At 42.3% G+C, this 72,089-nt stretch overlaps 3 protein-coding genes across 11 annotated transcripts in view; 1 reads left to right on the top strand and 2 right to left on the bottom strand.

The window, feature by feature from the left end:
* LOC129832160 (histone-lysine N-methyltransferase MECOM-like) overlaps positions 1–7,472 on the bottom strand; it is a 177,146-nt gene extending 169,674 nt beyond the window's left edge. For 6 of the 9 annotated variants that reach the window (XM_055895988.1, XM_055895989.1, XM_055895994.1 and 3 more), the window contains exon 1: positions 6,981–7,472. In XM_055895988.1, coding sequence (XP_055751963.1) covers positions 6,981–7,017 — 37 coding nt within the window. In that variant the 5' untranslated portion in view covers positions 7,018–7,472. The remainder of the gene's footprint in view (positions 1–6,980) is intronic. The other 3 variants (XM_055895993.1, XM_055895996.1, XM_055895997.1) reach the window with 1 other exon arrangement.
* A 6,963-nt stretch (positions 7,473–14,435) lies between these two features.
* LOC129831598 (uncharacterized) lies at positions 14,436–30,403 on the bottom strand. Its single transcript, XM_055894946.1, has 3 exons — positions 30,367–30,403; positions 20,442–20,536; positions 14,436–14,864 (listed from the first exon to the last, which is right to left on the bottom strand). Exons 1-3 carry the CDS (start codon positions 30,401–30,403, stop codon positions 14,436–14,438), a joined length of 561 nt encoding a protein of 186 aa, XP_055750921.1.
* Positions 30,404–32,033: 1,630 nt separating this feature from the next.
* Positions 32,034–69,231, top strand: LOC129832157 (alpha-2-macroglobulin-like). The gene is made up of 36 exons (XM_055895982.1): positions 32,034–32,216; positions 33,323–33,503; positions 34,947–35,103; positions 35,358–35,410; positions 36,329–36,349; positions 36,681–36,846; positions 36,966–37,050; positions 38,081–38,231; positions 38,362–38,482; positions 38,800–38,909; positions 39,055–39,225; positions 39,471–39,704; positions 41,787–41,853; positions 41,937–42,082; positions 42,703–42,852; positions 44,364–44,516; positions 44,721–44,808; positions 44,943–45,126; positions 46,585–46,810; positions 46,962–47,088; positions 47,217–47,338; positions 50,798–50,849; positions 50,930–51,013; positions 60,786–60,962; positions 61,852–61,927; positions 62,147–62,303; positions 62,465–62,539; positions 62,943–63,105; positions 63,443–63,633; positions 63,915–64,130; positions 64,320–64,444; positions 65,694–65,784; positions 65,924–65,992; positions 68,641–68,746; positions 68,852–68,905; positions 69,121–69,231. Exons 1-35 carry the CDS (start codon positions 32,131–32,133, stop codon positions 68,890–68,892), a joined length of 4,422 nt encoding a protein of 1,473 aa, XP_055751957.1. The 5' UTR covers positions 32,034–32,130; the 3' UTR covers positions 68,893–68,905; positions 69,121–69,231.
* Positions 69,232–72,089: the final 2,858 nt, after the last annotated feature.

Below are 72,089 nucleotides of genomic sequence, written 5' to 3'. Positions count from 1 at the left end.
TACCACAGGTGGACTCCAATCAAGAATGCACCTGAGCTCAATTTCAAGTCTCATAACAAAGGGTCTAAATACAAATGTAAAGTATTTCAATTGGTTATTTTTAATAAATGTGTAAACATTTCTAAACATCTGTTTTCACTTAGTCATTATGGGGTATTGTGTGTAGATTGATGAGGATTTTTATTTATTTAATCCATTTTAGAATAAGGCTATAACATAACAAAATGCGGGAAAAGGGAAGGGGTCTGAATACTTTCCGAATGCACTGTATATATATTTGTATACACATACACACACTTTATATTGATGAGTAGGGCATACTGACTAAATTTTACATAGTTCTTAAGTGTCACACCCTGGCCTTAGTTATCTTTGTGTTCATTATTATTTTAGTTAGGTCAGGGTGTGACATGGTGAAGTATGTGTTTTTGTATTGTCTAGGGGGGTTGTATGGTTTAGAGGGTTAAGGTGTATAGATGGTTTAATGTTGTGTGTAGTTGTCTAGGAAAGTCTATGGTTGCCTGAATGGGTTCCCAATTAGAGACAGCTGGTTTCTGTTGTCTCTGATTGGGAGCCATATTTAAGGTAGCCATAGGCTTTAGCTTTTTGTGGGTAATTGTCTATGTCGATGTTCTATGTTGCATGTATGCACTAGTTCATTCTTAGCTTCATGTTCGTCAGTTTTGTTATTTTGTTAGTTTGTTAAAGTGGTTTCGTTTTGTGTTTGTTCTCTTCTTAATAAAAGAGGATGTTCTTTTCACGCGCTGCGCCTTGGTCCTCACTCAGTACCTTTGATGATCGTGACATTAAGAGCACGTCCTCAACAGAGTCGACCTGCAGTCTTAAAATTATTATAGCTTATTTCTAATCAGCTTTAGCTAGACTTCACTCCTGCCGCCGAGGGAATACTAACCCACCAAAGCAATTAGGGAATCAAAAATAACCTAATAATAATCATGTTCTTCTACATTTTTATTTAGAAATGTCAAATACATTTAATTTAATTTCAAATTCAGTGCATGGGTCTATGGCGAGAGCAATTGATTTATGGACTGTTCAGATGAACTGACACACATACACAGCACATTTGCAAGTGTTAAAATCTCGGTGTTAAGGTAAGAAGTGTTGTGAGTGTTATATCTGAGTGTTGATTCTAGTGGGGTTAACATCAGTGGGATTGAAATTGACACCACATGCGATGAATCAATGCAGTGTTATTTAATTCACATTGGAATCAACACTGCGTGGTGTTGTTGTTACTGGACTGCGTGAGTTAATTTCCGTTTATTCTCTCAGTGAAAAAGATGTGGGAGGGGCCTCATTATCATTCTTCCCAGAATGCTTTGTTGCAGGTTGATGTTTAGAATAGTTTGTTTGAAAATGTATGTTTCTGCATGCACATTGATTGTTTAATTGATCTTATACTATACAACAATTAATAACTTACATTTTTCTAAACTAATCCAATCTGTAAGTGGTTGGATTTATTGCACCTGTTACTGAGATGGTTGTTCCAGTTTAGATGGTTTAGGTAGTGTTGTTTGTCAAGTCCTTCACCCTAGCTGTCATTCTGAATGCATGTTGTGGTTGGTGATAAATACAATCCAATTGTTGGATAACCTCCCTCTGGCTTGATTCCGACAGGAATTACTAATCACTTCATAAACCCGCTTATTGTGACTTGTATGTCTGATGTGGCCCATGAGCCAAGTTTTTCAGACCACAATGTTGAGGATAATTAGGCCATAACTACAGGCCTTATGAAATGTGTATTATTTGGTCATCAAGGGTTTATTTTGAATTCAAACACATTCACATAAGCAGTCACTTGGTGAAGGCTTCAGAACTAAAAGTAATTGAACACAACAAGGATGTCTCTGTCACTAACAAACACAGTCATGGGTGTGTATCGCTCATGTTCACATGAAAGGCATGCTGGGAAATATCCAAATAAGGCTTTACAAAACACTCTAGGGGTGTTAGTTTGTGAACACTTTGAAAAGTGTTAGTTTAACACTATTTCGGTGGGTCACATATAATTTTGAAGTGTTCAATTTAACACTGTGGGTGTTAAAATTTTGATCTCAAATTTGCTGTGCACCTACGGGACAACAGGGTGAGTGCGGCATGAGCAGACTATGAGCATGCCTAATATCCTCTCATTGTTTCAACCTATGTCTGAAAAGACACGTTCATATATGTGTGAATAAACCAAAAGTATGTTGTTTTAAATACAAGGGGTAGTGCATGAATTTAAAAAAATCCAATTCAGCATTCATATGAGTCTTATCTCTTCTTTTTGAGGACATTACAAGTGGTGCACCAAGGTTCAGACATCTTACACTACCCCCTGAGCATTTAGTTGAGAGGCACGTTGGTTACTAACGTTAGCAGACAAGGATTTAGCTTAGGCCGATAGTCCTAGCTGAAGTATGATATTAGGACAAATAATTTGTTTTTGTTTTTTTTTGTGTAGGGGGGGGTGAGTTTGAGTGAACCCCCATATGACATCTGAACTAATCTTCCCCCACTAATCACACTTCTATTACCACCTCCCCACCTACCAACTCCCCCTCCATTAACTCACTCCACTGTGTTTTATCATCTGCCTGCCATGCGCACATCAATCGAGCTCGAGCACAAACACTCTCTGTGGCGCGAGGAGACCTACAGGACCAGTCTCTGAACAGAACTTATCAGGACAGGCTGCACACTGAACACATTTACCGGCAGACCTCTTATGGGGAGTCTGGGAATTTAAATATTCACTGTTGACATTGTGCAGTGCTGGCTACAGGCCAGAACGGCCCAGTTCCCGGGGGGAAACTGTGCTGAGCTATCAGAACATTCTCTCCCACTGACTTAATAGGTAGCCTAGAAATCTTCCTCTTACATCTTGAGTAAATAATAATCTTTAAATATACCTCAAATTATCCCCCCTATTCTCAGATTATAAGTAATGATTTAGAACTACGCCTGGAACTGGATGTGCAGACCGGCTGGTGCTGTAGCCTGGCGCATTCCTTCAAGGGACTGTTAATATTTAGGCCGATTGCAGCAGGCGCCAAAACCACTACTAAATGCACTACTAAACCATTATTGCTGTGTGTGTGTGTGTGTGTGTGTGTGTGTGTGTGTGTGTGTGTGTGTGTGTGTGTGTGTGTGTGTGTGTGTGTGTGTGTGTGTGTGTGTGTGTGTGTGTGTGTGTGTGTGTGTGTGTGTGTGTGTGCCTTTTGCCTTGTTAGTGATCACAGAAAAATATGCATATCGTTTGGTTTTCACACATATTCTGTAAATACTGGGCCATGTTGCCATAAACAACAGTCTGTAAGAGATGCTGATGAGAGCGGGGTTTATTTCATATCGTCACGAAAGATCCTCTGTGCCAAAGGCCAAAGGGCCTACAATGACACCGAAGCTCACGAGACAAATCCATGAAGCACAGGAAAAATTAATTAATAATTACAGTGTCCCTGTCTGTTTAGCTCTTAAAGTTCTTCCTGACAAACTTTTCACATTAAAAGTAGGCCTATGGTTATAAAGCTCTTCGACTCGTATTGGTGCTGTCAATTCAATGTGATCCATTCAAGTTCATTTTGAACGTCAAATTTCCCTTCGGAAATATACGTATTTTGGTTAGCAATTTTAAACACACAATCTAATAGCCAACCCCCAAAAAATAAAACGGATGTGAAAAATGCATCTCATTTGTACAGTATCTTGCACCGAACAAAATCCACAAATACTTGCATAATCCCTGGGGGGTTTTCGCTATTAAACAAAGGCAGCACACAACATGTACACAACATGTAAACTGGTTTTATTTCTACATGTATAACGCCTTTATCTTTGTGTCAGGGCCTCCTTCCTCAGAGCCTTCGTAGCGTTACGATCATCATTAGAACCATCTAACAATGTATTTTTAGTAGCCGAGGTGTTTCCCATAGCATTCGTTAGTAACCTTAGAAAACCTTTGCACATCTACGAGTGATCCAGACCACTCGTAGAGTAGCCAAAGTGCATCATTAGATGTTTTTTTGCCCTTCCGCATCACTTTATTCTCAAAAGATCTTCGCTAAACATAGAATCAAGATGTTTAGGCTATCTGTCTGACTGTGACTGCCAGGGCCGGCTCTAGGCGCTGTGGGCACCCGGCTTATAGAGTGCCCCAGACCCAAAAATTATAAAATAAATATATTAGATATATACTTTTGGGGGGAATTCAGTTGGGGTCTCAACTTACTGTTGAGAGTTATCTAGATGTCCATCAGATGTTTTTCTCTTGTGATGTCAGTCACTGACAGTCACTCAATTAGCCTGTGTCAGCTAACAATTTTTAGATTGGTAAATTGAGTCTAGCCAGCTATCTAAACTTGTAGTAATAATGGTTGAATGATTGATTTGGCACAAAGGGCACTTGCTCAGGGGGCCGGACCTCCAGGGGGCCCCCATTGATTTTGTTAGTCACCCTCACTCAGATATCATATTAACATGGCATAAGTCATATTAAAAAATAGCTCTAAAGCTGCACATTTTTCTCTCCACACCATGGCAAAATGAGTAGAATTGCATGAAATGTTTTATAAAATGGTCAAATCTTCTCTCTGCCCCATGGCAAAATGTGTAGAATTGCAGCAAAGTTGCTTTAAAACTGTACCATTTTGTCTGCATCCCATGGCAAAATGTGTAGAATTGGAGGAAATTGTAACAACATTTCCCATAGGGCCCACAAAATGCTAGGGCCGGGCCTGGTGACTGCGATAACTTCAGGATGAAGTTGACTACACATACAAAGTTGCCAAAGTATTTGCAATTGCTACAAACAAGTGAAGGGTAAAATTATGCTTCAAATGAGAACTGAGATGACTGCATTAAAAGATACATAGGTTACAAGCCTATCTATATAGGCTAGTTCAATCATATTGAAATAGATTTCTATTACAATATATATAGTTATATTTTGCGTCTAGGCTACTGTCTGTAATTTTTGGCTCAATGTTTTTCATATTTGACAACATGTGCTCAATGATGTGCCCAATCTGTGATTTCGTGCATTATTATTGGGAAAGCATAATTAGCCGCCTCAATAGCCTATTTGCAGCCATAGGTGGCAATATGTGTCTAGGAGCTGATCCATCGTCAGTATTATGGAATAACTTTCATGTTAAGGTATGATTTGAATGGAGAAAGCTGATCCGAGAGCAGCGCTGCTTTTCTTTCCATCCAGACAAATAGTCTAACAACTCATATAGCAAACGTCCTCTAAAAAGTTGGCTCTTAAATAACGATGCATCTGGTACGATTATCGTTAAGTTACATCGCAACTGGGAAAAGATGCCCAGTATTGTTTGAACAAACAAAACACTCACAATTCGATTTCAAAATAAAACTGCTGGTTGGATGAGTGTCATCCACTGAGTTTGTAGGCCTAAATAAATTAATATCCTAAAGAGGAAAGGGTTTTAGGGTAATTTCTCCTCTGTCGGAGCTCCAGAAAGGTCCAGAGAAATGATCAATTTGTAGCAGGAATATATGTTATAGGCAGAAAGTTACACACACAATAACAAGACTGTCAGGTCTCTCAGACGTTTATTGAAAGAATCACACCCGCGACCCTTGTCTCCAGGACTGCAACCTACCGGTGTTGACCTGTGGCTGCACTGTTGTCCAGACATGAGGAAACTAGCATTCAAAACATTCAAATTATATACTTACAATTTGAACATTTTGATTTTTTTTATCTCAGAAAATGACTGCAAAAAAATTGCCTACTGGCTATACACATTCATAATGGTTAAACACAATTGAAAATGTTACTGACTCAGAAAATGCAATTAAATTGCAATAGGCCTATACACAATTTGAAATAATTATCGAAAACGTTTACTTCTGTAGCATAACCTACTTGAAGGATTGTACATAATGATTATAGCTACATCATCCGCTTGACATTTTGCTGAGAGAGATAGGCCTACATATTATATAAACATTGTCGTGCATTTTGGTAGATTGCTATAGATCACAATCCAATTTTTTGGGGAGTAAACACATTTTACCCAAATCAGTGTGTTGCTCTCTGGGGTTGAATTGCTTTCAGAACTCAGATTAATAATTTAACCATTTCAATCAATTACAGAAATACTGTATTCGGCTACTGAATATTGGCGTTCAAAGCCTCCGTGCCCCTCAATGTGCAGTGGTAAAACACAAACATCATTACATTTCTGTATAACATAAAGATGTAAACACGTTTTGTACACAGACCGTAACATTAATTATATAACATAGATGCTGTACTTGTTGCACAAACGAAATACACCATAATAAAGATACAATACGGCGTAATAACCCAAGGCTATAACGTAATGATAGGTAGAGCGAACACCCATACGCATTTATACTAGGCTACATCTAACAAGGCAAAAATATATATTTTGGACTTTTGTCAGCAATGGTACCTGATTATATTTAAATGCATAAGTCCTTCATTCTGGATCTTTCATTTCCGAAGTCTGAATGAGGCAACCTGCCTTTTCAAAGTTGCTCCTGCAAATTGAAGTATACAGAAACCAAGCGCGTGCAACAACAGCGTCGCAGGACGGGACGAGAATTGGCCAACGCTGTAGCGCCCACTATACAAAGCACAACCCAATAACGATAGTAGTTCGTTCCATGAGAAGTGCCTCTCCCGTTTGCACAACTTTTTATAACTTAAAACGCCAATTGAATTTTTCTGAATTCGCGAAAGGAACTGGCACTGACAGCATCAACTCGAAACCCTTGAACCAACTTCTTCTCCCAGCTGTACTGTACCGCTGCTCAGTCGTGAGTGGGGGCTATTTTCTACTGACACTCATGTAAGCAAGATACAATATATTGTACCTCATTTTTAGATGCGAAACAGCATTGATAACTGAGATATAGCTACACATTTACAAGATGGCAGTTTCAAAAGGCAAAGAAAGGGATATTGCACCTACTTGTGGCCAGTTTCCGTGCCCTGCCTTTGGACCTCATGATGCCAGTCCTTCGGCGTGGGTTTGTTAGATTTTTTCTTGGATCTTTTCCTCCTTTTTCTTTTTTCTCTGTCCTTTTCTCTGTGTTTCTCAATCCAGACTCGCTATCTCTCCAGCATTGTCAGTTTGGACACCTTCGCACATGCGCATAACCAAACTGGCAGCACCGCCAAAAAAGTTTGGAACGATTTATCACTTGATATGACTGATCTAGTCAGATGGCAATCGCAGAGAGATCCCTTCGTGTAAGATCTTTAAAGATCACCGAATATGAAATAGAGCCGACACGACCTCGAATCTACGGAGAGCCGGAGACATTAATTATAATGAGCTATTCTCAAACTCTCACCATGCATGCCTACCTTTTGTGATAAAATGAAATCACATTCATCAATGTTCGGCTAAATTACTAATGTGAAACGTTTTCATTAAATGTTTTATACGTTTTAATTGTGTTTTGACCATCACAGCGACCACTAGGAAATGAATGAACCCCTCCTCCCCTGGTATGTGGGCAGTCGAACTGACAGCTCTAATATGAGGCTGTCCGAGGCTTTTTTTTTTTTTTGTGAAGCGATGACAATTATTAATCTGTTTAATACTTTGAATTAAAACCCCTTTCTGCTGGCGTGCATGCGTACATTCCATCGCTTGCATGCAAATTGATAACCAAAATCAATGTTGTTGAACTCGAATAGTCTATTATAACTTTTGTGTAAAGCTGATGCACAATTGAACTGTTTTACTTTGCTTCACTCTTATCGGATTTGGGCACCACCGTATCAACATAGGATTGGTCCGATGAACCTAACAATGAAACCCCAACAATATTATTGGGCTATTGCACTACAGTCGTAGTGGAGAGATATTAACTGCAAGGTGTATTTGTTTATTAATTAAAAGGCAGTATAATTAAGGTAATTGCTCATTAATTAGATCCGCATGAGGTCATGTTGATCTTGCACGTGAACCCTTTAATGGCTTGTGGACTCGATTTATTGATTCCAAAGTATGTTGAAATTGATTTAAGTAATGACATCATATAAATTGTAAAGAACAAAAATAAGACATCCCTTTGGCCGATGTCCATTATACCTTTCAATACGGCAAGTATACGCCTATAGGTTGGACCCCATTTATGCTAAAATACCTCTCGGAAATATGAATTCATGTTTTTGATAACTGTGGGCAATTGAGTCAGTACCACATTATCAATAGAAAAGGCGCGTGGGGTGTGTTTGTTATCCAATTCAGTCAAATCCATTTGCTGTCAAACTATATGTTAAATGTTCATAAAGGTGTCATTAAGGAAAATACTGTCTCAAGTTATTCGTCCAACATACTTACAGTTTAGAGAAATCACCAAGTAATTTAAGTCACCAAGTCAAGAAAGGTTAATATAGGTACTTTATTGTGGGTATACCTCAGCCTAGCCCCAAAGTAATGACATAAATGGTGCTATTAAGTACACCGTGTGCTGGAGAGGGTGGCTTGCGGCGCAGGCAGGCATGCAGCCTTTCAGACCCATAGCTACAGCTCGAGGCAGCGCGCTCAATTAGCCTAAATGGAAACAGTTTTCATTCATTGCAATAACTCACTGTTCTCGAGACCACTTTCAGAATACATACTTTATTATGACACGCTGACCCGGAGGCGCGGAATGGCAGGACCAGGGAACGCTGGAGAGATCTGTGCAGCCCAGTGGGTTGTAATTATTAGACATTCATTGGGTTCAAGACCCTTTGCAAGTATAGCTAAATTATTTGCTTTCTTGTGCTATAGTTCGAATTTAAATCCCATCAAAAAAAGTGGTTGGGCAGTTCACAACGTTTGGATCCTATTTTAACCTAATTAGATGCGTTACCTTGGGTAATTTCTGCAGAAAATAATTAATATCTGGTAATTGATTGTTTATTTCAATGCATTTAGTTATGTTTGGGAGGTTGTTTAGGGGTTAAAATAAATACATCATTTGTATAGGAGCTGTCGAAGCCAGACTAAAAGTGAGACGGGAGCCTCGGGCACAAGGAAATGACCGCGCACCCGCGTGACCTTTGAGCAAGGTAATCAATCAAGTGATCAACAGAGATATTTTATCAATGTTTTGCCCAGCCAAGACGTTTCTGAAATAAAATAAGGAGATGGACAACGACGATAAAGCGTGTAGACTATACTACTAAATACAAATAATAATACGGTATAAATACTCCCATCACATTTGCAAAAACATTAAAATAATAATTTGTCAAGTCAATTGTTGTATGTGCATGAGCAGTATTTTGCATGAGCAGTATTTTGATTTGTAAAACATATACTTTTTATTATAATAACACTAATAACAAAAGCATTTTTAAAAAGCCTACAAATTAAACGTCTTTATAAATAAACCACACTAACAACAATAATAATAACAACACATATTAACAACACCAATAACAATAATAATACTATTAATAATAATAGTCTAATAATAATAGTTATTATTATAACTTGTTTTATAACTCTTATATGTGCAACTGCTTTTGAATCTGATACTGATGCCTAAACATTTAATTATTTTGACATAAACGTGTGCTGGGTGTTAGAATCATCATGCCATACTGCCTGTGTTTTTACAACCATTTTTTCACCTTTAACTTCGAGAGTATAATCATATTACCATCATTTCCTGCTCTTATTCAATTGTAATAATTCATATAATGCCTTATGTGAAACATGTTCGAAGGAGTGTGATCCGGCGAAAAGGCCGGGAGTGGAGCACGCTAGTGCCCGGTGAGCAGTGCCCCTCCGTGGAGAGAAGTGCGAGTATTTTATAACCTATACGGACCACTGAGCTCTGGTACCGACACCCATTCAACACAATCTACATTGCCAAAACACCACGGGGAACTCCAACTTTCTGCCTAATTTTTCCGTTCAAGTAGAGATACGCAGAAATAATCTGCAACTGTTCGCTCCTGGATTTTTAACTACATCGAAAAGCATCCACTATACGCTTCTACTTTTCGATCAAAGTTAATATTAGGCTACACTGTTGTGGCTATTTGGATATTGAGGTGTTCATATTTCCACCGTTTGCTTATGGGCAGGGGTGTCATGCACCCCAAAAAAACTGAGCAGGCACAAAGTATGTGAGCATGGCTGGGGGGTGATCCTGGAGGAGGGCTATGTCCCCATCCATAAATTTGAGAATTTAGAATTTTTGTTGTTGTTGTATTTTCTCCCTTTTTTCTCCCCAATTGCGATCCAATCTCATTGCTGCAACACCCCAACGGGCTCGGGAGAGGCGAAGGTCGAGTCATGCATCCTCCGAAACATGACCCGCCAATCCGCGCTTCTTAACACCCGCCCACTTAACCTGGAAGCCAGCTGCACCAATGTGAGGAGGAAACACGTTCAACTGACGACCGAAGTCAGCCTGCAGGCGCCCCGGCTAAACCCTCCTCTAACCCGGAGGACATTGGGCCAATTGTGCGCCGCCCTATGGGACTTCCGGTCACGGCCGGTTGTGACACAGCCTGGGATCAAGCCCGGGTCTGTAGTGACGCCTCAAGCACTGTGATGCAGTGCCTTAGACTGCTGCGCCACTTGGGAGGCCGAATTTAGCATTATTTCAAACTCCTGAAACAGCTTTTTCCTGTGATCTAGAGCCATAATCATGATGCTGAATTATATGTAAAAAAATAAATATGATAATAATGCATGTCTAAGCAAACCTCTTGAGCTGTCTGTATCCTCCTGACAAAACTACATATGCTTCTCTGAATCTCTGCTCAAGGGTAGAATATTGAAAGGAATGTGAATCATATTCAGTACATTTAGTTATTTCTTGCTTTTCTAAAGTTGACCAAACCTGCCAAGATGCATACCACCTAAGATAATTAGACAAGTTAGCTACTATAACTTGATTGATAGCCTGAAATGGGTTCTTGGTAGCTAGTTATGAGTTTGAAAGATTCCTGGAACCTATCTGGGCTAGCTTATACCAACTTCATACATGTGGCTAGTATTATTACAGAGAAAAAACAAACAAACAAAAACAATGGCCATGACATGTCTTCTTATGAGCTCCTCAGTTTCCAAATCTGTTAAAAGGGTAATCTACAGTTCAAACAATAACAAATAACTACCCCACCACTGTTTTGGTGGAAAGTTTCAAGAAGGGGCTGGAGTAATGTAACCACACTCAAATTCATAGACAGAGCTATGAATACAAGCACCGACCATCCATGACATCAAAATTATAGTTTTAACCATGTTTTGAGCCTAGAGCTTGTTTACAATTACATAGTTTGTAAACAATAGAGTAAAAAAAGCTTATATTTTGGGTTCTGAAGGGTTACGACAGTTGAACTAAGGTCATGAGGGATTTATAATAATATTTTTCAAAAATCAATTGGTATACAATTGGTATATTCACGGTCTCTCTCTTCAAGCAGATTTCAGTAAAAACTGTAACTGGGCCACTCAGGAACATTCACTGTCTTCTTGGTATGCAACTCCGGTATAGATTTGGCCTTGTGTTTTAGATTATTGTCCTGCTGAAAGGTGAAGTCATCTCCCACTGGCACATACTACCATACCCCGTTCAAAGGCGCGTACATATTTTGTCTTGCCCATTCACGCCCTGAATGGTACACATACACAATCCATGTCTCAATTGTTTCAAGGCTTAAAAATCCTTCTTTAACCTGCCTTCTCCCCTCCATAATACATTGATGGAAGTAGATTTAACAAATGACATCAATAGGGGATCTATGTCATGGAAAGAGCAGGTGTTTGTAATGTTTTGTACACTCAGTGTAGATTGAAAACCTAGACCTATAGCCACAAGGCCTATATATTAGCCCACTCCTTATACAAAGTCCACACTCAACAAATGAATGTAATATTTTTTTTTACCAGCAATAACCCACTAACCTCTCCTCATGTGAAGTCAACATGTTTCCCCTGCAAACCCAACTTGTGCTGGAGAATGAAATAGATAATAAAGTATTAGTGACTGTGATTGCATTAAGTCTTTAAGCAAGGCTTTCATTCGATGTCATGTGATTCAAGCAAGGAGTTCTTGGTTCAATTGTATACTTCCTGGTTCAGTCGTGTTTAAAGCAGAATATATTTGATGAGCTTGGTAGAGCTTGGAAGAGCACAACCCTTGCATTTGAACAAATAAGCCATGTCTGCATTGTGGCGACACACTTGAGAAACCTAAGAAAATGCACCAAGACAGAGTATCATAACAATGCCCGTGACGCTGTGGAGAACATGTGAGCAAATACAATCTAAGTACTGTAGGCTACAGTATCAAAATACCGTTCTGTGCTTCAACAAATAAATATGTCTTTGCTCATCAAAGTGTGCATCAACAACAATCAACTAAGAGCTGCTAATAGTTCAGAACATTGCAACCAAATATTCCCCCCAAACCATTTGTCTGTTGAGATTGTATTCATTTCATGTCCTTTAGCATTGGTTTCTTTGCAGCAATTCAACCATGAAGGTCTGATTCACGCAGTCGCCTCTGAACAGTTGATGTTGAGATCTGTTACTTGAACTCTGTGAAGGACTTATTTGGGCAGCAATTTCTGAGGCTGGTAACTCCAATGAACTTATCCTCTGCAGCAGAGGTAACTCTGGGTCTTCCTTTCTTGTGGCGGTCCTCATGAGGGCCAGTTTCATCATAGTGCTTGATGATTTTTGCAACTGCACTTGAAGAAACTTTCAAAGTTCTTGACATTTTCCGGATTGACTGACCTTCATGTCTTAATGTAATGATGGACTGTTGTTTCTCTTTGCTTATTTGAGCTGTTCTTGCATAATATGGATTTGGTCTTTTACCAAATAGAGCTATCTTCTGTATACCACTCCTACCTTGTCACAACACAACTGATTGGCTCAAACGCATTAAGAAGGAAAGAAATTCCACAAATTAACATTTTACAAGGCACACCTGTTAAATGAAGTGCATTCCAGGTGACTACCTCATGAAGCTGGTTGAGAGAATGCCAAGAGTGTGCAAAGCTATCATCAAGGCAAAGGGTGGCAACTTTGAAGAATCTCAAATCTAAAATAGATTTTGATTTGTTTAACACTTTTTTGGTTACTACATGATTTCATGTGTTATTTAATAGTTTTGATGTCTTCACTATTATTCCAAAATGTAGAAAATAGTAAAAATAAAGAAAACCCTGGAATGAGTAGGTGTGTCCAAACTTTTGACTGGTACTATATACAGTATATATATATATATATATATATATATATATATATATATATATATATATATATACACTGTACCTTAATGTCTGACACAGAAATGGAATAGGCCTAGACCTACTAAAGGCAAGACACAAAGGTTTGCAAGGACAATATTTATGCACTGGTGGACAGTCTGCTATAGCAAGTGTATACGTATCTATTTGTCAATCCTGATACATACCTTTGGTTTGGAGGTGGTATAATTGTTAAAATGCTTTACAACAGCTATAGTAAATTACACCCAACCAAACAAGTGTGTGCAATGATGACAGATTCTTAGACTACAATATTTCTAACGTTTGTTGCTCCATAATGTTGTACCGCCATCTAGTGCTCAATAAGCGGCACGGTTTACAATAAAGCGTACCTATAACAAATATATTCTAGAACAGAGGTATAGATATGTAGATAACACTAGCAATACGATGAGGGTAATGTATACATTCACTGCTGGTATTTCAGGGGCAAGCAAACTCTATTGACATCTTGGTGAGGCAGATAGTTGAGTGCATTTTAACAGTGATTCCCGGTAGACCTATCTAGGGGGCGGATTACTATGCACTCTCGAGACAATCTGGAGAAGTATTTATGGACATGGTGTGGCGGGGATGTCTACGGGCAGTCATTTATCCTCGAACTCAGCAGCTCGATTAGGTCACAGACAGGTTACAGAGCCGTACTCATCAATTCGGATTGACTTTTCCATTGCAAAAGTCTCTTCAACTAAGAGACCTGACAAGTAATCAATCTGTCATTCAATCAGCGTTATTTATCTGGGGTTTACCGTAAGAGCAGACTGGAGTGGGATGCTCGTCAGTTTCCCGGTTGCAGTGACATAATGGTTTCTGGAGACCATGCATAGGAATAAGACAGCTGTGTCACACAAAAGTTCCAAAAAACATTCGTTTTTATTAGCACTGAATCAAACTATTTCATTTCAATACCAAACAAGAGCTCTTATTCCCATAGGCCAATTTTTTGTCTCCAATGTAAGCCTATGCCTGCCCCCTTCAGCCTAGGCTATATCCAAGTTATTTTGTGCCTTATCAAATGAACAGTACATTCTCATTGGGAAACATTTAGAAAAATATCTTTCATCAGAATCAGTGTTTCATTGAATTGTCTCTGGTGAGCAGACCAGGGAAAGGCATCAGACATGACTCAGAAGCACTTGTGATGGATCACATTGGACCCCATCTCTTGGTACTCCAAGGCACTGATGCACATGTCTCCAAAGATGGAGAGAGAGGACAGGAGGGAGCCCCCCAGCCAGGCAGTATCCATCACAGGGACTGGCCCCACGCGGTCTCCTTGCGGGGCCAGAGCCGAGGCCTCCTCCCTCAGTCTGTGGCCCATCCCGGGAAGGAGGCTGGAGCCCCCGGCAAGGACGGCGTTGTCTAGGAGCAGCTGCCACAGGTCTGCATCGCTCTCCAACACAGAGCTCACCAGGAGACTGGGGATGCCTTGTGTTACCATGCGGACAGTCTGAGGAGAGAAGAGGATTTCGGGCGCCCCGAACCTCTCGCTGCCAATCCTCAGCATCTGTCCGTCAGGGAGCTGGTAGTCCGCATCGGCGCTGCACTTTCTCCTCTAGTTACAATGTGCGTGTATCCGGATCGGTGACAATGGGTGAGTTAATTTTGCATCACCCGGTGATATAGTTGTCATATTGGCTGATAATGTGGCGAGAGTAAATATTTGTATTTAACTCAGCAAATAAGGAGAAGATGAAATCGCGAGACTTCTGTTTGTGTCCTGCTTAGGTTTTCAATACTGACATTTGGGTAAACATTTTATAATTATTTTGGTATATATTTTTATTCAAGTTTTACAGAATGTACATCAATGTAAGTACAAAGATTTTACCATATCCCAACCACCCTCCTTCCCTCCATACAACACATCCACCCAACCCCCCTAGTCCCCCCCTACCTTTACGCCCTACCTCAGTCCACCAACCTCTATTCCCCCTCCGAACCACCCACCCCCAACCTCCTCTCAACCACCCACACTGATCACCCCATATAGCCAACCCATCCCACACCCTCCCTCAATTCGGGCCTAGAAAACAAAAATTCTACAGAGATATCACAACAAATAAACAATGAAGAATACAGGGGGGGGGGGGGGGGGGTATACAAACAACTCAATACAGATTCAAAATACAAAGCAGAAATAAGTAAATGATCAGTAAACCTTAGACAAACATGCTTGGACTGGATAACATTATATTGATGACTGTACCTATTATGTAATGACTACTGGTAATGCCTACTGGGAAACCTTAAAGCACATCATCAGAGGAGAGCCTCTGATAAGCCATTAATGATAAGCCATAAGCCATTAACGTATGATATAAATGGTTGCTATTATCTAACAAATGTATCATTGGAACCCCTAAGAGAATACTTCATTTTCTCAAGCTTTAGGAAGAACATTACATTGTTGAGCCATTGAGAAGTAGAGGGGGGCTGAGCAGACTTCCACTAGAGAAGAATTCTACGTCGAGCTAATAAGGATGTAAAAGCAACAATATGGGCATGTTTGGGGTCAAGTGGCGGACAAGTTTTCTGGAATACCAAAGGCAGCTATCAAGGGACAAGGCTCCAGGTTCATTTCAAGCACCACCGATTAAGTTTGAAAAATAGAATCCCAGTAATTTTGCAGTTTAGAGCACTGATGAGACATGACATCTATCACACTCATCATTTACATTTGGATATATGTCAGACAATCGGGATTTAGAAAAATGCACCCTATGTAAAACCTTTAATTGTATGAGACCAAGACGAGCACAAGATGTAGTGGATTGTACTCTATCAATCGCCTCATCCCACCACTCCTGTGTAAATTTAACACCCAGATTTGGCATGGTTCCCAAGATCCTCAAAAGGTTCTACAGCTGCACCGTCAAGAGCATCCTGACCGGTTGCATCACCACCTGGTATGGCAACTGCTCGGCATCTGACCGTAAGGCGCTACAGAGGGTAGTGCGAACGGCCCCGTACATCACTGGGGCCAATCTTCCTGCCATCCAGGACCTATATAATAGGAGGTGTCAGAGGAAAACCCATAAAATTGTCAGAGACTCCAGTCACCCAAGTTATAGACTGTTTTCTCTGCTACCGCACGGCAAGCATTACCGGAGCTCAAAGTCTAAGACCAAAAGCCATAAGACTGTTGAACAATTCATAAAATCGCCACCAGACAATTTACATTGACACCCCCTCCCTTTTGTACACTGCTGCTACTCGCTGTTTGTTTGTTGCCTATGCATAGTCACTTCGCCCCCACCTACAGTACATGTACAGATTACCTCAACTAACCTGTACCCCCGCACACTGACTCGGTACCGGTGCCCCCTGTATATAGCCTCGTTATGTTATTCTTATTGTGTTACTTTTTATTATTACCTTTTTTTTATCTACTTGGTAAATATGTTCTTCTTCTTGAACTGCACTGTTGGTTAAGGGCTTGTAAGTAAGCATTTCACGGTAAAGTCTACACTCGTTGTATTTGGCGCATGTGACAAATAAAGTTTGATTTAATTTTGTTGGTGGAGTGTTTGGTGGAGTGTCTGCCTTGCGGTCAGAGGCCGAGCAGTTGCCATACCAGGCAGTGATGCAACCAGTCAGGATGCTCTCGATGGTGCAGCTGTAGAACCTTTTGAGGATCTGAGGACCCATGCCAAATCTTTTCAGTCTCCTGAGGGGTAAAAGGTTTTGTCATGCCCTCTTCACGACTGTCTTGGTGTGCTTGGACCATGTTAGTTTGTTGGTGATGTGGACACTAAGGAACTTGAAGCTCTAAACCTGCTCCACTGCAGACCTGTCGATGAGAATGGGGGCGTGCTCAGTCCTCTTTTTCCTATAGTCCACAATAATCTCCTTTGTCTTGATCACGTTGAGGGAGATGTTGTTGTCCTGGAACCACACAGCCAGGTCTCTGACCTCCTACCTATAGGCTGTCGTTGTCAGCTGTTGTGTCATCGGCAAATTTAATGATGGTTTTGGAGTTGTGCCTGGCCGTGCAGTCATGAGTGAACAGGGAGTACAGGAGGGAACTGAGCAAGCACCCATGAAGGGCCCCTGTGTTGAGGATCAGCGTGTCGGATGTGTTGTTACCTACCCTTGCCACCTGGGGGCAGCCCGTCAGGAAGTCCAGGATCCACTTGCAGAGGGAGGTGTTTAGTCCCAGGTTCCTTATAGCTTATTGATGAGCTTTGAGGGCACTATGGTGTTGAACGCTGAGCTGTAGTCAATGAATAGCATTCTCACATAGGTGCTCCTTTTGTCCAGGTGGGAAAGGGCAGTGTGGAGTGCAATAGAGACTGTATCATCTGTGGATCTGTTGGGGCGGTAGACAAATTGGAGTGGATCTACGGTTTCTGGGATGATGGTGTTGATGTGAGCCATGACCAGCCTTTCAAAGCACTCCATGGCTACAGACGTGAGTGCTATGGGTCGGTAGTTATTTAGGCAGGTTACCTTAGTGTTCTTGGGCACAGGCACTATGGTGGTCTGCTTAAAACATGTTGATATTACAGACTCGGACAGGGAGAGTTTGAAAATGTCAATGAAGACACTTGCCAGTTGGTCAGCGCATGCTCGCAGTACACATCCTGGTAATCCGTCTGGCCCTGCGGCCTTGTGAATGTTGACCTGTTTAAAGGTCTTACTCACATTGGCTGCGGAGAGCGTGATCACACAGTCGTCCGGAACAGCTGGTGCTCTCATGCATCTTTCAGTGTTACTTGCCTCGAAGCGAGCATAGAAGTACTTAGCTCGTCTGGTAGGCTCGTGTCACAGGGCAGCTCTAGGCTGTGCTTCCCTTTGTATTCTGGAATAGTTTGCAAACCTTGCCACATAAGACGAGCATCAGAGCCGGTGTAGTACGATTCGATCTTAGTCCTGTATTGATGCTTTGCCTGTTTGATGGTTCGTCGGAGGGCATAGCGGGATTTCTTATAAGCTTCCGGGTTAGAGTCCCACTCCTTGAAAGCGGCAGCTCTAGCCTTTAGCTTAGTGCGCATGCTGCCTGTAATCCATGGCTTCTGGTTGGGGTATGTACGTACGGTCACTGTGGAGATGACGTCATTGATGCACTTATTGATGAAGCCAATGACTGATGTGGTGTACTCCTCAATGTCATCAGAGGAATCTCGGAACATATTCCAGCCTGTGCTAGCAAAACAGTCCTGTAGCTTAGCATCTGCTTCATCTGACCAATGTTTTATTAATCTAGTCACTGGTGCTTCCTGCTTGAAAATTTGCTGATAAGCAGGAATCAGGAGGATAGAATTATTGTCAGATTTGTCAAATGGAGGGCGAGGGATAGCTTTGTATGTGTCTCTGTGTGTGGAGTATAGGTGGTCCAAAGTTCTTTTTCCTCTGGTTGCACATTAGGAATCATGTAGTAACCATTTTTTTTTTAAACAAATCTAAATATATTTAATATTTTAGATTCTTCAAAGTAGCCACCCTTTGCATTGACGACAGCTTTGCATGCTCTAGGCATTATCTCAACCATCTTCACCAGGAGCACCCGATCCCTCTCCTTCTTGGTCGAAAAAGCCCTTACACAGCCTGGAGGTGTGTTGGATCATTGTCCTGTTGAAAACCAAGTGATAGTCCCACTAAGTGCCAACCAGATGGGATGGCATATCGCTGCAGAATGAAATCCACTCACTCTAAATTCCATCAAGGGGATGTGTTCTGTACTGATCAAACCCATAATGAGTCCTGGCTATAATCTCCATTATGAATTTCTCCTAATAATTTATTGAGCTAATGGAGTGGACAAGGCATGGAAAGCTGTAGTCGAAAATACAAATCCATTTAAAGAAAGAGTAACAGAACAATCGAGAACACAAACATATACACCCACAAAACATATACAATAGAGCCCTGTTGTTGACAACACAGCTCACTAAATATAATAACAAATATATCAAAACATATACAGAGAATTATGAACATGTGAGTATACTGTAAAAAAAAAACACTACTTTTAAAGAGCAGCAAAACTCCTCATGACCTAACAATGAGAAGGAAAAAAACACATACGTATTGCATTGCTCTAGCTAGAACCACGTGCACATCGAAGACAGCCCTGAAATTTCCCACTTGAAATATTGCATTGAAAAAATTTACCTGTTGAACGGAGGAACTATCTTGGAACAGCCTGGTCTCACAGACTAGACGTAACATACCAAAACTAAATCCGGGACATGCAAATGAGTATGATATGTTACGTTTGGTATGGTTACATAAGACAGAAGGTTACTTAAGGCAAAAACTAAAGGAGAGTGGTTGGCCGGGGTGGATGGATGGATGGATGGGTGGGAGTATAACCTGAACGTCTAGCAACCTAAAAGCTGCGTGTTCGAATCTCGTCACAGACAACTTCAGGATTTTAGCAACTTTGCAACCACTTACTACTTTTTAGATACTTTGCAACTACTTAGTCTATTGGCCAAAACTTCACCTTACCCTTTAATCTAAATCCTAACCTTAACCCTAACCTCTAGCCTAGCTAACATTAGCCACCTAGATAACGTTAGTGTTAGCCACCTAGCTACAGTACCGATAGCCACAACAAATTGGAATTTGTAACATACTGTATCATAGGTATTGCAAATTCGTAACATATTTGTCACGACTTCTACCGAAGGTGGCTCCTCTTCCTGTTCGGGTGGCGCTCGGCGGTCGTCGTCACCGGCCTACTAGCTGCCATCGATCCCTTTCCCCTTTCTGTCGGTTTTGTCTGATTTCTTTCACCTGTTTCTTGTTTAGGTTTTGAGTTGGGCTATTTAAGCAGGTAGGCCCGCCTGCTCTTTGTGCGGGCTTGATTATTTTTCCCACTGTGTTGACGTGTGGTAGTGCGTGTTGTTTAGCTACCTGTTTTGGGCATTTGTTTGATTACGCCCAGTTTCGTGGAGAGTACTACTTTTCCCTGTGCTTAATAAAGCGCTATTCTGAACTTTCTGCCTCATGCACCTGACTCCGCACCCACTACGCCTAGTGTGTTACAATATTGTACAAATTGTATTTCATAATCTACTAAAGGGAGCATTCATAAGCTGAACGTCATTTAAAGCGGGACCCACTTGGTTTGCAACAATGTAAAGTAACAAGTTACTTTTTCCAAATTGGGTAATATTATTACAGCTGCTTTTTCAAGTAATGCGTGTATTACATTTACATTACTTTCAGAAAATATTTTCCCACCGGGCGTGTTGTATTCAAGATGTCGTGGAAATTCTAACCAAAAGGATGAGAGAATTTAGATTCTTCAAACAACACTTTTATTTTAAGATTTGCAAAAATGGAGCAGTTAACAATCCCTCAATGGTGCAGAGTTAAGAGCCCAACGAACAGAGTTGGCTCTCAGCTTTTATAGAAAACTACAACCTCCTTATCTATTGCACAGTTAGCAGATGTGTAGACACAATGGGTGGGTACACAAAGAAACGATAATCACTAGTTCCGTAACTATCTGCTGACACCAGGTATAGTCTGAATGATCATGATAACGCTAATCATGCTATTCTCTGTTCTCCTCAGCATGTTTCCACACAATTGGGATCCTGTAGATACTGTGTAACAGGATGTGTCACATATTGTGGTTTCACTCAGTCGTATGACTAGAATTGACAAAGACGGTCTGTATCAGTAGAGAAACATAGAAGAGACAGTTCTCTAAGGCTAATACAGAATAGACAGAGCCTAGTTTGTAATTTTCCACAACAATGATCCGATCTCAACTTTTTTCCTCATTTAGTTCTCGAGTGAGTGGAGAAAGATATTTGGAGAATAGTTATGACAACTGTCCATAAAAATAGATAGAGGTTTCACCTCTGATCTTTGCTATTGATCGCTTCTAACTCTAACCCTTTTCCTAACCTTAACTTCTTTCTCCTAATCTGACCTTTCCATTTGAGTCGAGATACACAGAAATAATCTGGAACTGTTTGCTCCTGAATTTCACTCCTTTGAAAAGCATCCACTATAGGCTACCCTTCTACTTTTTGATCAACGTTAATATTAGCCTACACTGTCAAGTAGTTATTTGGAAATTAAGGTACTCATATTTCCTCCCTTTTGGTTATTTCCACAATTTGGTTGGACTCCCATGTGGTGCAGTGGTCTAAGACACTGCATCTCAATGCAAGAGGCATTACTGTTGTACCTGGTTTGAATCCAGGCAGCAACACATCCAGCCATGATTGGGAGTCCCATAGGGCAGTGCACAATTGGCCCGGGTTTGGCCGGGGTAGGCCGTCATTGGAAATAAGATTTTTTTCTTAACTGACTTGCCTAGTTAAATAAAGGTTAAATAAAAAAATATAAAAAATAAATTAGCACCTCAAATTTTGGACCCATTAAAGGGGCAATCTGCTGTTCAAACACTAAGAAAGCGGACACCCCGATACTGGGAAGGGGCTGGAGAAATTTAACCATACTCAAATGAATTTATAGAGCTATTGACTATCCATAATATAAATAACTTATAGTTTTAATCATGTTTTGAGGCTATACAGTGTTTGTTTACAATTACATTGTTCACTAACAATGGAGTCAAACAAGCTTATATTTTAGTTTCTGATGAGGCATTTATAAATTAACTTCTTCAAGAATTAATGATAGGCTATCATTAATTTAAAAAATCCAAAAAAGATGCATCAATCACAGATTTCCACTTTAACCCTTCTCCTACAATTTCTGCGGAATACATATGCACACACCACTTTTCTGATTTAAAATGTTTAAGTTATTTTTTCATTTCACTTCACCAATTTTGACTATTTTGTGTATGTCCATTATATGCAATCCAAATAAAATAAAAACATTTAAATTACAGGTTGTAATGCAACAAAATAGGAAAAACGCCAAGCGGGGTGAATACGTTTGAAAGGCACTGCATACAGGTAATATCTCAGAAATCTCTCAAACACATTTTGACTGTTTTTCCATGTATGAATCTGTTACTGCCAATAGCAGTAAGGACAGATTCAATGTTTCTTCAAATATTTGTTTAAAAATATTAGTTCATACATATTTTTTTGTATCTACAGTGGCCCTAAAATTCCAAATCAAATAGCTACATGATCCTTGGTATGGCCATCTTAAAACAATTCCATATGGTAGTTTGTAGAAACACATCCCCGGGCCCTTAGACTTAACAGCAATTCCCGGTAGGCCTATCTGCTGCTCGATAAGGTCACACACACACTTACGTTACAGAATCGTCCTCATCAATTCTGATTGACTTTTCCATTGCACGAATCTCTTCAACGAAGAGACCTGACGAGTAATCAATCCGACACTCGATCAGCCATTTTTATCTGGGATTTCCCGTAAGAGCAGAGTGGGATGCTTGTCAGTTTCCCGCGGTTCAGTGTGCTGCATAATAGTTCCTGGAGACCATGCATAAAGGTATTGGACAGCTGTGTGTTCCGTGGTCACAGAAAAGTTCCACAACCATTTGCTATTATTAGCACTGAATAAAACCATTATTGAAACCTACAACATTTGATTTCAAAACCAAATAAGAGCTCTTATTCCCATAGGCCTTTTCTCTCCAAAGTAAACATTTTCCTGCCCACTTACAGCCTATAGGCTATATCCAAGGATTTTTGCATTATCGAAAAGACCTTTTGTTCTTGGTAAAAGTTTAGAAAAATACATTTAATCAAAAGCAGTGTTTCTCTGAACATATTGTCTCTGTGAGCAGGCCAGGGAAAGGCATCAGGGACCACTTGTGACAGTCTCCAAAGATAGACAGAGAAGCCAGAATGGGGAAAACCTGGTCAGTTGTGCAACTGAATGCATCTTTCACATTTAACCCAACCCCTCTGAATCAGAGGTGCGGGGGGCTGCCATAATTGACATCCACATCTTTAGCACCCGGAGAACAGTGGGTTAACTGCCTTGCTCAGGGACAGAATGATAGATTTTTACCTTGCGAGCTTGGGGACTCGATCCAGCAACCTTTAGGTTACTGGCCCAAAGCTCTAACCATTAGGTTACCTGGCGCCTAAGGAGCACCCCAGCCAGGCAGTATCCACCACAGGGACGGGCACCACATGGGACCAACTATGGAAGCATCACATATTGGGGTTATTAGCAGTAGTTAGAGTCAGGCAGAATCAGGTGCAAAATGATGGTACAGTTGAAGTCGGAAGTTTACATACACCTCAGCCAAATACATTTAAACTCAGTTTTTCACAATTCCTGACATTTAATCCTAGTAAAAATTCCCTGTCTTTGGTCAGTTAGGATCACCACTTTATTTTAAGAATTTGAAATTTCAGAATAATAGTAGAGAGAATGATTTATTTCAGCTTTCATTTCTTTCATCACATTCTCAGTGGGTCAGAAGTTTACGTACCCTCAATTAGAATTTGGTAGCATTGCCTTTAAATTGTTTAACTTGGGTCAAACGTTTCAGGTAGCCTTCCACAAGCTTCCCACAATAAGTTGGGTGAATTTTGGCCCATTCCTCCTGACAGAGCTGGTGTAACCGAGTCAGCTTTGTAGGCCTCCTTGCTCGCACACACTTTGTCCACTCCAATACCTTGACTTTGTTGTCCTTAAGCCATTTTGCCACAACTTTGGAAGTATGCTTGGGGTCATTGTCCATTTGGAAGACCCATTTGCGACCAAGCTTTAACTTACTGACTGATGTCTTGAGATGTTGCTTCAATATATCCACTTAATTTTCCATCCTCATGATGCCATCTATTTTGTGAAGTGCACCAGTCCCTCCTGCAGCAAAGCACCCCCACAACATGATGTTGCCACCCCCGTGCTTCACAGTTGGGATGGTGTTCTTTGGCTTGCAAGCCTCCGCCTTTTTCCTCCAAACATAAGGGTGGTCATTATGGCCAAACAGTTCTATTTTTGTTTGATCAGACCAGAGGACATCGTACCAAAAAGTACGATCCTTGTCCCCATGTGCAGTTGAAAACCGTAGTCTGGCTTTTTTATGGCGGTTTTGGAGCAGTGGCTTCTTCCTTGCTGAGCGGCCTTTCAGGTTGTATCGATATAGGACTCGTTTTACTGTGGATATAGATACTTTTGTAGCTGTTTCCTCCAGCATCTTCACAAGGTCATTTGCTGTTGTTCTGGGATTGATTTGCACTTTCACACCAAAGTACGTTCATCTCTAGGAGACAGAACGTGTCTCCTTCCTGAGCGGTATGACGGCTGCGTGGTCCCATGGTGTTTATACTTGCATACTATTGTTTGTACAGATGAACGTGGTACCTTCAGGCGTTTGGAAATTGCTCCCAAGGATGAACCAGACTTATGGAGGTCTACACATTTGTTTCTGAGGTCTTGGCTGATTTCTTTTGATTTTCCCATGATGTCAAGCAAAGAGGCACTGGGTTTGAAGGTAGGCCTTGAAATACATCCACAGGTACACCTCCAACTGACTCAAATGTTGTCAATTAGCCTATCAGAAGCTTCTAAAGCCATGACATCATTTTCTGGAATTTTCCAAGCTGTTTAAAGGCACAGTCAACTTAGTGTATGTACATTTCTGACCCACTGGAATTGTGATACAGTGAATTATAAGTGAAATAATCTTTCTGTAAACAATTGTTGGAAAAATGACTTGTGTCATGTACAAAGTAGATGTCCTGACCAACTTGCCAAAACTATAGTTTGTTAATAAGAAATTTGTGGAGTGGTTGAAAAACAAGTTTTAATGACTCCAACCTAAGTGTATGTAAAACATCTGACTTCAACTGTACATGTATAGAAGGTGAATGAAGCTGCATTCAAAATTTGTAGCCTAGGAGCCTACAAGACATTGACGAACACCGACATAATTCGTTTTTTTCAGTTATCCAGCTAGCAAAAGCAACCTGACAAATGGACACGATTGCACCTCAAAACAATTTCCCAAGTTGGAATAATGTAACGCGTCATTTGAACGGTTTAACTGATAGAATGGATCCTTGCTCTATCACTGATGTCAGCGTGGCTGCTATATTCATGGATTCGACAAAAACTGAAAGATCTGCTGTAACGGCTGTCGTTTTCCTCTTCCTCGGACGAGGAGAGGAGGATCGGTGGACCAATACGCAGCGAGGTAAGTAGACATAAATGAATTTATTTGAAATACAAAGACGAATACGAAAACACTTGGAAAATTACAAAATAAGAAAACGACGTAGACGAAACCTGAACATGAACTTACATAACTACACGTAGAACTCACGGACAGGAACAGACTACATCAAACGAATGAACAGCCAAAACAGTCCCGTGTGGTGCACATACACAGACACGAAAAACACAGGAGACAATCACCCACAAACAAACAGTGAGAACAACCTACCTTAATATGACTCTCAATCAGAGGAAATGCCAAACACCTGCCTCTAATTGAGAGCCATACCAGGCAACCCTTTAACCCAACATAGAAACACAACACATAGAAATGCCCACCCAGCTCACTTCCTGACCAACAAAACAAAGGATTAACACAATAACTAGGGTCAGAACGTGACATCTGCACAGACGATATCTCAAAGGTACGTTGCATTTCATTCTCTGTTTACCTCAAATAGCATGGTGTTTGTATGGTCGACTGTAAAATTATTCCTTCCATCATTAGCCTAAATATACATTTGTATTGGTGCTTTGTCCATCCATTATGGTCACTATGTCAGTGTATATCAATCTGTCTATCAATGAATATCAATGTCCTGTATATTTGCCTATCACCAAGAGATTCACTAGACGAATGGACTTAATTTACAAGTAAAGGTAGGCCTAAATGCATTTTCCTTTGCAGTTTGCTGGTTAGGCTACTGTTGAATCATGAGAATTGACAACATCGATTTGAATACATTATATTTATCAAGCTACAATATTTCTCATAATAATATTATTATTATTATGTGTGTGTGTCTGCACATTGGAAGAATTGTAAATCCATTGTGAAAAGCTATTTGCGTTGCAAATTATTCTGATGAAATGTGCAAATATATTGGTCTTTTAGTGCCGCCTATCAGTTGTTACTCTGGATGCTACATCGGTCTATAGCTGAGCTGAGTTGAGCAATGTGTCATTTGGTTGTAAATATGCCACCATCGAAGGCTATCGCTTGGTATTTACATTTGGTGAAAATTGTTTGTCAATCTGGTTGTTGGAGCTACGGTATCTGTTGTATGGTGATCTTGGGCTTCGTCAAAGTTTATTTGTGAGTAAATCTGGCTTTTGATAATAGCCAGTGCTTACCCAGCCACCCACCTCACCGCACGCCACTGTAAATTATATATAATGTTTAAAAAACATATTAAAGGGGCAAACCACTGTTGCTTCATCCATTTTTGGACTTCTGAATTAAATAAATGTACCCATTTATTCTTGAAGAATATAGCTTATAATTGAACTTAGTTCAACTGTCATATCCCATCAGAACCCAAAATATAAGCCTGTTTCACTCAAGTTTGTAAACAAAGTGTAACGGCTTTCCTCTTCCTCTTCATCAGAAGAGGAGGAGCAGGGATTGAACCAAAATGCAGCGGAGTTTGTCGACATGATTTATTAAAGAAAAAACACGAACTCGACTAATACACTAACAAAACAAATAAACGGTGTAGACAGACCTAGACGACGAACTTACATAAAACATGAAGAACGCACGAATAGAGAAAATAGGCTACACAAATGAACGATGAACAAACAAACCGAAAACAGTCCCGTGTGGCGCAACGACATACACAAACACAGGAGACAATCACCCACAACGAACACTGTGAAAACACCTACCTAAATATGACTCTTAATTAGAGGAACGCCAAACACCTGCCTCTAATTAAGAGCCATACCAGGCAACCCATAAACCAACATAGAAACAGAAAACATAGAATGCCCACCCAAACTCACGTCCTGACCAACTAACACATATAACAAACTAACAGAAATAGGTCAGGAACGTGACATAACCCCCCCCATAAGGTGCGAACTCCGGGCGCACCAGCACAAAGTCTAGGGGTGGGCATCTGACCACGGTGGTGGCTCAGGCTCCGGGCGAGGTCCCCACCCCACCATAGTCAATCCCAGCTTCCATCTCCCCCTATGAATGTCCACCCTCATCTTACCCCCACAAAATCCTTTTGGTAACATCAACAACAGGGGCAGCACCGGGACAGAGGGATAGATCAAGACAGAGGGATAGCTCAAGACAGAGGGATAGATCAGGATAGAGAGGTAGCTCAGGATAGAGAGGTAGCTCAGGATAGAGGGGCAACTCCGGACTGAAAGGCAGCTCCGGACAGAGAGACAGCTCTGGACTGAGGGGCAGTTCTGGGTAAATAGCCGCTCCGGGCTAAGAGACAGCTCATGACTGGTTGACGGCTCTCGACGCTCATGGCTGGCTGACGGCTCTCGACGCTCATGGCTGGCTGACGGCTCTCGACGCTCATGGCTGGCTGACGGGTCTCGACGCTCATGGCTGGCTGACGGCTCTCGACGCTCATGGCTCGCTGACGGCTCTGGACGCTCATGGCTCGCTGACGGCTCTCGACGCTCATGGCTCGCTGACGGCTCTGGACGCTCATGGCTCGCTGACGGCTCTGGACGCTCATGGCTGGCTGAAGGCTCTGGCAGATCCTGTCTGGTTGGCGGCTCTGGCAGATCCTGTCTGGTTGGCGGCTCTGGCAGATCCTGTCTGGTTGGCGGCTCTGGCAGATCCTGTCTGGTTGGCGGCTCTGGCAGATCCTGTCTGGTTGGCGGCTCTGGCAGATCCTGACTGATAACTGGCTCTAGCGGCTCCTGACTGACTATCGGCTCTGACGGCTCGGGACAGACGGGCGGCTCTAATGGCTCAGGACAGACGGATGGCTCAGACGGCGCTGGGGAGACGGATGGCTCAGACGGCGCTGGGGAGACGGAAGGCTCAGACGGCGCTGGGGAGACAGATGGCTCAGATGGCGCTGGGGAGACGGATGGCTCAGATGGCGCTGCGGAGACGGATGGCTCAGATTGCACCTGTCTGAAGGAAGGCTCTGGCTGCTCCTGTCTGGCGGAAGGCTCTGTAGGCTTATGGCAGACGGGCAGCTTTGCAGGCTCATGGCAGACAGGCAGTTCATGCGCCGTTGGGCAGACGGCAGACTCTGGCCGGCTGAGACGCACTGTAGGCTTGGTGCGTGGTGCCGGAACTGGAGGCACCTGACTGAGGACACGCACTTCAAGCCTAGTGCGGGGAGCAGGGACAGGGCACACTGGACTCTCAAAGCGTGCTATATTCCTGGTGCGTGGTACCGGCACTGGTGGCACCGGGCTGAGTGCACGCACATCAGGACGAGTACGGGGAGAAACAACAGTGTGCACAGGACTTAGGAGACTGTGGCTTAGTGCGCGGTGCCGGAACTGGAGGCACTAGGCTGGAGACACGCACCATAGGGAGAGTGCGTGGAGGAGGCACAGGGCTCTGAAAACGCACTGGAAGCCTGGTGCGTGGTGTAGGCACTGGTGGTACTGGGCTGGGGCGGGGAGGTAGTGCCGGAAATACCGGACCGTGAAGGCGTACTGGCTCCCTTGAACACCGAGCCTGCCCAACCTTACCTGGTTGAACGCTCCCCGTCGCCCGACCAGTGCGGGGAGGTGGAATAACCCGCACCGGGCTATGTAGGCGAACCGGGGACACCATGCGTAAGGCTGGTGCCATGTAAGCCGGCCCGAGGAGACGCACTGGAGACCAGACGCGTTGAGCCGGCCTCATGACACCTGGCTCAATGCCCAATCTAGCCCTACCAGTGCGGGGAGGTGGAATAACCCGCACTGGGCTATGCACTCGTACAGGAGACACCGTGCGCTCTACTGCGTAACACGGCGCCTGCCCGTACTCCCGCTCTCCACAGTAAGCCTGGGAAGTGGGCGCAGGTCTCCTACCTGCCCTTGGCCCACTACCTCTTAGCCCCCCCCAAGAAATTTTTGGGGTCTCCTCTCGGGCTTCCAGCCACGTCTCCTTGCTGCCTCCTCATACCACCGCCTCTCTGCTTTCGCTGCCTCCAGCTCAGCTTTGGGACGGCGATATTCTCCCGGCTGTGCCCATGGACCTCTCCCGTCCAATATTTCCTCCCAAGTCCATGATACCTGTGTAGAATCCTGCTCGACTTCGCGCCGCTTGGTTCTGGATCGGTGGGTGATTCTGTAACGGCTTTCCTCCTCCTCTTCATCAGATGAGGAGGAGCAGGGATTGAACCAAAATGCAGCGGAGTTTGTCGACATGATTTATTAAAGAAAAAACACGAACTCGACTAATACACTAACAAAACAAATAAACGGTGTAGACAGACCTAGATGACGAACTTACATAAAACATGAAGAACGCACGAATAGAGAAAATAGGCTACACAAATGAACGATGAACAAACAAACCGAAAACAGTCCCGTGTGGCGCAATGACATACACAAACACAGGAGACAATCACCCACAACGAACACTGTGAAAACACCTACCTAAATATGACTCTTAATTAGAGGAACGCCAAACACCTGCCTCTAATTAAGAGCCATACCAGGCAACCCATACACCAACATAGAAACAGAAAACATAGAATGCCCACCCAAACTCACATCCTGACCAACTAACACATATAACAAACTAACAGAAATAGGTCAGGAACGTGACACAAAGTAAATGTAAACAAACACTATGTAGCATCTAAACATGGTTAAAACTGTAATGTTGATATCATGGATGGTCAGTCCTTGCATCCATAGCTTTGTCTATGCATTTGAGTGGTTACATTTCTCCAACCCATTCCCTCAACTTTTTACCAAAACAGGGTTAAATCTATTGATTGCCGCTTTAGTAAATAATGTTTTTATAAATTATGTTTTGTTACATTCAACTGTCAAAAATGCTGTTATCAAGATCATTTCTTTAGTAGGTGACGTCAGAGGTCAGCATGTGGGATTAAGTCGGAGTTCAGGGATGAATGACGAGCTTCCCACTGGTAATTACGAGTTGGTAAAAAAAAACTTCCCACTTGGTTATGAATGCAGAATTAACCACAGATTAACTTCTAAATAAAAAATGCATGGTTCTCATTTGGGCAAAATACCTTCCTCTCCTCGACTCCTCCGTCCTCTTGCCTCCATGACCCGGAAACCAATAAGTGGTCAAGTGGGTAGTGTCAATTCGTTAGTAGGCGAACGAAAGAGTGTACTCCCCTTCTCGATAGCCACCTTTCAATGAGAATAGTCTATGTATCCTACCAGAGTGCTTCGTGGAGGAGTTTTTATACAGTATGTGTCACACCCTCTTTGAATCAGCTGTTGTTTTGTCGGAGTAGAAAAGCATGCACACATTTAAAAACGATATGACACTTATTGTTTTATCTATAAAATGTCTGCCACAACCATCACCATTTATTTTTACCACTTTATGCATATATGTTGGTATTCTTCCTCTGTTAACGTCATTTGCCTGATGACGCGCTAGTGGACAAGGACAGTCTCATTTCATTCAAGCGCATTTGTTTCCATATTTCTGCATTTGTTTCCACATTTCTTCTCCTGCTCTCCTCGATTACCTTTTGATATTTTTCTAAAGGAGGAGAGGACGGAGGGCCGAGGAGTTAGCAAAACCAAATGAGGATCTCCCATTATTAACATTCCTACACGCCTGTGACAAATACAATCCAAAAGGATTTAGCAAAGAGAATATGCTTGTGCATGCTTACAACATAAACAAACATTAGCAAACATTTGCAATCTGTGCAATGTCCAAAGTGACCGACACTCTCCAGTATGCAATGTCCAGTATGCAGGCCTATACCTGTACAGCCCTTTGAGATATCAGCTGATGTACGAAGTGCTATATAAAAAAAAAATTCAAAAAAATATACATTTGATATAACTACAGCTCTTTTCCTTTCAAGGGATGCTTTGTAATGTTGGCAATGAGCCCCATTATCTACTTCCCCAGAGTCGGATCAACATGTGGATACCATTTGTATGTCTCTGTGTCCAGTTTGAAGGAAGTTAGAGGTAGTTTCACGGGCCAATGGTAACTAGCGTTAGCACAATGACTGGAAGTCTATGGGTATCTACTAGCATGCTAGCAGATACCATAGACTTCCAGTCATTATGTTAACGCTAGTTAGAAACTCCCTTTAAACTGCACTCAGAGACATACTGCACTCAGAGACACAAATGGTATCCACAAATGAATCTGACTCTGGGGAAGTAGGTAAAGGGTCTCGAAGTATGGCTTTAGTTATCTCTGGATCTGTCCATAGGCTACCTTAGGGAAACTTCACCCCAGAGGCTAGGTCCATTTGCAGGAATTTTCATGTGTAGGTCAAATGACAGGAAGCATTAACTACTAATTCCCTTGTTGTCTTTCTGTCAATTTTCAGAATGTGCATAGATTCAAGGCCACTTATAAAGTGGGACAAAACTATAAGAGACTATAAAATTGGGGTGTAGCCCTAAAATGCATACTCACTTGAAACAAGTGGGTTTAAGTGGGGTGTTGTAACACAATATACATTTTGGCCAAAGTTACAGTACAAGCCAGGCATTACAGAACATTGATTGAAATGTAATCAGGCTATCGTGCATGTCAATGTCATACACTATATTGTATGTACATGTATATTAATGGTGTAGTCCCGAAGTCAGAGAATCTGCCAATCACAACATTGCAAAGCACTGCTATTGACACAAATTGGTCAATCATTCACAAGGCTTTTACCTCAATCATTTAACCTGGCTACACCAGTTCCTCTGCTTGTCCTCTACACAGTGCAGTAGGGAAGTCTTGCCAGTAGGAATACTGGGACATAGGCTGAGTTGCTGTTTTTTATTTCTCTCCTTGAGTCATGGTTCCTTCTGGGCCTCACGTTTGGAGATGGATACTGTTCGCCTGCTTTCACTGGCTTTGTGTCTGTCAAGAAACTCCAAGACCGTAAGTAAACCTGCACAGTCATCAGAGTTAGAATTGAATAATTAAACATGGCATCTCCCCTTGGTGTAAGATTTTCTCTCTCAGAGAGCAGATCAAGAGCTATTTTTTATCTACCCTTTCTGCAGATATTTTTTTCTTAAGACTTCCCCTACAGTTGAAGTCAGAAGTTTACATACACCTCAGCCAAATACATTTAAACTCAGGTTTTCACAATTCCTGACATTTAACCCTAGTAAAAATCCCTTGTCTTAGGTCAGTTAGGATCACCATTTTATTTTAAGAATGTGAAATGTCAGAGTAATAGTAGAGAGAATGATTCATTTCAGCTTTCATTTCTTTCATCACATTCTCATTGGGTGAATTTTGGCCCATTCTTCCTGACAGAGCTGCTGTAACTGAGTCAGCTTTGTAGGCCTCCTTGCTCGCACATGCTTTTTCCACTCCAATAACTTGACTTTGTTGTCCTTAAGCCATTTTGACACAACTTTGGAAGTATGCTTGGGGTCATTGTCCATTTGGAAGACCCATTTGCGACCAAGCGTGAACATCTTGACTGATGTCTTGAGATGTTGCTTCAATATATCCACATAATTTTCCATCCTCATGATGCCATCTATTTTGTGAAGTGCACCAGTCCCCCCTGCAGCAAAGCACCACCACAACATGATGCTGCCACCCCTGTGCTTCATGGTTGGGAAGGTAGACCTCCAATTGACTTAAATGATGTCAATTAGTCTATCAGAAGCTTCTAAAGCCATGACATCATTTTCTGGAATTTTCCAAGCTGTTTAAAGGCACAATCAACTTAGTGTATGTTCATTTCTGACCCACTGGAATTGTGATGCAGTGAATTATACGTGAAATAATCTGTCTGTAAACAATTGTTGGAAAAATTACTTGTGTCATGCATAAAGTAGATGTCCTAACCGACTTGACAAAACTATAGATTGTTAACAAGAAATTTGTGGAGTGGTTGAAAAATGAGTTTTAATGACTCCAACCTAAGTGTATGTAAACTTCTGACTTAAACTGTAGGTACCCTCTCATTTTCACTGATTTTCCTGTGTGTTTGTTGGTGTGTGCATGTGTGTGTATGTTCTCTGTAGTGTTTACATGGTAGCCATTCCTGCAGTGATCCAGGCAGGCTCAGAGGCCAAGCTTTGTGCCAGTCTTCTGCAGCCCAATGAGACCCTGGTCATGACCATATCTCTGATTGTTGATGAGCAGAGCAGAATTCTTCTCCAAGAGCGTTCTGACCAAGAGTTTCACCGCTGCTTCCAGTTTCAGGTCAGCCCAGCACTGGTCGACATCCAGAACCATTCCAATCAGAGTATACAGTATTTTTTAGCTTTGTGATACATCTCTTCATTTTAGTGAAGTGGAATAATATTTTATTGTAAATATCAAGGTGTTGGCCTTGACATTTTTACCTGGTTTTGGTCAGATGCAAGCATGCTTTTAAATACTGCACAATATATATATAGTGCATTCTGAAAGTATTCAGACCCCTTGACTTTTTCCACATTTTGTTATGTTACAGCCTTATTCTCAAGAGGGTTAAATTAAAAAAATAACCAATCTACACACAATACCCCATAACAACAAAATGAAAACAGGTTTTTAGAAATACATTATTTAATTAAGTATTCAGACCCTTTGCTATCAGACTCGAAATTGAGCTCAGGTGCAACCTGTTTCCATTGATCATCCTTGAGATGTTTTTACAACTTGATTGGAGTCTACCCGTCGTAAATTCTATTGATTGAACATGATTTGGAAAGGCACACACTGGTCTATATAAGGTCCCACAGTTGACAGTGCATGTCAGAGCAAAAACCAAGCCATGAGGTTGAAGGAATTGTCTCAGAGACAGCTCCAAGGCAGGATTGTGTCGAGGCACAGATCTGGGGAAGGGTACCAAAACATTTCTGCAGCACTGATGATCCCCAAGAACACAGTGGCCTCCATCACTCTTAAATGGAAGTTTGGAACCCCCAATACTCTTCCTACAGCTGAGCAATTGAGGGAGAAGGGCCTTGGTCAGGGAGGTGACCAAGAACTCAATTGACACTCTGACAGAGCTCCAGAGTTTCTCTGTGGAGTTGGGAGAACCTACCAGAAGGACAACCATCTCTGCAGCACTCCACCAATCAGCCTGTGGCGAAGGATCACCTTCCAACAGGACAATGACCCTAACAATGACCTGGATGCTCCCCATTCAATCTGACAGAGCTTGAGAGGATCTGCATAGAAGAATGGGAGAAACTCCCCAAGTACAGGTGTGCCAATCTTGTAACATCATACCCAAGAAGACTCAAGGTTGTAATCGCTGCCAAAAGTGCTTCAACAAAGTATCTGTTTTTTATGTTTAATACATTTGCATGAATTTCTAAAAACCTATTTTTGCTTTGTCTTTATGGGGTACTGTGTGTAGATTGATGAGGGGAAAAAACTACTTAATCAATTGTAGAATAAGGCTGTAATGTAACAAAATGTGGAAAAAGTCAACAGGTCTGAAAACTTTCCCAAATGCACTGTATGGCACCTAACAGAGACCTTTATCCAAAGCAACTCACAATGGCCTATGTGATTCCCACTGGAATTGAACCCCCAACCTTGCCATTGCTAGCAGCATGCTCTTACCAACTGAGCCACACAGGACCACAGTATAGTATTATATGTTATTGGTATATTAGTTTATCAGTGTGTTGCTCTCTGTCTCCCTGACAGGCTCCTCATGTGGAGAGTGAGGAAGTGCAAAACTTTAAGGTGGAGGTTCGAGGTGAAACGTTTCTATCAACAGAGGAGAGAAAGGTCATGATCAAACCGTACAGCCCGATGACATTCATCCAAACGGATAAACCAATCTACAACCCAGGACAAACAGGTAATTTTACACAGAGCCAGTGACCTACACAATTAGTCTCCTTGCTCTATCCAGAGTAGCTGTCAAAAGTTTCTTGCAAAATTCTGGTAACTTTCCCGAAAATCCCAGGTTTTACAGAAATCCCGGTTGAAAGATTCCTGGAATCTGGGAATCCTTCAACAGGGATTTCTGGAAAATCTGGGAAAGTTAGCAAAATTATGCTTCTAAATGTCTCATTGAGTGCTTGTCTTTGTCTTTTCATTGTCTTTTTACAGTGCAGTTTAGAGTGATCACCTTGGATACCAATTTTAGCCCTGTCAATCAGCTGGTGAGTCTTGAAAATGTGAATAATTGAATCTTGAAAACAATGACCTCTATTTGGTCTTCATTTAGATCAGTATCTCAATTACTTTAAAAAAGACAAATACAGAAGAATCTCAAGAGTCACTTCACATTACTGTCTGATAGATGTAGCAATCAGCTATCATGTAACACTATGTACGATATTGTCCAACCAACTCAACTCTGTGGCCTTGTGGTTAGTGTCCTCCTTGAGAATGGAAGGTTTAGGGTGTCAAGCCTTACCAAAGAACGGGATCAGATGCCTCTCTACTTGGCACTGAACATTAAGGGGATGGATTGAGGTTAATGCCCAGCAATAGACTAGCATCCTGTCCAGGCTCCTTCACTCTACAGAAACAGGACATAGGCTCGTGCCTTATGGACAGGGACAAGGCTTATTATGGACAATATACTGTAAATGGTTATTTTAATTCAGTAATCAACTAGCCACAACATGTTATACACATCTCGTTAGTACTTCATGAACAATAAGACTTTGGAAATGGGAAATGTTTTGAACAACTATGGGGCAAAATCCAAATCTTTAGGCCATGTCTGTTTGATAAGGCTACACAAACATTTGAGACCCATAGCACACAGTGCAAAGGTTCTGCAGAGGTTCTCTAAATAAACCTGCGTGGGTGGATTTTAGGGTCCTCAAACATTCACCACAGGCCATGGGGTTTTCAATTAATTTACTGTAGGTCAGATTGGAATGTATGAGATCTACTGAATTTATATTAAAGTCCCAGTGCAAATACTACTTGTGATATTTAGTTGAAGAGACGAACCTAAGCACCTGCCTAATTCCTATAGTTGTAGACAGCTTTGCTCCTCTGTTCATTTTGGGGGAATTTGAGTTATTCATAAAACATTAACCAATCTTTTGTCTTGCCCTTCACAGTACAATGTTGTGGAACTTGAGGTAAGACCCTTATTAGTCTGTCAATTTATGATGAGTGTCACTAAATACTACAACACGATAAGACGATGACTCCACCAGCTAGGTAGGTCATCATTCATTTCCACATGGCAGTTACCAGAAGACTCCATATCAGCTTTATGTGAACACATCAGGGCCACCTTCAGTAAGCAAACTTCAGAACGTTGCAGATAGAGATGTCATGAATAGAACTGACGTGACTCCTTATTCTACATGTCAGACAGGCATGTTTGGCCTACATAACATATTTGTATCTGAACGTTCCACAGTGTTGTGCCCTGCTAAATGTGTCCCTTGTTCTACGAATAAACAGGATGTTCATCAGAACAGGATTGGACAGTGGGTCAATACATCATCTAGTGGCAACATTCTGCAGCTTTCTCACCCGCTGAACTCTGAAGCACCTGTAGGATCCTATGCTATTGTAGTGTGGATTGGTGATAACAAAATACAACATCACTTCAAGGTAAAAAAATATGGTAAGTTGAGCTTCTTTATTTGACCTTTCATGCTCGGTAATATTATGGATCTGGCAGTTGAATCAATAAATCACAATTCAGGGACATTCATGAGTTAACTGCTGTTCTATTATATCTAGTTTTGCCAAAGTTTGAGATCAAAATGAACCTCACCGATGAGATCAGCATTGTTCAAGAGGAGTATAAAGTAGAAGTGTGTGCAACGTGAGTCTACACTATCGCCGTTTTGCAATGCACTGTTGTTATGTGTAACTCCACTAATGAGTCTACACTATCGCCGTTTTGCAATGCACTGTTGTTATGTGTAACTCCACTAATGTCACTGTCTAATTAATCGCATTGTGCAAATGCAGACCTTGAGTCAAATACTAATTGAATTATTTTAATTACTTTTGCATACATCTCAAAGTAAGTATTTACAGAGTGGCGCAGTGGTCTAAGACACTGCATGTCAGTGCAAGAGGTGTCACTGCAGTACCTGGTTCAAATCCAGATTGCATCACATCTGCCTGTGATTGGTCCCATAACGTGGTGCACAATTGTCCAGGGTAGGCTGTCACTGTAAATAAGAATTTGTTCTTAACTGACTTGCCTAGTTGAATAAATACTTTTTTATATTTTTTTTAAATACAAGTAATTCAGTATTGGAATGTATTTGGAAATACTGAAATACAAATATTTTAATACTCCATACATTTCAACCCATGTCTGTTTGGTCCTAGGGGTATTTGAAATAGTGTATTTGGAAACAAATACTTAAATATGCATGTATTTGAACCCAGATCTGTGCTAATGACAAAAACGAATTGAAGACCTACAATGCTACTACTCCTCAATGTTATAAATTGCTTCTATGAGTACCCTGATAATTTAAAAGTTTGAGACAGTGGCATTTACATGAACAGCTGGGCCTTTAGTCATAAAGCATCTCAGAGTAGGATTGCTGATCTAGGATCAGGTCTCCCTCCCCCTGTGCATGTGACACAAACGATTACACTGATCCTAGATCAACACTCATACACTGAGAGGCTTTATCAATACAGGTCTAGATGCATTGACAATGTTAAAAGTACTTGACTTAAAGAAAGCCTGCAGGTATAATGCATTTGAACTTGTTGTAAGCACGCATGTATGAGCCTTTGTAATGTCTCATATGAGGTTTATAATATACTATGTCTCTCTAAGTAGGAAATCTATGATGTTTTTGATGCTTTTCATTATGAAATAAAATCAGATACACGTATGGACAGCCTGTACCTGGAAAAGCAGAGGTAGAGTTGTGCCGACCTTTAAGGAACGATGTATTGATATCAATGAGATTTGATGTGACAACTCAACAAGGAGTTCCTGATTATACAGCCCCCTGCCACAAAGAGTCAATAAAGGTCTGTATGCTTTCCTGTAGAAACTATCATCAGTATAATTGTTTTCACCAACATATTACATTTTAATGTGATGTGGATAAATGTATTTAAATCAGTTCTTAATGTCTGTGGTTTTGCTTGCTTTTCCCAGATAGACCAAACTGGCTGTGCTTCTCATGTCTTCAACATGTCCATTTTCACAAAGAATGCCGGACAGAAAATGCTCATAGACAGGCTGAGTTTTAATGCAAAAGTAGAGGAGGAGGGGACAGGCAAGTCATTTATCACAACAATTTGGAGTTGGGAAATATGATGACAACATTTGCCTGCAGTCAAATGAAAACATTTTTTTTTTATTGAGCGTGAAAGGCATGATGTCAATATGTTTAATTAGATTGTGGAGACCTGTATTTGACCTTTGGTACTACACCATAATGTTTTATATATATATGTTTTTAATCATGTTTTAAAATCTTGTGTAAGCTGCACTGCAATTGAGTTTCTGCATTGTGAATTGTCATTGTGCATCACAGTGGCATGTGTTCTTGTTAAATAAACCATCCTATTCTCATTTGTTTTCCTTTGACAGGTATTACACGGTCAGAAGAAAAACACATAGCGCTCTCCTATGTGATTGGAAAACTCACGTTTGTCGACACACCCAAAATCTATGAGCATGGATCAATTATCGAGGGCAAGGTAAGTCCAAATCCAGTGTTATTGTTCCTTGTACTTTGTTGAATTGTGGATGCCATTTGTTCTTTGACATTCCTGTTTACTTAACTACTAATAGTAGGTAACAGTGACAAACAGATGTAGCGTCACATTCCTCCTTTTCCCTCAGATAAACGTTGTTCACTTCAACAACACACCTATCTCTGACATGTTAGTCTACCTGTTGGAGAAGAAAGGCTGGTCCTCACATCGTCTCCAGAACCTAACCACGGACAGTCATGGTATTGCCAGTTTCTCCCTCAACACAACCACTATGCCCAAAGAGGATATTAACCTCATAGTAAGTATGATTCCTTCCAAGGTTTTGAAAGACTCAGACTCTTTATGCTCAATCCCAAATCACCCCATTGACCCTACTCCCTGAGGTCGATCATGCTCTTGTGGAGATCTGAGGATATTCCATTGGTATAATAATCAATATGGTGAAACTTCCAACTAGCCTATCAGAGGGTGAGGTGGAGCTCTAAGGGTCGATTTGGGATTGGGCCTTTAGTTATACTCTCTCTTCCCTCTGTTGATTTCCAGGTAAGCAACACACCAGAAGCGGAGCACACTAGATACAGGGTCCCCTATTTCAACAGTGGGAAACACATACTCTCACTGATCCAGCCCACTGTCCCTCACAGTAAAACGTCCAGCTCTCTGGCTATTCAGAAGATAGAGAAACCACTGGCATGTGGGGAGGAAGTGTCAATCACCATCCAGTACGCTATCGTAGGGGAGACCGTCCCAAAGGGCTCCGTGGATGTCATCTACCTGGTGAGTAGAACCAGAAACAAGTTGTGACAACCTGCAAACCCAGGGTGCGTCCAAAATGACACCCTATTACATTTACATTACATTTAAGTCATTTAGCAGACGCTCTTATCCAGAGCGACTTACAAATTGGTGCATTCACCTTATGATATCCAGTGGAACAACCACTTTACAATAGTGCATCTAACTCTTTTAAGGGGGGGGGGGGGATTAGAAGGATTACTTTATCCTATCCTAGGTATTCCTTAAAGAGGTGGGGTTTCAGGTGTCTCCGGAAGGTGGTGATTGACTCCGCTGACCTGGCGTCGTGAGGGAGTTTGTTCCACCATTGGGGTGCCAGAGCAGCGAACAGTTTTGACTGGGCTGAGCGGGAACTGTACTTCCTCAGAGGTAGGGAGGCGAGCAGGCCAGAGGTGGATGAACGCAGTGCCCTTGTTTGGGTGTAGGGCCTGATCAGAGCCTGAAGGTACGGAGGTGCCGTTCCCCTCACAGCTCCGTAGGCAAGCACCATGGTCTTGTAGCGGATGCGAGCTTCAACTGGAAGCCAGTGGAGAGAGCGGAGGAGCGGGGTGACGTGAGAGAACTTGGGAAAGTTGAACACCAGACGGGCTGCGGCGTTCTGAATGAGTTGTAGGGGTTTAATGGCACAGGCAGGGAGCCCAGCCAACAGCGAGTTGCAGTAATCCAGACGGGAGATGACAAGTGCCTGGATTAGGACCTGCGCCGCTTCCTGCGTGAGGCAGGGTCGTACTCTGCGAATGTTGTAGAGCATGAACCTACAGGAACGGGTCACCGCCTTGATGTTAGTTGAGAACGACAGGGTGTTGTCCAGGATCACGCCAAGGTTCTTAGCACTCTGGGAGGGGGACACAATGGAGTTGTCAACCGTGATGGCGAGATCATGGAACGGGCAGTCCTTCCCCGGGAGGAAGAGCAGCTCCGTCTTGCCGAGGTTCAGCTTGAGGTGGTGATCCGTCATCCACACTGATATGTCTGCCAGACATGCAGAGATGCGATTCACCACCTGGTTATCAGAGGGGGGAAAGGAGAAGATTAATTGTGTGTCGTCTGCATAGCAATGATAGGAGAGACCATGTGAGGATATGACAGAGCCAAGTGACTTGGTGTATAGCGAGAATAGGAGAGGGCCTAGAACAGAGCCCTGGGGGACACCAGTGGTGAGAGCACGTGGTGCGGAGACAGATTCTCGCCACGCCACCTGGTAGGAGCGACCTGTCAGGTAGGACGCAATCCAAGCGTGGGCCGCGCCGGAGATGCCCAGCTCGGAGAGGGTGGAGAGGAGGATCTGATGGTTCACAGTATCAAAGGCAGCCGATAGGTCTAGAAGGATGAGAGCAGAGGAGAGAGAGTTAGCTTTAGCAGTGCGGAGCGCCTCCGTGACACAGAGAAGAGCAGTCTCAGTTGAATGACTAGTCTTGAAACCTGACTGATTTGGATCAAGAAGGTCATTCTGAGAGAGATAGCAGGAGAGCTGGCCAAGGACGGCACGTTCAAGAGTTTTGGAGAGAAAAGAAAGAAGGGATACTGGTCTGTAGTTGTTGACATCGGAGGGATCGAGTGTAGGTTTTTTCAGAAGGGGTGCAACTCTCGCTCTCTTGAAGACGGAAGGGACGTAGCCAGCGGTCAAGGATGAGTTGATGAGCGAGATGAGGTAAGGGAGAAGGTCTCCGGAAATGGTCTGGAGAAGAGAGGAGGGAATAGGGTCAAGCGGGCAGGTTGTTGGGCGGCCGGCCGTCACAAGACGCGAGATTTCATCTGGAGAGAGAGGGGAGAAAGAGGTCAAAGCACAGGGTAGGGCAGTGTGAGCAGAACCAGCGGTGTCGTTTGACTTAGCAAACGAGGATCGGATGTCGTCGACCTTCTTTTCAAAATGGTTGACGAAGTCATCAGCAGAGAGGGAGGAGGGGGGAGGAGGGACTATTCCCTTGTGCACTATTTTAACCAGGGTCATTTCAGACATAGTACCAGCCTCTTACCTTTAAAGGAAGGATGCCCTATACAACACCAATATTCCTCATCTCCTTCTTCCTGACTTGATGGGAAAACTGTTTTTCCCTCCTCCAGGCCTTATCCAGAGGGACGATACTTCATCATGGACATATGAAGGTTACTATACAGCAGGGGAGTCCTGGTGAGGAAGTTTTATTAAGTCATTCTGGACGTACTGGGAGGTGCTTGACGACAATGACAGTGTGACATGCTCTTACGTTGCAGTAACTGAGGGTGAAGTCACCTTGAAGTTGGCAGTGGTTCCAGAGATGGCGCCATTGGTACAGGTCCTGGTGTACAGTTTGCTACCCAGTGAGACTGTCATCGCCCACAGCATGAACTTCCCCACTAAGAAATGCTTCAGACACAAGGTGTTAGTCATATACTCAGTGACTGCACATCAGAAACATATTGTGATCATTTTATGGAAGCCAGAAAACGTGTCAGGTATTTCCAAGCACATAGATATCATACCTTGTATAAAGGTGTATAATGCCTCCCGAGTGGCGCAGTGGTCTAAGACACTACATTGTTAGCTGTGCCATTAGAGATTCTGGATTTGAGTCCAGGCTCTGTTGCAGCCGGCTGCGACCGGGAGACCCATGGGGCGGTGCACAATTGGCCCAGCATCGTCCGGGTTAGGGAGGGTTTGGCCGGCAGGGATGTCCTTGTCCCATCGCGTACTAGCGACTCCTGTGGCGGGCGCAGTGCATGCTGACACGGTCGCCAGGTGTACAGTGTTTCCTCCGACACATTGGTGCGGCTGGCTTCCGGGTTAAGTGGGCATTGTGTCAAGAAGCAGTATGGCTTGGTTGGATTGTGTTTCGGAGAATGCACGGCTCTAGACCTTCGCCTCTCTGAGTCCGTACGGGAGATGCAGCCCCCGTACGGACTCGATTCTGTAACTACCAATTGGATACCACGAAAAAGGGGTACAATTTTTTTAAAGTAAAGGTGTATTGTGTACACTTATGTATGTCCTGTGTGCCAGGTGTTTGTGGAGTTCTCACCCTCACAAGCAGTCCCAGGGGAGAAGAACACGCTGCAGCTCTCGGCCCAGCCCGGCTCCCTCTGTGGCCTCAGCACTGTGGACAAGAGTGTTCACATCATGGAGCCAGGGAAGAGGCTGGATGCTGACAAGGTAACAGCTCACTGAAGTGAATGTCAACCACCATGTAAACAAGCTTTTGTGGTGCTGGCAATACAACCAGCTTCAGGGGAATAAGAAGTGACTACGCAGACTTGGAGTGGGTCTGTTCGCAGTGGGCCATTTGGTGTACTTTCATCAAAGGTAATTGGCACTCATTCTCTGCAATGAGATCCACTTTTTTATAGAAACTCAGTAATTGAAAAGCATCTTCCTATTGGTACTTAATGAGTTAAGAGTCTAGGTTGTGTTTATTACTGCAATTTTAACCCTCCTACCACAACTCAGTAAAAGGCACATGACAGCCCTCTTGGAGTTTGTCAAAAGGCACCTAAAGACTCTCAGACCATGAGAAACAAGATTATCTTTGGCCTGAATGCCAAGCGTCACGTCTGGCACCATCTGGCATCATTCCTACAGTGAAGCATGGTGGTGGCAGCATCATGCTGTGGGGATGTTTTTCAGCGAAATTACAGTTAATTAGCATATTCTGTAAAGCGAAATGATAACATTTTCCCTTAAACAATGTGCTGCTTTTTTCCAACGTACTAAAAAGACAATTTACCATAATCTTATTACAGCATCATTTCATTTTTAGAATTTTGAAGTATGTAGTAATTTTGTGATATTTATGTAATAAAATCTACTGCCAGTTATTTTATTTATTTATTTATTTATTTACCGTTATTTTACCAGGTAAGTTGACTGAGAACACGTTCTCATTTGCAGCAACGACCTGGGGAATAGTTACAGGGGAGAGGAGGGGGATGAATGAGCCAATTGTAAACTGGGGATTATTAGGTGACCATGATGGTTTGAGGGCCAGATTGGGAATTTAGCCAGGACACCGGGGTTAACACCCCTACGATAAGTGCCATGGGATCTTTAATGACCTCAGAGAGTCAGGACACCCGTTTAACATCCCATCCGAAAGACGGCACCCTATACAGGACAGTGTCCCCAATCACTGCCCTGGGGCATTGGGATATTTTTTAGACCAGAGGAAAGAGTGCCTCCTACTGGCCCTCCAACACCACTTCCAGCAGCATCTGGTCTCCCATCCAGGGACTGACCAGGACCAACCCTGTTTAGCTTCAGAAGCAAGCCAGCAGTGGTATGCAGGGTGGTATGCCAGTTATAAACATAGCCGAGCACATGAGTTGCTTCATTTCTGCAGGTGATCAGTCTATTTTGTCAAAATCACTGATACAGGTCCCTCTCCACCCTCTGAGGATATGTATAACTTAATATTATATCTCCAGAGAAACCTAGATTAAAATATTTTTTTTAGATTTTAAGTATTGAATAATCCATCTTTGGGATAAGATCAAAAATATGCCTCAGGTGACAAATTGACCCCAGTCAGTACTATGAGGGTTAAAAGCGTTTAGCAATGGAAAACAAAATTGAGCATCCAAGTGATCCTTCCCCATTTCAGGCTGTTGTCTTCTGTTTGGTGCCCAGTGAACAAGGTAATTTCACGTCTCCCTATTATCCCATTCCAGATATTTGATTTGTTACCAGTCAAGGAGACAACATACATTCCCTACGAGCTTCAAGACCCAGTAGCATGTTTACGTGTAAGACCAAGGAGAAATGTAATGCTATACCCAGATGGACCATCCGAGGAGAAAAATCAACCTTATGAAGTTTTTCAGGTAACTTCTTCCTTGTTTTCTATTTACTTGAAACCTAATTTCTGCTCTTGTAAGAATCAGTCAACATACTGTCACCATCTTCTTAAATTATGAATTGCTAAAATACCCTGTTTGAGGCTAAAAAATACATACAGAATGGAAACATAAAACTCAGAGGTATGAATTAATATTGAGCTCTCTTGTTTTTGATTCTGGCATTTCTAGAAACTGGGACTGAAGCTGGCAACTAACCTGGTTATAAGAGTACCTTCCTGCCTCAGCTACAAGGGGCTGCAGTACCATCGGCCCTATGGTGAGATATCCTCCTTACCACCTCTTACTCTCGTCATTGCCAGACGTATTCGGTGAATCTTGGGAAATGCATGGCTTTTAGTTTGACCAGGCTGATGCTAACACCAGAATAATGACTATGTTTTTTATTATTAGGCTACAATCCCTACCCTGTAACAATGAACAGATTTCACCTGGGTCCAGCGATTCTGGGATTTGGTCAAGCTGGACTTGGTGGAGTACCCGGTGTCGGATTTAGTGCCGCTCCAGCTCCACCACCCATACAGACAGTCCGTACGTTCTTCCCCGAGACATGGATATGGGATCTTGTGGAAGTTGGGTAAGAGCACTGCACAGTGAGGCTAACTTCGGGTGAAAGCCCTCTTATCTCTTGCCTAATATCAACACATGCAGTAGTTGTGTATATTAGGAACCTGTACCTCTTTAATAATTAAGGTGTATTACAGAGTAGGGGAAATTGGGGTAAGTTGAGAATTTTTTTACATTCAGTATTACTTCGAAATTATAGTATTCTTCCTATCAAGAATGTACATATATTTCAGGATGTTGTATATCCCTGGAAATAATCGGAATTAATGTAAACATTACAGTTTTGAAAACAAAGCTTGTCCATAAAAAGTGGTACCCTGGTATGGGGTAAGTTGAGCCCGGGACAAGTTAAACCGCTTACAAATTTCTGTACTGAACAAAATATTACCACTGTAGCGGTCATCGTTGCATGAAGAAGTGGACCAAAGACCAGCGTGGTAACTGTTCATGATTTATTCATAAAACTGAACACTGAAATAACAAAACAACAACAAAGAGACCGAATGAAAACGAAACAGTTCTGTCTGGTGCAGACACAAAACAGAAAACAAATACCCACAAAACACAGGTGGGAAAAGGCTACCTAAGTATGGTTCTCAATCAGAGACAACGATAGACAGCTGCCTCTGATTGAGAACCACACCTGACCAAACACACAGAAATAGAAAACATAGAACACAACATAGAATGCCCACCCCAACTCACGCCCTGACCAAACCAAAATAGAGACATAAAAAGGATCTCTAAGGTCAGGGCGTGACAACCACTTCGTTTTTAAAACCATGTCTATATTTATTATCTAAACACAATTCAATACAATCACAATGGCTTATTTATTAAACATATTTTAACACATGCTTAAACGCTGTACTTTTTATACACTTTTACCATAGATATTGCCTTGCTTTACGCCTGGAATGATAACACATACATTTCCTTAACTTGCCTCAACCCTTGGCTAAACATACCCCAAGGCAAATGTTTTGAGTACATTAGCCCACACATTTAAAAGGAAGCAAGGTCATGGTAGGTTTAGGACGTCAAGTTGAAGCTTATAGAGACTCCAACTGATGTTATGAACAATCTTTAGATACAAGCATCATGAGACCTCTATCACAATAAATTCATTTGACTTGGTGAAAATCAGTTTTTGGAACTAAGTTGTTTCATCCTTCACAGTCTCCATGAAATGATGACCTCTTCCGAAATATTTGGTCAAATTAATCATTTTGTGTGTGGTTTCCTAGAAACAATGGTGGCTAAAATTACCCCATTTGGCTCAACTTGCCCCACTCTCCCCCTATGCCCGTTTTTTCGTAGGGAAGAGGTCCTCAGAGCTGTTTAGATTAAGCTTAAATACATAAAAATACAAATATATAGTGTTCAAAGAATTTGTAAAGTCATACTCCATTGTTCTCTATGGGACACTTAGTTGCATTCTGTTTGAACTCTGACCTCTGTATTACAGGGAGTCTGGATCAGCAGACGTGCCCCTCACGGTCCCAGACACCATCACCACCTGGGAGACAGAAGCATTCTGCCTGGCCCCTAGCGGCTTCGGTCTGGCTCCTCCTGTGGAGATCACTGTCTTCCAGCCTTTCTTCCTAGAGCTCACCCTGCCCTACTCCATCATCCGTGGAGAGCATTTTGAGCTGAAGGCCACTGTGTTCAACTACCTGTCCAAGTGCATCATGGTACGGCACTGCAGCATGATCGTTTCTTGAGTTGTATAAAATGTTGTGTTTTGCTGCAGTTTGCCTAGTCAGTGTTGATTTATTTTTTATTACACCCAGTGTATCAGTCTTGGGATTTCCATGTAATCTTACAAGTGTTCCTCTTGGGCAGGTTTCTGTGACTCCGGCTCCTTCCTTAGACTACACTCTCACACCCCTGAATGATGTCCAGTATTCATCATGCTTGTGTGCCAGTGGACGAAAGACCTTCAGTTGGACAATGGCACCCTCAGTCCTGGGTAAGTCACCAGTCTCCATTCAACTGTTCAAACAGCAGAATGGATGTTAACCTGAGTTGTGTACTCTCAGTCACCGTATTGGATGTTCTGTAACCTGTGTTGCGCTCCGTCTGTCAATGTGTGTGTAGGGGATTTGAATGTGTCAGTTAGTGCAGAGGCTGTCCGGTCCCACGCTGTGTGTGACAATGAGATTGTGAACGTACCAGAGAGAGGACGCATCGACACAGTTACAAAGAGCCTGCTGGTGAAGGTATGTAGTTTAGTGCTGTTATGGAACGTACTGTTAGTTTGTAGAGGTATATGACCAAGATTATGTGGACACCTGCTCATCGAACATCTCATGGGCATTAATATGAAGTTGCCCCCCCCTTTGCTGCTATAACAGCCTCCACTCGTCCGGGAAGGCTTTCCAGTACTTGTTGGAACACTTGTTCCATTAAGCCACAAGAGCATTAGTGAGGTCAGGCACTGATTGTTGGGCGATTAGGCCTGGTTCCAATTCATCCCAAAGGTGTTCAATGGGGTTGAGGTCAGGGCTCTGTGCAGGCCAGTCAAGTTCTTCCACACCGATCTCGACAAACCTTTTCTGTATGGTCCTCGCTTTGTGCACAGGGACATTTTCCTGCTGAACCAGGAAAGGGCCTTCCCCAAACTGTTGACACAAAGTTGGAAGCACAGAATCGTCTAGAACAGAGTTTCTTAAAGTATGGGTCACGACCCGGGCCTGTTAACGGTGGGTAAATGTATAATTACTTCATTAATTACTGGAATTGATTTGGCCAAGTGCAACTGTGTTCTCGGTTCAGTGCGCTCTCTGCTTACCAGTGGTCTCTGCTCAGTTTGGCAGCTGCGCGAGTGGGAGAGGTAGAGGGAGATGCCCGTGTACTTCCAGGTTTACCAGATCTTTTTTTCTGCAGTTTTCTTGAAGATCACTCCGCTACCCACACGTTCGGACTGAGTTCAATCTTCATGAAACGCAAATACAGTGATGACTTTTTGTCTCTTTCATACAAACTTTGATAAATAACGAGAAGCGCCCACAATGTGTTTTGTGTGGGGAAGTGCTGAGTAATGAGTCTCTCAAAACGAACAAATTAAAGAACGACACATCCTGACCAAACATCCAGGCACAACATGACGGTACACCCAGGGAGTTCTTTCAGAACAGGGCAGAATGCTTCAGGAAACAGTGCTTCGAATGTGGAAAAGTAAGTCAACTAGCAAGGCATTGTTGTCACTTTATAACAGGTGATGATAAGCAGAAATAAGGGAGTACTGTCTCTCATAGTAGTAGATGTGATTTTCTCTTTCAAACAATCCCCTGGCCGTGTAGCGGTACACAGCTAATAGTTCACATTAGCCAAAGCAAGCTAACTAGCTCCCGTAAACTCGTACATCGCCTTGGTCCGTACAATGCCCTTATTTTAGCGCCCCAAAAACGTAATACTTCCAGATCAACTGTAATGTCAATACCATTGTAAAGCACAATTTCTCTCCTTTCCAACATGATCAATTACATGACCTAAACGCTGCCCGTTTCTGCATAATTCAAGCAGCCCCGTCGGGTCTTTTTAAAAATGGCGGGTGGGGAAGCGAAACTAATGCGTGATAGTAAGAAGGAGAGATGTGTGTGGGAAAATTGCTTTTTTTCACTCAATCTGTCCAACTTATCGCCTCTAAAATGTAAATAAAATACTATACAGAGTTTATAGAATGTGTCATTACATACCTATTTGAAGGTTTGTGTCGAATTTGAATCGGGTTTTTAGGGCGGTGCTAAAGTGATCTTAGAAGTAAACAGCTGCTTTGAGAATGATGATCGCATGCAATGATGACAAAAAAAATGACTAGGTATCCCCCCTTACCTCGTCACTGTCCATTTCTTGTTTTTAAACGATGAGAGAAGTGCTACACCTGGTGGAGAGAGATTGTAAGACAGAAATAGTTGCTTTATGCGTGCTGTATGTTGCGACATGACACGTCACGATGTAACGGAGGGTCTGTTTTTTCAACTTTTCTCCAATACTATAGAGCCATTACCATGTCGATCAACGCTTGAATAGAAACCTAGTTCACACCCCCGATTTTGAAGTCAACACATTCGCTACAGTCCCATTTCTTTTCTTTGTAGCCTCGTTTGAATGTTGCGGTTGCGCACATTTGTACGGAATGGGGTGAGTTTACATTACTGAGAAACAGTACAGATGAAGATGAAAAATTATCAGGTCTACTGTGCATTTTACTGTAGAAATTATTGTTGAAAACAAGTCTAGGTTGGAACTATTGCTGTTACAAGTCATCATTTTTATTCCGAACTGGAATAAAGTGATTGAAGCAAGATGCTTTTTGAGACAAACACTCACACAGGTCTGGGTTGCTCATATGCAGCAGGAAGCTGTCTCCTGCTTGACTGAGAAATCAGTAGATGTTCTGGTCCAGCGTGGCACCACATATCTATGCAAGTCAGGGTTCTCAAGTACAGAAACAGTGTCAATGCTGAGCATGACCTCAGTGTTGCACCGTGAAAAACTGAGCCCAGAATAGACATGCCTGTAAGATGTACAGTATAACAGATCATTTATCTGTACTGTAACTTAGTGATGCACGATCAAAAAGCCTGTGTGTGTGTGTTCTGTTATACATCTGTGGGATGTGATCAATCTGTTTATTCCAGTTCAGAATGAAATTATTTATTGTATTTTAACAGCAACAGTTCCAACCTAGACAGGTATGTAAGAGTGTTTTTAATGGGGGAAAATAGACATTGAAATATATTTATGGGTATTTCATTATTATTTGTTTTTGTCTACATTGCATTTCTTTTAGGCATAAGGGCAATGAAATGTACCGATATTTACGTAGAGTTGCATATTTCCCTAAGCTAGGGTCCCAGGAAAACACAGCATTTCTGATTTGGGTCCCAGGCTGAAAAAGTTAAAGAACCCCTGGTCTAGAATGACATTGTATGCTGTAGCGTTAAGATTTCCCTTCACCGGAACTAAGGGGCCTTGCCCAACCATGAAAAACAGCCTCAGACCATTATTCGTCTTCCACAAAACTTTACAGTTGTCATTATGCATTCGGGTAGGTAGCGTTTGTCATCCGCCAAACCCAGATTCGTCCGTCGGACTGGCAGATGGCAAAGCTTGATTCATCACTCCAGAGAACGTGTTTCCACTGCTTCAAAGTCCAATGGCGGCAAGCTTTACACCACTCCAGCCAACGCTTGGCATTAGGCTTGTGTGCGGCTGCTTCGCCATGAAAACCCATTTCATGAAGCTCCCGACGAACAGTTCTAGTACTGACGTTGCTTCCAGAGGCAGTTTAGAACTCGGTAGTGAGTGTTGCAATCGAGGACAGATGATTTTTACGTGCTTCAGCACTCAACGATCACGTTCTGTGAGATTGTGTGGCCTACCACCTCGCGGCTGAGCCGTTGTTGCTCCCAGACGTTTCCACTTCACATTAAAGTTGACCGGGGCAGCTTTAGCAGGGCAGAACTGACAAACTGACATGTTGGAAAGGTAGCATCCTTCGACGGTGCCACGTTGAAAGTCACTGAGCTGTTCAGTAAGGCTTTGTCAATGTTTGTCTATGGAGATTGCATGGCTGTGTGCTCGATTTTATACACCTTTCAGTAACGGGTGTGGATGAAATAGTGTAACTGCCTGTAACTGAACATTCTCTCTTTCTTTCTCTCCTCTCTCAGGCGGAGGGAACAGAAAAGACCGAAACCTACAACTGGTTGCTGTGTCCAACTGGTCAGTAATGCATGAACGTTGAATGTTCACTTTTATTGAACTGATCATCTCCATTCATCTCATCATCTGTGTGTCCACAGGAGAAACTCTGACAGAGGAGGTGGAACTGCAACTCCCCAAGAATGTGGTGGATGGATCTGATCGAATTTCTCTCTCAGTCCTGGGTAAAATGTACCATAGTATTGTTTGGAGACGTAGTGAGTTTAGAGTGTGTGTGTGTAGGTGCTTATATTTGTCCTATTTCACATGTGTGAATTGGAAATGTGTTTTTAGCATATCTCACTCTCCCTGAGACACCCTTGGAGAGTGGGGTCATGGCCAGGGTCTGACATTATTAATGCTAATTAGGAGCAATTAGGGTTAAGTGCCTTGCTTGGGGCCACATCAACAGATTTTTCACCTTGTCGCTCTGGGATTTGAACTACCCACTGGACACACAACGTCATTTCAAAACATTTTAGTCATATTTGGCTGAGGCCATAAGACTGCTGAACAATTAATCAAATGGCCACCTGGACTATTTGCATTGACCCCCCCCCCCCCCTTGTTTTTACACTGCTGCTACTCACTGTTTATTGTCAATGCATCACTTGGCTTCCCGAGTGGCGCAGCGGTCTAAGACGGCACTAGAGGTCCTGGTTCGCTCCCAGGCTGTGTCACAACTGGCTGTGATCAGGAGTCCCGTAGGTTGGCGCACAATTGTGCCAGCGTCGTCCGGTTTAGGGTAGGGTTTGGCCGTCATTGTAAATAAGAATTTGTTCTTAACTGACTTGCCTAGTTAAATGTAAAAAATATGCATAGACACTTTACCCCTACCTACATGTTCAAATTACCTCGACTAACCCGTACCCCCGCACATTGACTCGGTACCGGTACCCCCTGTATATAGCCTCGTTATTCTATTGTGTTACTTTATTATTTTTCTTCTTTAGTTTATTTAGTAAATATTTTCTTAACTCTAATTTCTTTAAACTATATTGTTGTTAGGGCTAGGGTCCTTTTTTCAGAATTTCTGCCTGACTGACGTGCCCAAAGTAAACTGCCTGTTACTTAGCCAGGATATGCATATAATTGGTACCATTGGATAGAAAACACTTTGAAGTTTGTAGAAATGTTATGTATGAGACTATAACACAATTGATATGGTAGGAAAAAATCTAAAGAACAACCGACCAGAATTTTTTTTTTTTGAGATCCCATGCTCTTACAATGGAAAGCTTTGCAATTCCTATGGCTTCCACTAGATGTCAACAGTCTTGTTCAAGGTTTCAGGCTTGTTTCTTCCAAAACGACGAAGAATTTTGAGTTTTGGTACTGAGAGTCACAGTTGGAAATCAGTCTGTGGGCGTGCGACGAACAGGACCCGCACTTGCTAATTTTACATTTCTATTGAACATACTTCTTTCTGTATGAAATATTATAGTTTAAGGGTACCAGGGGATTACCATTTTAGGGTACCAGGGGATTACATAGAAACGTAGTTTGACTTGTTTTAACAAAGTTTAGCGGTAGCTTTTTGGATTCCTTTGTCTGCATATTGAACTCAAATCGATGGCACCAACTAAACATACTTTTTGGGATATAAAGAAGGATTTTATCTAACAAAACAACCATGCATGTTGTAGCTGGGACCCTTTGGATTGTAAATCAGAGGAAGATTTTCAAAACGTAAGTGATTATTTAATCGCTATTTGAGATTTTATGAAGCCTTTGCTGGTTTAAAACTATGTTGATGTGGGGCGCCGTCCTCAAACAATCGCATGGCATGCTTTCGCTGTATAGCCTATTGTAAATCGGACAATGCAGTTAGATTAACAAGAATTTAAGCTTTTAACCGATATAAGACACTTGTATGTACCTAGATGTTTAATTTCCATAATTTTTATGATTATTTATTTGAATTGAGCGGCCTCCATTTTCACCGGAAATTGTCGACAGGTGTCCCGTGATTTAAAGAAATTTTAAAAAGGTAGTGGTAATATTTCATTCAGTACCGAAATTTGTAGGTGGCTTAATTTACCCCATACCCGGGGTAAGTTGTGCCAAGAGACCACTTTTTGGGTGGACAAACAATGTTTTCGAAACTGTAATGTTTACATGAATTCTGGTTATTTCCAGGGATATACAACATCCTGAAATATATGCACATCTTTGTTAGAAAGAATACGATATTTTCCTTGACGGAGCAATGCTGAATGTAAAACATGTCTCAACTTACCCCAATCTCCCCTACTCTGTAATACAATTTAAAGAGAAACAGGTTCCTAATCCACACCACTACTGTATGTTTTGTTACATTTGTTTTACTTTATTACAAAAGCAGTATTGAGTTGTGTTAGGTTGAAAACGCACCCACATATCAACATTTAAAATATATGTATCTAATGCTTGGATAGTTTCATCTGAGCCACTGGCCACTTGTCAACAAGTTAAAAGGCTATTTACCTTATTGCAAAAGTGATATATAATGTTTGATTGTCAACGCAACCAAATATCAACATTTGAAAGAGATGTATCATTTGTGCCACTGATTTAGTCTGGCTATAATTCCAGTTTGCTTACAAATTAATAATTGATATGTTGGATTCACGTCTCCATATCAAAGATAAAGAATAAGACTAAATAAAATCAAAAGTTATTTAAAGTGCATTTAAAGTTTAATTTGATTTAGTCCTATTCTTTAATTGATATTTTTAGTTGCAATGGAGACGTGAATCCAACATATGAATTATTCATTTGTAGACAACATTGACTTTTTGGTTGAGATGGAGACGTGAATACAACATTAATAATTAATTATTAACTTAAAGATTACATTTGAAACCCTAGGTTTATTGTCACGCCCTGACCTTAGTTATCTTTGTTTTCTTTATTATTTTGGTTAGGTCATTTACATTTACATTTAAGTCATTTAGCAGACGCTCTTATCCAGAGCGACTTACAAATTGGTGCATTCACCTTAAGATATCTAGTGGAACAGCCACTTTACAATAGTGCATCTAAATCTTTTAAGGGGGGGGGGGGGGGGGGGTCAGAAGGATTACTTTATCCTATCCTAGGTATTCCTTAAAGAGGTGGGGTTTCAGGTGTCTCCGGAAGGTGGTGATTGACTCCGCTGTCCTGGCGTCGTGAGGGAGTTTGTTCCACCATTGGGGTGCCAGAGCAGCGAACAGTTTTGACTGGGCTGAGCGGGAACTGTACTTCCTCAGAGGTAGGGAGGCGAGCAGGCCAGAGGTGGATGAATGCAGTGCCCTTGTTTGGGTGTAGGGCTTGATCAGAGCCTGAAGGTACGGAGGTGCCGTTCCCCTCACAGCTCCGTAGGCAAGCACCATGGTCTTGTAGCGGATGCGAGCTTCAACTGGAAGCCAGTGGAGAGAGCGGAGGAGCGGGGTGACGTGAGAGAACTTGGGAAGGTTGAACACCAGACGGGCTGCGGAGTTCTGGATGAGTTGTAGGGGTTTAATGGCACAGGCAGGGAGCCCAGCCAACAGCGAGTTGCAGTAATCCAGACGGGAGATGACAAGTGCCTGGATTAGGACCTGCGCCACTTCCTGTGTGAGGCAGAGTCGTACTCTGCGGATGTTGTAGAGCATGAACCTACAGGAACGGGCCACCGCCTTGATGTTAGTTGAGAACGACAGGGTGTTGTCCAGGATCACGCCAAGGTTCTTAGCGCTCTGGGAGGGGGACACAATGGAGTTGTCAACCGTGATGGCGAGATCATGGAACGGGCAGTCCTTCCCCGGGAGGAAGAGCAGCTCCGTCTTGCCGAGGTTCAGCTTGAGGTGGTGATCCGTCATCCACACTGATATGTCTGCCAGACATGCAGAGATGCGATTCGCCACCTGGTTATCAGAAGGGGGAAAGGAGAAGATTAATTGTGTGTCGTCTGCATAGCAATGATAGGAGAGACCATGTGAGGTTATGACAGAGCCAAGTGACTTGGTGTATAGCGAGAATAGGAGAGGGCCTAGAACAGAGCCCTGGGGGACACCAGTGGTGAGAGCACGTGGTGAGGAGACAGATTCTCGCCACGCCACCTGGTAGGAGCGACCTGTCAGGTAGGACGCAATCCAAGCGTGGGCCGCGCCGGAGATGCCCAACTCGGAGAGGGTGGAGAGGAGGATCTGATGGTTCACAGTATCAAAGGCAGCCGATAGGTCTAGAAGGATGGGAGCAGAGGAGAGAGAGTTAGCTTTAGCAGTGCGGAGCGCCTCCGTGACACAGAGAAGAGCAGTCTCAGTTGAATGACTAGTCTTGAAACCTGACTGATTTGGATCAAGAAGGTCATTCTGAGAGAGATAGCAGAAGAGCTGGCCAAGGACGGCACGTTCAAGAGTTTTGGATAGCAAAGAAAGAAGGGATACTGGTCTGTAGTTGTTGACATCGGAGGGATCGAGTGTAGGTTTTTTCAGAAGGGGTGCAACTCTCGCTCTCTTGAAGACCGAAGGGACGTAGCCAGCGGTCAAGGATGAGTTGATGAGCGAGATGAGGTAAGGGAGAAGGTCTCCGGAAATGGTCTGGAGAAGAGAGGATGGGATAGGGTCAAGCGGGCAGGTTGTCGGGCGGCCGGCCGTCACAAGACGCGAGATTTCATCTGGAAAGAAGAGGGGAGAAAGAGGTCAGAGCACAGGGTAGGGCAGTGTGAGCAGAACCAGCGGTGTCGTTTGACTTAGCAAGCGAGGATCGGATGTCGTCGACCTTCTTTTCAAAATGGTTGACGAAGTCATCTGCAGAGAGGGAGGAGGGGGGGGGGGGTGGAGGAGGATTCAGGAGGGAGGAGAAGTTGGCAAAGAGCTTCCTAGGGTTAGAGGCAGATGCTTGGAATTTAGAGTGGTAGAGAGTGGCTTTAGCAGCAGAGACAGAAGAGGAAAATGTAGAGAGGAGGGAGTGAAAGGATGCCAGGTCCGCAGGGAGGCGAGTTTTCCTCCATTTCCGCTCGGCTGCCCGGAGCCCTGTTCTGTGAGCTCGCAATGAGTCGTCGAGCCACGGAGCAGGAGGGGAGGACCGAGCCGGCCTGGAGGATAGGGGACATAGAGAGTCAAAGGATGCAGAAAGGGAGGAGAGGAGGGTTGAGGAGGCAGAATCAGGAGATAGGTTGGAGAAGGTTTGAGCAGAGGGAAGAGATGATAGGATGGAAGAGGAGAGAGTAGCGGGGGAGAGAGAGCGAAGGTTGGGACGGCGCGATACCATCCGAGTAGGGGCAGTGTGGGAAGTGTTGGATGAGAGCGAGAGGGAAAAGGATACAAGGTAGTGGTCGGAGACTAGGAGGGGAGTTGCAATGAGGTTAGTGGAAGAACAGCATCTAGTAAAGATGAGGTCAAGCGTATTGCCTGCCTTGTGAGTAGGGGGGAGGTGAGAGGGTGAGGTCAAAAGAGGAGAGGAGTGGAAAGAAGGAGGCAGAGAGGAATGAGTCAAAGGTAGACGTGGGGAGGTTAAAGTCACCCAGAACTGTGAGAGGTGAGCCGTCCTCAGGAAAGGAGCTTATCAAGGCATCAAGCTCATTGATGAACTCTCCAAGCGAACCTGGAGGGCGATAAATGATAAGGATGTTAAGCTTGAAAGGGCTGGTAACTGTGACAGCATGGAATTCAAAGGAGGCGATAGACAGATGGGTAAGGGGAGAAAGAGAGAATGACCACTTGGGAGAGATGAGGATCCCGGTAACACCACCCCGCTGACCAGAAGCTCTCGGGGTGTACGAGAACACGTGGGCAGACGAGGAGAGAGCAGTAGGAGTAGCAGTGTTATCTGTGGGGATCCATGTTTCCGTCAGTGCCAAGAAGTCGAGGGACTGGAGGGAAGCATAGACTGAGATGAACTCTGCCTTGTTGGCCGCAGATCGGCAGTTCCAGAGGCTGCCGGAGACCTGGAACTCCACGTGGGTCGTGCGCGCTGGGACCACCAGGTTAGGGTGGCCGCGGCCACGCGGTGTGAAGCGTTTGTATGGTCTGTGCAGAGAGGAGAGAACAGGGATAGACAGACACATAGTTGACAGGCTACAGAAGAGGCTACGCTAATGCAAAGGAGATTGGAATGACAAGTGGACTACACGTCTCGAATGTTCAGAAAGTTAAGCTTACGTTGCAAAAATCTTATTGACTAAAATGATTAAAATGATACAGTACTGCTGACTGGTGAAGTAGGCTAGCTAGCAGTGGCTGCGTTGTTGACTTTGTTTGAAAGTGTAGCTGGCTAGGTAACCTCGATAATTACTCTAAACTACACAATTATCTTAGATACAAAGACAGAAAAGACAACTATGTAGCTAGCTAACACTACACTAATCAAGTCGTTCCGTTGTAATGTAATAGTTTCTACAGTGCTGCTATTCGGTAGAAGTTGGCTAGCTGGCTAGCTAGCAGTGTTGACTAGGTAGGAGACCGGTGGCGCGGCGGACGAGAGTAGCTGGCTAGCTAACCTCGATAGTTTCTCTAAACTACAAAATTATCTTAGATACAAAGACAGAAAAGACAACTATGTAGTTAGCTAACACTACACTAATCAAGTCGTTCCGTTGTAATGTAATAGTTTCTACAGTGCTGCTATTCGGTAGAAGTTGGCTAGCTGGCTAGCTAGCAGTGTTGACTAGGTAGGAGAACGGTGGCGCGGCGGACGAAAATAGCTGGCTAGCTAACCTCGATAGTTACTCTAAACTACACAATTATCTTAGATACAAAGACAGCAAAGACAACTATGTAGCTAGCTAACACTACACTAATCAAGTCGTTCCGTTGTAATGTAATAGTTTCTACAGTGCTGCTATTCAGTAGAATAGCAACTTCGGTAGAAGTTGGCTAGCTGGCTAGCTAGCAGTGTTGACTACGTTAGAAGTGCGAAAATAGCTGACTAGCTAACCTAGATAATTACTCTAAACTACACAATTATCTTTGATACAAAGACGGCTATGTAGCTAGCTAAGATCAGACAAATCAAACCGTTGTACTGTAATGAAATGTAATACTACCTGTGGAGCGAAGTGAAATGCGACTACTCGCTCCAACCCGGAAGAAAAATATGGTCAGGATGTGACGAGGGTGGTATGGGTGTTTTTGTCTTGTCTAGGGGTTTTTGTATATCTATGGGGTTTTGGTATTGTCTAGGTAAATGTAGGTCTATGGTGGCCTGAATTGGTTCCCAATCAGAGACAGCTGTTTATCGTTGTCTCTGATTGGGGATCCTATTTAGGTTGCCATTTGCCATTTTGGTTTTGTGGGTTATTGTCTATGTGTAGTTGCATGTCAGCGCTCGTGTTTATAGCGTCACGTTAGTTTGTTTAGTGTTCTTCGCTTAAATAAAGAAGAATGTATTCATCTCACGCTGCGCCTTGGTCTCATCGTTATGACGAAAGTGACATTTATATGTATTGTCTATTTTTAGTTGAACCCTGAATTGAATTTAAAACAAAATCTGTTGATGACTTCATAAATGCTATAAGGGCCTAAATAGTATCGTTGATGACAAATTACTTCGGAGTATGGTTACATTTCATTTGCTCTGTTAAACCTACACTTTGATATGACTACGATATCAGCAGTGAATCTATTTAGTTAATAAGAGATTTCTCAATAAGCATTCTCACAATAGGACATTGGTAGTCAATGACAAATATAAAAGTTAAGCAGAACTGCACTTGATTACAACCCTGGATTGGAGACCAAATGGATAGCTGTAGATAGATTAACTCTCCACTAGGATATGCAGCCAGTCTTACAATTTTTTTCTGATAGTGGATATAACGTTGGAAGATCTGACGTAGTTTCAAATGTAGAAATTCAACATATTTTATACAAGGGTTGTTTATGTTGAAAATTGGTTACCATGATGATGATGATATATTAACAGTTTCCCAAGTAGATTCCACGTACAATACATTGACAAATTAAGTTGAAACAATGTTATTTCAACCAGTTTGTGCCCAATGGGTAGCAACCCCTATTACTAGCCTTTTCAACCTCTCTTTCGTGTCGTCTGAGATTCCCAAAGATTGGAAAGCAGCTGCGGTTATCCCCCTCTTCAAAGGGGGGGGACACTCTTGACACAAACAGCTACAGACCTATATCTATCCTACCCTGCCTATCTATGTTCTTCGAAAGCCGAGTCAACAAACAGATTACCAACCATTTCGAATCCCACCATACCTTCTCCGCTATGCAATCTGGTTTCAGAGCTGGTCATGGGTGCACCTCAGCCACGCTCAAGGTCATAAACGATATCTTAACCGCCATCGATAGGAAACAATACTGTGCAGCCGTATTCATTGACCTGGCCAAGGCTTTTGACTCTGTCAATCACCACATCCTCATCGGCAGACTCGACAGCCTTGGTTTGTCTAATGATTGCCTCGGCTGGTTCACCAACTACTTCTCTGATCGAGTTCAGTGTGTCAAATCGGAGGGTCTGTTGTCCGGACCTCTGGCAGTCTCTATGGGGGTGCCACAGGGTTCAATTCTTGGACCGACTCTCTTCTCTGTATACATCAATGATGTCGCTCTTGCTGCTGGTGAGTCTCTGATCCACCTCTACGCAGACGACACTATTCTGTATACTTCTGGACCTTCTTTTGACACTGTGTTAACAAACCTCCAGGCGAGCTTCAATGCCATACAACTCTCCTTCCGTGGCCTCCAATTGCTCTTAAATACAAGTAAAACTAAATGCATGCTCTTCAACCGATCGCTGCCTGCACCTGCCCGCCTGTCCAACATCACTACTCTGGACGGCTCTGACTTAGAATATGTGGACAACTACAAATACCTAGGTGTCTGGTTAGACTGTAAACTCTCCTTCCAGACTCACATCAAACATCTCCAATCCAAAGTTAAATCTAGAATTGGCTTCCTATTTCGCAACAAAGCATCCTTCACTCATGCTGCCAAACATACCCTCGTACAACTGACCATCCTACCGATCCTCGACTTCGGTGATGTCATTTACAAAATAGCCTCCAAAACCCTACTCAATAAATTGGATGCAGTCTATCACAGTGCCATCCGTTTTGTCACCAAAGCCCCATATACTACCCACCACTGCGACCTGTACACTCTCGTTGGCTGGCCCTCGCTTCATACTCGTCGCCAAACCCACTGGCTCCAGGTCATCTACAAAACCCTGCTAGGTAAAGTCCCCCCTTATCTCAGCTCGCTGGTCACCATAGCAGCACCTACCTGTAGCACGCGCTCCAGCAGGTATATCTCTCTGGTCACCCCCAAAACCAATTCTTCCTTTGGCCGCCTCTCCTTCCAGTTCTTTGCTGCCAATGACTGGAACGAACTACAAAAATCTCTGAAACTGGAAACACTTATCTCCCTCACTAGCTTTAAGCACCAGCTGTCAGAGCAGCTCATAGATTACTGCACCTGTACAAAGCCCATCTATAATTTAGCCCAAACAACTACCTCTTTACCTACTGTATTTATTTATTTATTTTGCTCCTTTGCACCCCATTATTTCTATCTCTACTTTGCACTTTCTTCCACTGCAAACCAACCATTCCAATGTTTTTTACTTGCTATATTGTATTTACTTCGCCACCATGGTCTTTTTTATATTTTTATTTATATATATATTTTGTTTGCCTTCACCTCCCTTATCTCACCTCACTTGCTCACATTGTATATTGACTTATTTTTCACTGTATTATTGACTGTATGTTTGTTTTACTCCATGTGTAACTATGTGTTGTTGTATGTGTCGAACTGCTTTGCTTTATCTTGGCCAGGTCGCAATTGTAAATGAGAACGTGTTCTCAATTTGCCTCCTGTAAATAAAGGTGAAATAAAAAATAAAATAAAAACCTTTCGGTAACTGGTCCAACACTCTAACCGCTAGGCTACCTGGTAGAGGCGTAGTGGTGGGAAAAGCAACCCTTCTCCAGCGATAATGCTGCTGCTTGCTAAAGAGGACAGTCTTACAGAGTCCCATGTTTCTCTGTAGGGGACATCCTGGGTCGGGCCCTCAAGAACCTGGATGGACTGCTGCAGATGCCGTATGGGTGTGGAGAGCAGAATATGGCCCTCCTCGCCCCCAATATCTACATCCTGGAGTACCTGAGGAACACAGAGCAGCTCACTCCAGCAATTCGAGACAAGGCTAACAAGTTCCTCACTAGTGGTAAGAGTCCCTCAAAATATAGATCGTATTGATTAGACACCAAACGGAAGACAACTGACTGAAACAGGGCTGGATTTGTCCAATCAGAGCCTTTTTTTAACGTTTCACCACAGTGTGCCCTAATGACTACGACCCTGCTATCATGTAAATGATAGAGCTCCAGCAGAGATGACATCACAGTGTTTTATCAACAGTGCATCACTGACTCAACACATGTAGGGACTTCAGGATGTTTTCCCACTGAAATAATTTGATCAGAGAATATTGAGGATGCATCCCAAATGGCACACCCAGGGTTGGGGAGTAACTGATTACATCTAATCAGTTCCATGTAATCTGATTACCCCCCCCCCCCCCAAAAAAAAAAATAGTCACTGTAATCAGCTACCAGCTAAAATATTGTAATCAGATTACAGATACTTTTCAAAATCTAGATTATTGCTAACTTAAATTCAGAAAGAATGTTTACACATTGACACCTTTCTGTTTCCTCAATGACATTCAATTCAGCATTGAAAAAGGCTGTTTGAGTTTGTTCCACCTGAGGATGTCTGACCACAAGTCACCAAATGTGTTTGGTGGATACTTTTTTATCTTCTATACTTAAGGGGAAAGTCATCCAAAAGTAACAAAGTAATCAGATTACGTTACTGAGTTTGGGTAATCCACAATTTACGTTACTGATGACAATTATGGACAGGTAACTGTAACGGATTACATTTTAGAAAGTAATCTACCCAACCCTGCCTATTCCCTACACAGTACACTTATTTTTTCCTGGCAAAAGTAGTGTACTATATACGGAATAGGGTATTATTTAGGGCATACACTCAGTGACTATAAAAAACACTTGGTCACTTTATTGTTCACTCTAAAAACACACCGACAGGTTACCAAAGGCAGCTGAACTACAAGCATTATAATGGTGCATACAGCACATTTGGACAAGGCTCGGGGAATACTTGGTGAGTATAGTGTTTTTCAACTCCTGGTAAACACATTATAACTGTGTTTGTTTCAATTAAGTATTGACCAATCAAATGGCATTGTCTCTGACAGACCATGGATGTGACATAAGTTAAAATAAGCTGTCATTGCATGTAATGTCAAGCTCTAAGTCATGTTTATGACAACCTTATGTGGGTATTATGACGGGACATTCAAATCTAGTTCTCTTTCCTCAGGCTGACTGCTTTTGTCTTGAGATCCTTTGGCAAAGCACAGTCTTTCATTTATATTGACCCGGCGAAAATTAAAGAGTCCACGACTTGGTTGGAAAGTCAGCAAGGCAAACATGGGTGTTTCGTCAGATTGGGGAAACTCTTTAATAACAGAATGAAGGTACTTATTGATATCAAATTTATAGTTGATAATAAACTGAAGGAAGATGGAAGAAGATGTAGTTGTGTGTCTCATCAGACCAGCCATGAAGTTGTGAATGATGCTTTCAACAGAATTGTAGTTTAATACACATTGTAGTATTTTGACACATTGTTTTATAGGGTGGGGTGACAGATGAAGTCACGCTGACGGCCTACATCACTGCTTCAATGCTGGAGCTCAATATGTCAGTGTCGGTAAGTAGCATCTGCAGATAACCATTGTTTCTCAAGACAACAACGTCCATTACAGGAAACTGATTTAGCCTCCTGTATGAAGTCTGTTGTGTACCTCTTACATCAACTGTCATCTGCAATGCAATAAGTTGTGTATTTAAAATTCCGTTAAATAATCTCTCTCTCAAAGTAGCCTATGCAATAAGTATAAGAATATGTGTTACCATAAGCAGATCTAAATGGTATTGCGCTGTTAAAACTGAGTAGGCTTAGTTACTACTGCAAGCTAAAAAACTAGATGTGCTTCAGCATGAATGTCTGTAGCCTAGTCCTAGATCTGTTTGTATTGGCTTGTCAGTACAAACAGATCTGGGACCAGGGTAACATGTCTCTTAATGTGCTGCTCTGTTATTTTGTGCTCTAGGATCCTGTTGTGTACGGCAGTTTGTCTTGCCTGAAGAACTCCACCAGTGATTTGTCCAACACCTACACTACTGCTCTGCTGGCCTACACCTTTACCCTGGCAGGGGACATGGAGACTCGGGCCCAACTTCTGCAGCACCTGGACACGGTCGCATTACAAGAGGGTGAAACATATCCTGGTCCAAGATCTGTTTGTGCTGTCTTGACTTAATTGAGTTAGTCAATGGAGTAATCCCAAAAGTGCAAACCCTCCGCCCGTCTGGCACTCCAAATAGGCTTAATCAAACACCCAAAGTATTTTATAGAACACAAATACGATTTGAACTCAGGTGTCTGTAATAAAATTCAGTTTGTCATAAAATTCATTGTGAAGGTCAGTGAAGAACTTTGTATCCTGTATAGTGATGAATAAGCGAGTCCCTATTTTCTCTCTGTGTGTGTGTGTGGTGTGTGTGTGTGTGGTGTGTGTGTGTGTGTGCACGTGCGCTCCTCATCCCTCAGGGGGTCTCCTGCACTGGACTCAGACCTCCTCAGAGACTTCAGCCTCCCTGGCAGTGGAGATCAGCTCCTACGTTCTGCTGGCTTCCCTCAGTGCCTCCCCTCTGTCTGCCACTGACCTGGGCTACGCCTCCCGCATCGTCAGGTGGCTGGTGAGACAGCAGAACGCCTACGGAGGCTTCTCTTCCACACAGGTATACTTCAAAACGCCTCTGTTCCAAAAAGGCATTCGGTGCTGTGCACTAGTAGTGAGGCGTTATTACCTTGACTTTTACCAGATCACAGGTATGTGTGTGCTTCTTGTCATGTCAAGCCTGGTGAGGCTAACTTCCACTGAAATGGAGGCAAGAAATCATCATGGATGAAATGAGAAAGTCACTCTAGGAACTGACCAATGTAAAATGAACCTTTCTGTAAAATGGGATAGCTCCATTCATTTTGAACAGATTTGTCTGTTGTTGGTGTGTGTGTTTAGGACACAGTGGTGGCCCTCCAGGCCCTGGCTCTCTACTCCACCAGGGTGTTCAGTAGAGAGGGCACCAGCACAGTGACAGTACAGTCTCCCAGCGGGGGACAGCACCTCTTTGAAGTTAACAAAAACAACAAGCTTCTCTACCAGGAGAGTGCGCTGCAGGACACAGAAGGGAAGTACACGGTGGAAGTGAAGGGCAGTGCTTGTGCCTCAGTGCAGGTCAGTGAAGACACTCCTCCCAATCCTATGTGGCAAGATCAGATTTTTATATTACTGTGAAGTTCAAACATTTAAGAAGCTTTGTCTGGCTTGTTATCTAGTTTATGAAAAGTTTAAAAAAATCAAGCTTGTAAAATGTATATATTTAGGCAACCTTATTCCCCTGACTACATCTTCCCTCTTTCCCAGGTGGCGCTCCACTACAACATCCCTACTCCTACTGACAGCACAACACTCAGTATCCAGGTAAAGACAGAGGTGGACTGCAACAGCAACTCTTTGAGGCCCAGAGTCACGCTGAAACTCCAGTCTCAGTAAGAATGAATGACACATTTACAGGATAATTATTTCAATACGTTTATTAATGACACTCCAAAGTGTTATTATGGAGCATGTCTAACAGAATGTTTTTGACCCAATTTTATTGGTGTTTTTATACCTACAGTGCCCTTCGTAATTATTGCGACTAAGAAGCATGTATTTCTCATTTTGGCTCTATAATCCAAAAGTGTGGATTTGAAGTCAGGGTATTAACATCACTTTTTGTCCATAGTCCACCTATTTTAGGACACCAAAAGTATTGGGCGAAATTCACTTATGTGTATTAAAGTAGTAAAAAATGAAGTACTTGGTCCCATATTCACTACAAATTCGCTGGATGCATTTTCAGTTTGTTTCAGATTATTTTGTGCCCAATAGAAATGAATGGTAAATAATGCATTGTGTCATTTTGGAGTAACTTTTATTGTAAATAAGAATAGAATATGTTTCTAAAAGCGTGTATATTAATGTGGATGCTACCATGATTACGGATAATCCTGAATGAATTGTGAATAATGATGAGTGAGACAGTTACAGACGCACAAATATCATACCCCCAAGACATGCTAACCTCTCACCTTTACAATAACAGGGGACGTTAGCATTTTTTTGGGGTGGGGGGTGATATTTTAGCATCTGTAACTTTTGTGTCTGTAATATAGATGTGTTTAGAAAAATATTATATTCTTATTTGCAATAAAAGTTACTCCAAAATGACACAATACATAATTTACCATTCATTTCTATTGGGCACAAAATAATCTGGAACACAACCAAAACAAACAGCAAATGAATCTAACACATTTGTAATCACGAGGTTGATGTAGTCATTATATGATATGAATATGGGACCAAATACTTAACTTTATACTACTTTAATAAGTACATTTTTCCTAATAGCCTACATTTGGTCCCCTTAAATGGGGGGACTATGTACAAAAAGTGCTGTAATTTCCAAACGGTTTACCGGTATGGATGCAAATACACTGAAATTAAAGCTGACAGTCTGCACTTTAACCTCATAGTCATTGTTTGATAAAAAAAATGCTTCACTGTCCCAATAATACAGAGGGCACTATATGTATAGGTTACTTAATTTCTAGTTTGTACCAAACAGTAAGAAAACATATCAGGAAACCTGGTATTTTTATTGGTAAAATAATCAAAGTATCCATTCATTTGATTATTACAAGCACTTGTCAAAATCAAACTTTGATGTCAGAGGCCTCTTTTCTTTCACAGATATTCTGGAAAGGAGCTGACCACCAATATGATTATTGTGGATTTGAAAATGCTGTCTGGGTTTGCTCCAGACCCAGACTCTTTGGGGAGGGTACATTTCTTTGTCATAACATACTTTTATGGTGTTACCTGTGGCCTTTTTCTATGTATTGTAGCTCTTGCCTCTTTCACATGAAAATGAACTTTGTTGTCAATGCAAGATGAATAACATGTATGGCTTGTCTTCACAGCTGAGGAGGTCACTTCAAGTGGATCGTGTTGATACTGAAGATAACCATGTGTTAATGTACTTGACAGAGGTGAGACCAAAACCACATCATCCATTCTATCAACTTTGCACAAATGTTAGGGCAACATATGTCCATTGTTTTTGTCAAAATTGCTCAAGATCAGTAAATTTGGTTGTGAATCATTGAATTTTCTTTCACTTTGGAAATGTGAATTGTTTGTTTAATTGTTTTCAATTAAAATGGTCAAAAAAATAAAATAATTTCTTCTTAGAAAATATAAATTCTCAAGCAAGAAAATACAGAGCAAGAAAAATCAATCAATCAATCAATTTTATTTTATATAGCCCTTCGTACATCAGATAATATCTCGAAGTGCTGTACAGAAACCCAGCCTAAAACCCCAAACAGCTAGAATGCAGGTGTAGAAGCACGGTGGCTAGGAAAAACTCCCTAGAAAGGCCAAAACCTAGGAAGAAACCTAGAGAGGAACCAGGCTATGAGGGGTGGCCAGTCCTCTTCTGGCTGTGCCGGGTGGAGATTATAACAGAACTATGCCAAGATGTTCAAAAATGTTCATAAGTGACAAGCATGGTCAAATAATAATCATGAATAATTTTCAGTTGGCTTTTCATAGCTGATCATTAAGAGGTTAAACCTGCACAAAAAGTTTTATGTAGTCGTTTTGTTTTAGTGTATGTGTTCTCTCTCTTGGAAAATTTGGCAAGGATAGGAAAAAAATCTAATTTAAGGCAGCAAATTGTGAAGAATGTGCAAGGAGTGTGTAGACTCACTAGCGACTGAATATATATTTTGATGTACTTGTGGTGACGTACAGTGCATTCGGAAAGTATTGACTTTTTCCAGTTTATTACGGCTTTTTTTTTTTACCCTATAATGACAAAGTGAAAACAAGTTTTTAGAAAATGTTGCTAATTTATAAAAAAAAAAAAAAAACGTATTAACATAAGTATTCAGACCCTTTGCTCTGAGACTCGAAATTGAGCTCAGGTGCATCCTGTTTCTATTGATCATCCTTGAGATGTTTCTACAACTTGATTGGAGTCCACTTGTGGTAAATTCATTTGATTGGACATGATTTGGAAAGGCACACACTTGTCTATAGTAGGTTCCGCAGGTGACCGTGCATGTCAGAGCAAAGACCAAGCCATGAGGTCGAAGGAATTGTTCATAGAGCTCCGAGACAGGATTGTGTCAAGGCACAGATGTGGGGAAGGGTACCAAAAAAATTCTGCAGCATTGAAGGTCCCCAAGAACCTCCATCATTCTTAAATGGAAGAAGCTTGGAACCACTAAGATCCTTCCTAGAGCTGACCGCCCGGCCAAACTGAGCAATCGGGGGAGAAGGGCCTTGGTCAGGGAGGTGACCAAGAAACCGATGGTCACTCTGAAAGAGCTCCAGAGTTCCTCTGTGGAGATGGGAGAACCTTCTAGAAGGACAACCATCTCTGCAGCACTCCACCAATCAGGCTTTTATGGTAGTGGCCAGACAGAAGTCCTCCTCAGTAAAAGGCACATGTCAGCCCTCTTGGAGTTTGCCAAAAGGCACCTAAAGACTCTCAGACCATGAGAAACAAGATTCTTTGGTCTGATGAAACCAAGATTGAACTCTTTGACATGAATGCCAAGCATCACATCTGGGGGAAACCTGGCACCATCCCTACAGTGGAGCATGGTGGTGACATCATCATGCTGTGGGGATGTTCTTAAGCACCAGGAATTGGAAGACAAGTCAGGATCGAGGGAAAGATGAACGGAGCAAAGTACAGAGAGATCCTTGATGAACACCTGCTTCAGAGTGCTCAGGACCTCAGACCGGGGTAAAGGTTCACCTTCCAACAGGACAATGACACTAAGCACACAGCCAAGACAACGCAAGAGTGGCTTTGGGACAAGTCTCTGAATATCCTTGAGTTGCCCAGCCAGAGCCCGGACTTGAAGCCGATCAAACATATCTGGAGAGACTTAGTAATAGCTGTGCAGCCACACTCTCCATCCAACCTGACATAGCTTGAGAGGATCTGCAGAGAGGAACGGGAGAAAATCCCCAAATACAGGTGTGCCAAGCTTGTAGCGCCATACCCAAGAAGACTCAAGGCAGTAGTCGCTGTCAAAGGTGCTTCAAAAAAGTGCTGAGTAAAGGGTCTGAATACACTTACACATTTATTCAAATTAGTGTTTTCCCTGCCAAGACGTTTCCTTTAGTTTTAAAGTTTGTTTCTTAAATCCTTTGTTGTTGTTGTAATGAATCCTTTACAGCCACTTTCATCATATTTTAAATAACTTGCTTTTGAAACCTACTCCTGCATTCATCCCAGTTATCAGCAACATCAGCAACAGAGCAATTACAACTACAATAATACTGTCAAATAAAAAGTATATAGTATATAACATAAACATGCAGTTGACATGGAGGTTATAGTGTAATGGAATGTTTTGCCGTATGTGGTAGATTTTGTGGGTTTTGACACTCTTATGTAGGTGTCATAACCAGCCATTAAACAACATAATATATATCACAACAGGTCTAAATATGTGTCATGACAGTGTTATGACCATATTATAACAGGTTATGACAAGTTACGTCAGCTGTTCTGACATATTATGACAGAGTGTTACTGAAACGGAAACTTCTGCTTAGAGCATTTCAATAATTGTGACCAATATGTTTTAAAAAATTGTATTTAATCTCCCAACAGTTACCATCACTATTGCCTTTCAACCACACCCTGGACATCATACAGGAGCTCCCAGTACAAAATCTAAAGCCAGCGGTGGTCAAGATCTACGACTACTACCAGCCGAGTAAGTTTAAATCTAACCTTCCCCAAGATGTATTTTTCCTTTTTAGTAACATTTGGTTACTTGTATTCATTTACTGAGACTTATCCGTCTTATGGTTTCATTCAGGTGACCAGGCAGAAACAGAATATGTCTTCCCTTGCAAGTAAGGGTTACAAACTGGTGAGCTATTTTAAATATGAAATTATTGATGATGTTGAATTATTCGATTTTTTAAAATAACTGACCCATATACTATAAATGCATACTCTATACATGTACTATACATTATTTAGTTTAACTATGTTGATATACCTTCATTCCTTCTACCAAACCATTAGTCAGTTTGTTAAAGCATTCATTCCTTACATGTACAGTATATATTCACTCCTCTGCAGGTGTAAGAAGAAAATGACATTCACAGAGGTCACACCTGCAACCCCTGAGATATATTTTAAGCTCTAAAGTAAACTATGTAACTGGAATTAAAGTTTTCCATTATAACCCTATTCTTGAGCATTTTTCCCAGACAGTTTTGTCACACTGTGGCAAGCAATGAGTTCCAAAGTGCAGGCTCAGGGGACAAGGTGAATATTGAAAGGCTTTGTGTAAGACAGTGGGTCTCATCCTGGGGTACTAGTACCCATGGGGGTACCTGGCCTATCCACAGGGGGTACTTGGGAAGACTCATGGGCAGTGCAATATGTGATTGGGAGTAGGGTAAACCAAAAAAGTTTAGAACCACTGTAGTAGTAAGTAGTAACAGAAAATCTACACACAAACGGTTTATGACCATGATTTACGATCTAAATGTCAAAGGTCACGTACACCAGTGGAGAATCCCCAGAGGAGGAAGGGGAATTTCATACAAATAAAAATGGTGAAACATTACAAAAGTTATCCTGTTTAGATAAAACTTTACAAAATATATTCACGTCACCAAATAATGTATTAAAACACACTGTTCTGCAATGAAGGTCCACAGTAGCCTCAACAGGACAGCTAGCTTCTGTCCTCCTCTGGGTACACTGACTTCAATACAAAACCTTGGAGGCTCATTGTTCTCACCCCCTTCCATAGACTTACACCGTAATTATGACAACTTCCAGAGGATGTCCTCCAACCTATCAGAACTCTTGCAGCAGGAACTGACATGTTGTCAACCCAACCAAAGGATCAGAGAATGACTCTAGTACTGAAGCATAAGCTAAAGCTAGCTATCACTGCAGTGCCTCAAATGTGGTGCATAGTTGACTTAAAGAGAGAGAAAGACAATAGTTGAACAATTTTGAAGAAATTAATTTAATCAAAAATGGAGGAGAAGCAAGTAAGTTTCACTTACTTAGCAAGCAAATGCAGCTAGCTAGTATAGCCTACTCAAAACACCCTCAGAGGGATGCTATGTTAGCTAGCTGGCAATGACTATCCAACACAACACTGGAACTCTTCCAAGTTAAGGTAAGATTTTGGTTTTACTAATTTATTGCCAGGTGTAACGGCTGAACTGATAACTGACTATACACTGTAAAGTTACTGCATGATTGTAGCGGGTTCACGAACACATTAGTTACATTAGCTATGTTGACTATGACGTTACTTTAGCTAATATGGGGACAACGATGTAGGCTGTGTGTAGTGGTTATGACATGGTTTGACTTGGAAAGCTTTTTTCGCCTAGTCACATACAGCTGATGTGTTGTGCATTGAAATCCGCAAACTAAGGGAAAAGGTGAGAGGAGAGCGCATAGATGCAAGAAGGAATACAACGTGGCTGCTATGAATGTGAACTGTGTTCACGCGTGATCAGGGGTGTATTCATTCCTCCGGTTCTGTTGTAAAACGTTTTTTAAATGAAAGCAAAGCAAACGGAACAAAACGGGATAAACATACCTGAATTTGTCCAATAGAAACTGTTGTTTGCAACTATTAGACTAATGACTGTCTGTCCATGTGTCACTGTCTGTCATCTCAACATTTTCTCTCGACCTGTGTGCACCTATGTTGTAATCTTCCATTCATAGGCTAGGTTGTAGGAACCTCATGATGGGTACAGGGAAAATTATCATGTAGTAGCCTAACCCTATCGATGTTACATTGAACTGGGTGAATGGAATATGAATGACAGTTATCCAATATGCTGTTATAGAAATAAAGAACAAAATAAATCTTAAACGGCATTGACCACCACTGACGTACACATACATGTACGTACGTGTGTGAAGTAGGCCAGGTGGTTTAGACACTAATGATTTTGTTCACTTAGGAATGTGGAAGAATTATTATGATGACGTACAGTTGAAGTCGGAAGTTTACATACACCTTAGCCAAATGCATTTAAACTCAGTTTTTCACAATTCCTGACATTTAATCCTAGTAAAAATTTCCTGTCTTAGATCAGTTAGGATCACCACTTTATTTTAAGAATGTGAAATGTCAGAACAATAGTAGAGAGAATAATTCATTTCAGCTTTTATTTCTTTCATCACATTCCCACTGGGTCAGAAGTTTACATACACTGAATTAGTATTTGGTACTATTGCCTTTAAATTGTTTAACTTGGGTCAAACGTTTCGGGTAGCCTTCCACAAGCTTGCCACAATAAGTTCGGTGAATTTTGGCCCATTCCTCCTGACAGAGCTGGTATAACTGAGTCAAGTTTGTAGGCCTATACATGCCCTGGTGTCCAGGGCACAGCTGGAGGCTGAGGGGGGTCGGCAACAGTGAGAGACTTATTTCTGTAAAGGTGGATTTTTAAAAGTAGAAGCTCGAACTGTGTGGGCACAGACCTGGATAGCATGACAGAACTCTGCAGACGATCTCTGCAGTAGATTAGACTCCACCCCCTTTGGCAGTTCTATCTTGGTGGGAAATGTTGTAGTTGGGGATGGAAATTTCGGTGGCTTTGCTAAGTCAGGATTCAGACACGGCTAGGACATCAGGGTTGGCGGAGTGTGCTAAAGCAGTGAATAAAACAAACTTAGGGAGGAGGCGTCTGATAACATGCATGAAACCAAGGCTTTTACAGTTACAGAAGTCAACAAATGATAGCGCCTGGGGAATAGGAGTGGAACTGGGGGCTACAGGGCCTGGGTTAACCTCTACATCACCAGAGGAAAAGAGGAGTAGGATAAGGGTATGGCTATAAGAACTAGTCGTCTAGTGCGTTGGGAACAGAGAATTAAAGGAGCAGATTTCTGGGGGCTTGGGGCTTGTAGGGATAGCTCAGGGCTATATGAGGCAAGAGTGAGTAAAGTAAACAGACTTGGGGCTTTAGGGATAGCTCAGAGCTTCCAGCCCTTTTCTATGGTGTGAGTAAAGCCCCCTCTCTCCCTACATAGACCCGTGTTTTGAAAGGGGGAGAGTAAGG

Source organism: Salvelinus fontinalis, chromosome 33 (genome assembly GCF_029448725.1).
Source record: "Salvelinus fontinalis isolate EN_2023a chromosome 33, ASM2944872v1, whole genome shotgun sequence".
In the NCBI taxonomy this organism is placed as follows: domain Eukaryota; kingdom Metazoa; phylum Chordata; class Actinopteri; order Salmoniformes; family Salmonidae; genus Salvelinus; species Salvelinus fontinalis.
The sequence above is the reverse complement of the archived record's forward strand: the minus strand, read 5'-3'. Positions and strand labels throughout refer to the sequence as shown.

Excerpts from the sequence above, each read along its gene's own strand:
- LOC129831598 (XM_055894946.1), bottom strand. The coding sequence starts at position 30,403 with ATGGAGGCAAGAGGACGGAGGAGTCGAGGAGAGGAAG. Across the intron at positions 20,537-30,366 it reads GAGGAGTCGAGGAGAGGAAG|AATTTCCACGACATCTTGAA; the intron begins GTATTTTGCCCA and ends CCTTTTGGTTAG. Across the intron at positions 14,865-20,441 it reads CATTACTTGAAAAAGCAGCT|AGGAGAAAGTGCAGCGCCGA; the intron begins GTAATAATATTA and ends CATTGTAACTAG.
- LOC129832157 (XM_055895982.1), top strand. The coding sequence starts at position 32,131 with ATGGTTCCTTCTGGGCCTCACGTTTGGAGATGGATACTGTTCGCCTGC. Across the intron at positions 47,089-47,216 it reads AATGGCACCCTCAGTCCTGG|GGGATTTGAATGTGTCAGTT; the intron begins GTAAGTCACCAG and ends ATGTGTGTGTAG. Across the intron at positions 47,339-50,797 it reads CAAAGAGCCTGCTGGTGAAG|GCGGAGGGAACAGAAAAGAC; the intron begins GTATGTAGTTTA and ends CTCCTCTCTCAG.